This window comes from Rhipicephalus sanguineus, chromosome 1, assembly GCF_013339695.2.
Source record: "Rhipicephalus sanguineus isolate Rsan-2018 chromosome 1, BIME_Rsan_1.4, whole genome shotgun sequence".
NCBI classification, from domain to species: domain Eukaryota; kingdom Metazoa; phylum Arthropoda; class Arachnida; order Ixodida; family Ixodidae; genus Rhipicephalus; species Rhipicephalus sanguineus.
Window position 1 is genome coordinate 102442215 of NC_051176.1, and position 63367 is coordinate 102505581.

The following is a 63367-nucleotide window of genomic DNA, read 5'->3' on the forward strand; positions in this document are numbered from 1 at the left end:
AACAGCCCATGCCACGCGCACAGACGTTCTGTGGCGTCCACCTAGAAGCGAAGCATGGCAAATGAATGAGAAGCGATGCGAAGAGGGCCCGATAACAGTGTCGCGTTCCACTCTTAAAGGCGAAGCTTAAGCGTCCTCCAAGTTTATTTTTGAAGTTTCTAGCACTTATGAAGTAATCTGCCATGGTACAAGAGGGGCGCAAACAATTAGTTGCTGGTGTCATTTGCCTTTAATGTGCAACTTTCATTTATGGTTCGGTTCATATTATGAGAAACAACCAGTATGCTCTGATACGCTCAGGGTTATTTTACAAGTTATTTACAACAAAACCGGTGGTTTCGAGTGTTTAGCATTGATGATAGAAATCCGCACGAACTACAACCCTCCCCCCTCACCCCCCCCCCAAAAAAATATAATGAAAGAAAGCCTTACAGGTGTTTTTTTTTTTATTTCCAACTACTTTACTAACGAGGCACTACACGATTTACTTGAAGGGAGTGTATGGAAATTATTGAGGCACTTACTAAGGTATCGGAAAGTCTTTTTTTTTTTTGTTTAATTCACACAAATTGCAGCACGCGACTTCAAGAAATGCTGTTGAACTATATCTAGAAGCTACACCAAACAACGTTACCAAAATAAGGTTTTCTTTCCTTCACAGATTATAAAACTGAAAACAAGTCGAGTGTGGGGTATCAAGAAACACTTTCGATTCTGTTGTAACCACGCACGTTACAAGTTTCGTGGTTCTTTCGTCATAAATTTACCTTGAACTCTTTCTCGCTGGCGTATGTGTAACACATGAGACCTCAAAGCAGCAAAGGGGTTATTGAATGGCCAAGAGGTCGCAGTTTTCCTTCTTGTGTTGTTAATGTTGTTCGGATCTAATTTTTTTAGGAGAAGAGGCAGCGCATACCGCACATCTTAAAAATATTTCCAAAGAAGGCGTCGCAACAGTTCTTATTTACCTCTCAGCCCTTGCTTCTTTCCCGAAGCTACGTCAGCAATTTTGTTTAGTTTTTTTCTTTTTTTTGCCTATCACTGGCGAGATTGTTGTTTTAAAACTTATTGTATTTAAGGAGAGGTAGGTGCCTGTGTGTGGCGCCGGCTACTCCTCATCTATGAGAAGATAGTTGTCCTGGTAAATTTGTCAACAGTTGCGAAACTGGGCAACTAAACACATGGACGAGCAATCATATGCGTAGTCTCAGTACTGCAACATAAATTTTCACGCTACAGGGGAGTTGACACAGGGTAAGTATTCACAGAATTGAAATGTTCGTACATAACAGTTCGCGCAGCATGAATGTTTACAAAACCAAGATCTTCCTCACCGCAGGAGTTGGACACTTGCAAATTAGGCGCCTCTTGCTTGCCGCAATCTGAATACAACAGTCATGCGCGTAGACACAAATGCTACATGAAAACGATAATACAATAAATATGCAGAAGAGAATCTGTAAATAATAATGTGCGCAACAATTTTTATTTCATTGAGTGTCTTTGTGATATTTCGGATTCCTCCAAAAATTCATTGTACTAAAGGTTTACTCAGGAGTGAAGTGAAAATAAAGAAAAAATGGATCTCCCGATTTAGACGCGACCTTGTTCGAAAACACTCGAATGGGGACACTCAGAAACCTTATATCGTTTCGTTTCAGCAGATACGAAGAACTTGTTCCTTCATTCAGAATTCTTATTTGCTTTCCTTTTCGCTGCCCCTGTGACGGCAAAACGAAGGACATGACGTTTAATTGCACGGGACCCTGCTGGCGTCAGCGTACTCGTTGATACTAGCCGATGTGTCCGTCCACTTCCTCCTGTTGAGAGGCGAAGGCCATTTGCTCGTGACTGGGAACCCTGCGTACCGAAACGATGAGCATTCGTTAATTTTTCCTCAAGTTACCTCTGGATTCTAATCGGTCATAAGGTTCTTTCCGCCTCTGGTGCCCCCCCCCCCCCCCCCCGCCTCATCCCCCCAACTTTTTTTTTGTCTCTCTCATACTTGCGCATAGGCACACAGTGCCCCAAAACTGCGTCTTTTTCTTTACGATGGTGGTAGACGGTGGAGCGTATGCTTTTTGAAGCCATGCACCCGCCATGTGAGGCATTGCTTCGAAGCGCAAACTGACGCAAAACGTCGCTTATCTCGAGGAAGACTTTCAGAAGCGCCGCCGAAAGAATAGACGCTGAATGGATTTAACTTCCTCGTAATAATAATAATATCTGGGATTTAACGTCCCAAAACCACGATATGGTTATGAGAGACGCCGTAGTGGAGGGCTCCGGAAATTTCGACCACCTGGAGTTCTTTAACGTGCACCTAAATCTAAGTACACCGGCCTCAAACATTTTCGCCTCCATCGAAAATGCAGCCGCCGCGGCTGGGATTTGATCCCGCGACCTTCGGGTCAGCAGCCGAGTGCCATAACCACTAAACCACCGTGGCGGGGCTTAACTTCCTCGTGAAAAATAGTAGCGATGGCGCAGAAACTCGCAGGCAACCATTGAAGTGCCACTAAAGTGAAACAATGAATCTTCTTAAACCGATAAATTATTCTTTGAAAACAGGACTGTCGTTTATTTCACCACTATAGGTTTAATGATAGAGGAGAAAGTAGAGGTCAAAGTTTCGTTCTTAAATTTCGCCCGAAGTCTCAGTTCCGTGACGTCAGCGCGACGTCACGGAACTCAATGTTTTTTTTGTTTTTTTTTTCATATTTTGGGCACACTGGCCCAGCAACATTTCGTGAAAATTGGTACGTTAAGTCTCTGGCGCCCTTTGAGGACAATGTAATTCATTTTCACGAATTAAGAACTACATAGGTCCTATAGTTAACGGTGTCAAAATATGTGACATCGCAGGTGTCCCCACCTGAATTTTCTTTTTGCGCATTTTCTGGCTTACCAAGCGTATTCGTGTTTTTGGCAGTGTGAAAGGGTAATTTGCCACTACGAGAAGAATTCTTTTTTCCCTCTTTAGTGTACCTTTAATCATGCGCGTGCTTGCTTGAAACAAACGTTGCTGTTGTTAGGTCAGTTGGAAAGGGACATTCTTTAGCGCACGCAGGACGAGGTTCTATGCAGAGTGCAGATACTGTTACAAAGCAAACAACAACAGAAAATGTACATTGTTGCCACAGTTGAAATGCGAATGGACACACACACACACACACACACACACACCACACACACACACACACACACACACACACACACACACACACACACACACACACACACACGCGCGCGCGCGGACGCACGCACACACACACACACACACACACACACACACACACACACACTACATAAAAATTGGGAGCATAAAGCATTGCTGACACCTTGACAGACCTTACGAATAGGTTTGTCTAATCAGTGACTCGCAGTGACGTCCCAATTTCCGAAAAAGCTGTTCAAACAACCACACCCACAAGCGCTGTTATTGGCATACGCAAGTGCTGTTTGTTAACTGTGACAGAATGGGAAGTTTGGCTATCCAGAGAATACCTCACCACATTATGTGGCAGTGCAAAAATCACTCCCCTCCCCCGAGCCTTCGTAAACGATTAAGTAGTCAGTAGCTGTAGGAGGCTGCCATGCGCAGCTACAACACCGCACTTCAGTAGGCTATCCTAAGGTGGGCTGAGGTGGTAGAGGAGGCCTACGGCGAGTACGATCCCTCGCCTTGTCGCAGCCCCTTTCCCTTAAAATGGAATAGATAAAGTTGTTTTTCTCTCTCTCTTTCTCGAAATCACCACTAAAACATATCACTAAAAAGCATAAAAATGTATACGAAGACTGTCGAAATCCTTCCTAATTTATTCCAAAAGAAAGACGCCATTACGTGTACTATACAAATGTAGTATTCCGTGATACTAAAACACAGGGAAATTATAGAGGTCTCTGGAAGCTACCATATATGCATCAATGGAATTAGGATCCGCGAGAACCGATGGCGCAAGGGCGTGACGGACACATTACGTTTGCAACACTGTACTGTCTCCTTTCTTCATATGATAGTGACTTACAAAAATTGGGCTCCTCTTTGTCCTTTCTTTTCGTCCATGCATAATATAGAATCTAGCGCACTCTATAGGGGCAGTGTATTTTGTCTACGGTGCTGTTGTGTATTCCCCGATCTGCACATGACAGTGACCACTCCGCAGATATACCGTTCTCCAGAACCGACGCAGCTACAAGACTTCGTTCGCTGGCACGTGAACTCACACTTGCCCAGTGGAACTCGGCGGAATTCACCAAAGCTCGTCTACACAGCTTGGATCCCAATCTTCGGCTCCGTATTCCGTCAGGAATATGCGAGCTGAGGAGACGCTTCTGTGCCGTCTGTGGCTTGGCGTGGCCTTCACGAATGCCTATACTCCTGTCTGATTGGAATGGCGAACACATGCAATAACTGCAGCTACGAAGAAACAATTTCCCATCTTCTGTGCGAGTGTGCCCGTTTCAGTGCGCCAAGACAAGAACTTTCGTATGCGTTAGATAAACTTGACAACCGCCCTTTGTCGGAACAAAGGGTTTTCGGACTTTGGCCGATTCCATCGTCAGCACAGAAAGATTTGAAAGCATTATTGCGCTTCTTGCGGACAACTGGTCTTAGAGAGACTCTAAGCAGTGTCGTATTCTCCCTTCTTTTTTTTCTCTCTTTTTCCTTTCCTTGCTCTCCTTTTTGTAAAATTTCTCTCCCACCATCTTTTATCCCCTTACCCCTTCCCCCATCAGAGGGTAGCCAACCGGTTAGACAGGTACGTGGCTTTTTGGGCTAGTTGGTTATATGCTTCAGAATGGGGCATAGCGCTAACACACACGGACGAGGAAGAGACAACAGGACAAGCGCTAACTTCAACTGATCGTTTATTTCGAAAGCAACAGTATAAATAGATCCGTACGCAAAAGTTCTACTCATCGCACATGAAAACCTGCCGCGTCAAGAAAGGCCAATTCATTGGCCGTCAGCGCCACCGACGGGCAGCTGACACAGCTATCACCAGCTCTCGCGATCATGGCGGCTTCCACAATCTCTCTGGCAGTCCTATCGGCATTCCTATATACTACTGTGCACTCTTTAAACAACGCTTCACACCACAGTCGTTACAATGTACAGACACGTGCCCATCACGATAACGGCCCAACTTCTGCTTATGTTCCCTTAGCCTATCATTCAGGCATCTCCCCGACTGCCCAAAGTAGACCTTGCCGCAAGAAAACGGGAACCGATACATACATATTTACACATGGAACAAATGGATACTGATGTTTTTCACACATTCTGCACGTCTCTTAGCTAAAGGGTCTGTGGCTTTGCAAATGCTCATTAGTTTCTGTGGGCAGAAAAAAGCACATCTACCTTAACCTTTTGGCCAATTTCTTTAGGGCGTGTGACACTGTGAATATACGGCACGACAACCTTTTCATTCCTGAGAATTGTTACACAAGTACCAATCTGTCTATTTAACTTTTTAGTCCACTTTCTGCTACTGAGATAAGTACATGGCGGGGTACCAGCCATTAAAAGGCGCTCCTTCTGATTAACAAAATGCTAGATATCTTATGGGGGCATGATTTGCGAAGCGCGTTGTCAAACAAAGATTGGCGATTGCTCGCTTCACCAGCTTAGAAGGGGATGATTGATATGGAAGTAGCATCTTGTTGTCGCGAGGGTGATAATCCCAACACATGATGTTCGAACAGAAAATTCTTAGGTCTAAAAACTGAATACATTCTCAACGGGTAGCTCATGTTATCACCGACTGTCAAGATGATGGGTGAAAAGGTTAACTACGTCACTAACACGCTGAGTGGAGTCAAACAAAACAAGGTAGTCGTCTACATATCTCAACACTTTGGTGATCTTCACTGCTGACAAGCATGCTTCGATCCGTCTGTCATAATAGGCTAAGAGAATATCACTTAAAATGGGCGCCAAACACGACCCAATACAAACACCTTCTTTTTGAAGATAGACCTGTCCATCATATTCAACATAGGTGACCTTAAATAAAACGTCAGAAGTTCTAAGAACCTGCTAGCAGACATGCCTGTCTTTGTTTGAAACGTGATTACTCCAAAATCGAACCACCAGCCAGTTCGTCGAGTGCAGCAATTTCTGCGGGACAATTCCCTGTGCCTTCTGCCAGCGGATAAAGATGGTGGATTTGTTGTCCTCACAGGAGGTGAGTTTGCAACAAAAGCCCATGAAGCAGTGAACACAGTAATGAAGAGATGCGGTAATGTTTCGTTGAAAAAAGTGAAAGCGGAAGGGAAAAGGATATGCTCTGATCTCAAGTTAGACAAGCTAACAAAGTGCATAGTCAAAAGCGATGACCTTCATTTGAAGGTAATGTTCTCCGTGAAAACTCACAAACAGGGATGGCCTTTTAGTGATAGTTCGGAGATGGCACATGGCAGAAGGAGCTGAGCGGGTTTCTTCAGGATGCGCTCCGCATGTTGCGCATGATGATCCGTTCGTTGTTAAAAGCTCGAATGATGTGGTTACAGTTCCTAAGAACAAACTCTGACAAAGGTATTTCAGCCTGCTCCATTGATGTTAAAGATTTAATTACTCCATGCCTCAGAAACCGCTGTTGTCGTGTGTTGAAGATTGTATTGACCATTTTGGAGTAATCACGTTTCAAACAAAGACAGGCATGTCTGCTAGCAGGTTCTTAGAACTTCTGACGTTTATTTAAGGTCAACTATGTTGAATATGATGGACAGGTCTATCTCTCAAAAAGAAGGTGTTTGTATTGGGTCGTGTTTGGCGCCCATTTAAGTGATATTCTCTTAGCCTATTATGACAGACGGATCGAAGCTGCTTGTCAGCAGTGAAGATCACCAAAGTGTTGAGTATGTAGACGACTACCTTGTTTTGTTTGACTCCACTCAGCGTTGTAGTGACGTAGTTAACCTTTTCACCCATCATCTTGACGTCTGGTGATAACACATGAGCTACCCGTTGAGAATGTTATTCAGTTTTTAGACTAAGAATTTTCTGTTCGAACATCATGTGTGTTGGGATTATCACCCTCGCGACAACAAGATGCTACTTCCATATCAATCATCCCATTCTAAGCTGGTGAAGCGAGCAATCGCCAATCTGTTTTGACAACGCGCTTCGCAAATCATGCCCCCATAAGATATCTAGCAGTTTTGTTAATCAGAAGGAGCGCCTTTTAATGGCTGGGTACCCCGGCCATGTACTTATCTCAGTAGCAGAAAGTGGACTAAAAAAGTTAAATAGACAGATTGGTACTTGTGTAAACAATTCTCAGGGAATGAAAAGGAAGTTGTCGTGCCGTATATTCACAACGTGTCACACGCCCTAAAGAAAATTGGCCAAAAGGTTAAGGTAGAGTGCTTTTTCTGCCCCACGAAACTAATGAGCATTTGCAAAGCCACAGACCCTTTAGCTAAGAGACGTGCAGAATGTGTGAAAAAACATCAGTATCCATCGTTCCATGTGTAAATAATGTAGTGTATCGGTTCCCGTTTTCTTGCGGCAAGGTCTACTTTGGGCAGTCGGGGAGATGCTGAATGATAGGCTAAGGAACATAAGCAGAAGTTGGGCCGTTATCGTGATGGGCACGTGTCTGTACATTGTAACGACTGTGGGTGTGAAGCGTGTTTAAAGAGTGCACAGTAGTATATAGGAATGCCGATAGGACTGCCAGAGAGATTGTGGAAGCCGCCATGATCGCGAGAGCTGGTGATAGCTGTGTCAGCTGCCCGTCGGTGGCGCTGACGGCCAATGAATTGGCCTTTCTTGACGCGGCAGGTTTTCATGTGCGATGAGTAGAACTTTTGCGTACGGATCTATTTATACTGTTGCTTTCGAAAATAAACGATCAGTTGAAAGTTAGCGCTTGTCCTGTTGTCTCTTCCTCGTCCGTGTGTGTTAGCGCTATGCCCCATTCTGAAGTAGACAGGTACGTTAGCCAACTGGTTAACCTACCTGTCTTTCCGCTTGTTTCTTCCTTCCTCCTCCTTCCCTAAACTTTTGAAGCAGGATCCTGCTGCCGTTAAACTGTCGCTGCAACGTTATTTAGCAAATATGTTATTTATGTGCTTTTCTCTTCAACGTGCTAGACCAATTGTCGGAGCACACGCATAACCATGTCGCCGCACGAGCTATGTATCCTCCAGCGTGACAAACTCTGTGTAAAAGTGTGTCTGATATTAACTTCACTTAACTAGGAACACTTAACTAAAGTTTGGAACTTATTCACACATTTGATAATATTACAGAAAACCAAAGGGGTGAGGGCTAAAGGCTCAAGCATGCGCCTGACTGAGGCCCTTGACCCCGGTACAATCAGTGCCCGGCGAAGCAACATAATTAAGAACAAAACACAACAGCTTATGTAGACACTAAACAAATGATGGAGTAACATAAACAACATAATCTACATGATTAACATTAGTAGAATAAATAACATAAGTGACCGAAGTGGCATAAGGAACAATACAACATATTATTCCGCCTGCAGTCGTTGGCACTGACAACACAGCAACGTGCGACACATTTAACGATATTTGCAGATTTTTATTTTAAGCACTGTTAAAGAGGACAATTCTTTTATTATATCTAATAGTTCTTTGTTTGAATTTTAGAGCCTAGGAATTTTGCATCTCAAGCATTCCGTCCCGTAATTTGTTCTGGTCTTATATATTTTATAGTTGATCACACGTAGATTGCGGTCTGTGGTCGTTTGAAGACAGCTGGACTCAAAATTTGGCCAGTTCTCTTTAATTTGCATGAACATATAAAGTGAGAGCTTGTTTCTCTAAAGAAGACTCGGTGGAACTAGTTTATACTTAATTTTATATGGAGATGTGGCATCATTGAAAGGGGTGCGTTCAAGAGCACGAACGGCTCTCTTTTGCAGAACTTCTAGTTTACTTAAATTAGTTTTCGTAGTAGATCCCCAGATCAATAAGCAATAGTGCAGATGTGAGTGAGCTAGAGCATGATACATAATTGGTTTCAGTCTGTTTGGAGTTAAAGATCCTACTTTCCATTGTGCACCAATTGTACGAGATAGTTTGCTTTGGAGGTGAGATATGTGATCATTCCACGATAAATGTTCTTGAAAATATACTCCCAAAAATTTAGTACTGCTCGTCTTTTCAAGCAATGAGTCTTGAAAACGTAGTTTGAAAGTAGTATTTATACGCGAGTTTCGAGCTCTGAAAATGACATATTTAGTTTTTTTCGTGTTTAGCTGTAACTCATTTGCATCTAACCACAGGGAAAGCTCTCTCAGCCATATATTTGCTTTTATTCCGGCGTCTTCCAAACTTCTACTGCGGAAAAGACTTCTTAGTCTGCTTCTATTTCAAGGTCACCTGTTATGCACGTCGTCTACGATAGATAATTTATTTGGTGGTGAAATGGTGAAAAGGTTGGAGCCGGTAGTGCAAACCAAGATTTCAGAAAACGTACATATTTGTGCCCGTGTCTTTATTCATTCTGCGAGTTTTCTTTCCTATATGCATAGTCTATATGTGGCGTTTTTCTTATCCAAAAGAGCCAAATGCACTTTAACTGAAACTGAGAAAAACGCACGTTTTTTGCTTCTGTCAGTATGGTCGGGCCTGCCCCAACATTTTTTTGCCAGTGTGTTCCTCTCCCCTACATACCTCAAATCTATATTGCGGCTAAAATCTATATAGCCGGCTACCGTCGGTATTCATGAGTAAACTTTCTGTTTGGCTCTTATAGATTGGAACATTTCATTTTTGGCTTGAATTAGCGTGTAAAAGATGTCTAAAACGATTCGAATGTACGGTATAGCAATATTTTGCGATAACATTAACATCATCCTTATGCTTCCGTCGGTGTCGTCCTCCGTCGCATGCGCGTAATGGCGATGACTAGACTTGAACAGCGAGTGTTCCTCCCTGGCAAAAGGTGCATTATTCTGGCCTGTCGGCAGCGTTTTCTTGTTCCTGATGTTTATAGAAGGCCTTGAAAAGTGCTCCAGCTCTTCTTCTTCTTCTGAGCTCGTTTTATGCCGTGCCGTTTCGGATCACTTCTTCTTCTTCAAGGAATAGATCGGTGCCCAATATCTTCATTTCATATATCTTTTATTTCAAATATACCATGTTGGAGCGAAAGAAGGAGATGATACTGTAGCGCTATACTCGAAAGCAAACGCTAAGAGGAAAAAGAAGTAGTAAAGTCGGCCTCTTACTCTTTACATTCGAGTTTTGCCCTACAACATCATGTCCTTCAGTAAGTGCCAACTCGCCCTAGAAAAACTAATTCTGGAACGTAAACACGATAGGAAAGCAACGAGGACACAAATGAAACAGATTGGATGAGACAATATTGGTTGTTTTGGTCACAATTGTTGACGCAGCGCTGGTTTAGTGAATGTGGCTCAGTTTGATTGAAACAGATGAAGCATTTGGCTAATTTTTTATTAGAATCTGCCATTTTGAGTTCACATTACCATTAGGAATTGCCGCATTTTGATACCATATGTTTTAGAAGTTAAAGATACTTAGGCACGCTTTACGCTCCCGTGAAATTTTGCAGAGTTTCGGTTTCTGCATTTGGCTATTTTAGGAAAAAAAACAAAAAAAACGCCACATATAGTGTCACTGTTTTCAAGAATATACTCTTATTTTCGTCCTTGCCAAGAAGTCGTTATAGTCTTCTTGCCGTCATGCGTTAATGTAGCTTTCTGAAACGAAGCTCTGTCCGCCGCAGTGGAGTGCGCAAGTTAAAGGCGTCGAATCGAATGCCGCGACGATAAATTGAATAGAGTGTATGCACCTAATGACTCTCGCAACGCGCGCACTTCTTCTGACGCAGCCATTTCATTGCTCTTTTTGGTTTCCTTGAATCCTTCGTCACAGCGAGGACGTTTAATTGTGCACTGTAACAGCATGCGCAACACCAGAGCATGTTGTGGAGCATGGTTGCTCATGTATACGCATGGATGATTGTATATAGTCATGAGCAAGCAAGCAAGCAAGCAAGCAAGCAAGCAAGCAAGGAAAGAAGGAAACAGACGGAAAAGGATCCGTCTTTTTTCTCTGTCTCGTTATTTTCTTTGCTCTGAATACCACGCTGTCGGTCTCCCGTCCAAAAGTCTTCGTCAGTGGTGCTTTTTCGTTCCGAAAGACGCAACTTCGTCTACACACGCTGGCGCAAACACGCATGCCTACAAAGAAAAGTCCCTTATGCGTTCGCCTAAGACGACTCGAGAGCCATCTTTAAAGCAGCTTGCTAGGCTAGTTGGAATACTGAACGTTGATACATTACAGCCATATACATATAGCCATCATATTCTTCTTTGTCAATTGTGTTGATCCACAGCCCCCCACCCCCCCCCCCCCCCCCCTCGTAGCTTTCTGCACCTTACGTAGTGTTGTGCTTCCTCCGGGATGGTCCCACCCATGCCCAAGAGGCGATGTCATGTGATGACCTCATCATGCGACGCCATGTTATGATGACGTCACGAATATCGGCGATTTGTAACGTCATCGATGACGTCATGAGACTTTTGGTAAGCCGAGGGCACACGAGCATTCAATGTATCACGTTTCCTCTGGCCGACCTTTATTACTGAGTCTTCTTTTTATTTTTATCTTTTTACCATTCGAGAAGTTTCGCGAAGTATCGTCAGGTCACGCCAAATCTCGCAAAGTCCCTCGACTCATGAGACAAATTATATCCAGAGGACCGCAAAGTGCGAAGTGGTTGACAATGCTGTTGCAGCAGCCATACGATAACGCCAAAGGTGCGAATAATAACCACAGTGACGGTAAGCAAAAATAAATTCACAGCGTAACCCCTTGAATACGCCAAGGCCGGGACATCATAAACGCTTGAAGGTGATTCAGCCTCACTTGACGTTAAATTTAATTCAAGTACCTTTCTTATGCAACGCTTCACATAATCACGAAAAAAAAAAGACTATACACGGAGCGCTAATAACAAAGAAACAAAAACACATTAGTGCTGGTACCCGAAGCGGAACGCTAAGGCAACGTCAGTCGCACGATGTGCATTTTAGCGTATCCATGCATGCGGCACGAAACGCACACATTATACGCAAACAGCGTTCATCTCTGTCTTCCGTAAATGATCTTCCTTGGAGTGCCTGTCGCTGCTATACGGCTCTTTTGCTGCTTCTCATAAGACGTTCGAAATTCGGAAGCGCGCCCTTGCTTGGCTCGCGAAATCGTGCACGCTCTGCTGCCCACCAGAAATCCGTGACGTCAAGACAAGTGAACACATCTCGACGAGCCTTCGCGTCCGACATCACCGATGCGATTCTTCGGTTGACTGCCAGAGCAGCCTCGTAAGCGTAACAACAGCGACAGAAATGTAATTAATTAAACTTGAGATTCGTCATAGTTGTAATTGGGTGATTAGTTTCTGAAATAATAACATTTCCTTTTGCACAAGTAGAAGACACAAAAAAGAAAAAAAGCTGAACATACACCAGTAAGTGAATAATAAAAAAAATATTCATGTGTTTTCAATTCTGGAGTCCTCACTAGACTTTGGTGAAAATATTCGCAACTACTGGGGCGAATTCATAAAGCTTTTGGTTCACAAGAGATGTTTGCTATTGACCGCGCACATTTCCTAATCATGTACGAACATTCGTTCGCATAACACAGGTGTCTGTTCTTTGGAATCACTCGAGCGTACTATAGGCGTTGAAAATGTGGACGCCGCGTATTTAGGCCGGTTAGTTTGGTTTGACGTTAAAGTCAATAACGTGAAATTTTCACCTTTTTATTTTCTGTTTGTGGGCGTGTGTGGGTCTGCGCACGCACGTGTAACCCGCGTGCGTGTGTTTACGCCCCTGATTTTCTTTTATTACGCCTCTCATTTATCATCTACACGCTCACTACTAGTTTCGCCAGTTGTTGCGACGGGATGGTGCTGATTACCGAGTTCCTTAGCATGCGTTGACATGGCCGGAATGTATACTTGAAAAAACGTCGCATGCACCGGCAACCACATCGGATATACTCGTGCCCGAGACACATAGCCCATTGCTTTTTTGGATCTGTTTCACTGTTCACAAGTTGTTCGCAGAATTAAGTGACCAAGAAATGCAACATCGAGCTTATTTGTTTACAGCTGTATCAAATACATGGAGGCCAACGATACCACCGGGAAATAAGATATTGGATCATCAGGAAAACTACGCAAAAGCGCGTACGTTTGACTATAAATCATCGAACGGTTTGAACACCTTATGTGACGAGTCTGTGCCAGAGCCAAACTAATTGATGTCGAGAGCACCAAGTCTTGCACGACTGTGGGTCGTTACCCTGCAAACCCTCCACCACCTTCTTAGAAACCTTCTCCCCCCCTCTCTCTCTCTCTCTCCTTGTCTCTCTAGCCACAACACCACAAACGAGGACGAGGGAGGCCGAGTGACAAGGAGTCCAGGAGGTTACCTCTATATAGCGTCAGCACCGGCTGGCTACCAGCTCACTGCGGTATACGAGGGAATGTTCATGCTGACTCCGCTGCCAGAGCCGCACAATACACTATATCCGAGAAAATTGACACTCCTTTTTCAGGAAAAGAAGCAGAGACTCTGGTATCTGCTTTTGCCTGGAATCTGCAGCGAACATTATGGCGGGACGCAAGTAACCAGTACGGACCGCTGCACAGAATTGACCGATGGTGTAGATTTTATATGCCACATAGATTAAGCGGGCAAATGAAACATGCGTCCACCGGCTCAGACTCAACATTGCCCATGCAGCTAAGTACAAGATTGACCAGTCGTACTCTCCAATATGCATAACAAGTAATACTCGGGAAGACTCAAAACACGTCCTGTGTGTTGTATCCGTTATGACGCAGAGCGACAGATTCTGAAGGCAGCACTATATGTATACATTTGCAACGCGGCTTGAGCTCGGAGCTGCGGCACCTCCTTGGCCCGTGAAAAAGCAGCGCCTGTGGGATGCGCAATACAAGAGCCCTGTAGGCGCTTTTGAGGGTTACACACCTGAAAGAAACTTTATAAATTACTCTTTTGTGCATGTGTGTGTGCGTGACTGTACGTATTATTTGTGTGTACATGTGATCACTCTATATACCATAGTCAACCCTCGACACCTGGAGTAAGAAGCCAGGCGATGAACCATGGTAACATCTCCGGGGTACTCATTAAAAAATCGTTGTTTATCTATTTGGCTGCCACCTGGTGGATTGAGGGGCTAAATGTGGTTAAAGGTGACGAAGGAGAAACGCAATTAAATTTAAAAAACAACAAAAAGACAGGGTTGAAGGAAAGCTGTGCTGTTTCGTCGCATTTGTGCGAACCCAGAAAGGAGTTTCGAAAATGGCGTGCTAGCAGGAGTGTAACATGCCTCAATATATATATATATATATATATATATATATATATATATATATATATATATATATATATATAATATATATATATATATATATATATATATATATATATATAGAGTGAGACCTCCCATCAGACCGTACATCAGGGGGCAACACCTTGGTGAACAATTGTAAACGCTCGACGTAAGCTGGAAATAAAGCACACATACACAATATAGAAATACAGAAGCAGTTACCATGACAAATATCAAGCACTTATAAGTTTAGCAATGTATGAACGCAAGGCCTGTTGAAATGCTTCGAAGGATCCCTTTATAGGCGGAAAATTTTAAGGTGATGCTGACGAGAAGTTTGCAAGAGAAGCTTATTTAATATTTCAAAGCGTGTCCATAATGCACGAGGAAACTGATTTGTGTGTAGCAAAGGACATGGAAGGTTTTCGTCAGCAAATTTATATATGAGAATGCAGAGAAAATGTCTATTCGCTTTTTGTACAGGTAAAATGTCATGCGAAAAGGGTAACTACGAGGCGTTGGGCACGAATCTGCTATTGTCCAGAGTAAGAATAATAACAATTCTTACTCTAGACGATAACATTTATTAGTTGATTCATTTCCGATAACCTTGATCGCTCAGAGTGCTCTCATCGATTGATATGTAAAATGGAGCAGGGATGCAATCGCGGAACGATGCTATTCCCGATTCCAATGCCATATTCTATGCTATTCTTATCATCCACCACTCGCGGCTGGCTGATCGCGTTGATAACGCGGACGGACCGTCGTTCTGACCAATGACCAAGCGCGAAAAGCACGAAAAGCATTGGAATAAAAAATAGAATCGTTCCGCGATAGCACCCCAGCATAAGGGTGTACAATCTTTCCATCTGATTCCCAACTTAATCCAGCTTAGCATGAGGCGGTAGCGTGAAGAATCGGGCTGGAAGCGGTAGTGACGAAAGAGAAAACGCACAGAAGCACACATTACGGTAACGCTCGAGTTACAGGTTGTATCAGTGCATCCACTTGATTTTACTTCTTCTCCATCAAGACCGCAAATAGGCACAATAGGAAACGCATAAGGATGCGAGGAGAAATAGCACAAACACTTGGTTGTGAATGTTCATAGCATTGAAATATATGACTAATACTGAATACGAAAAAAAGAAATAAGGACAACCAGCCCAGGTTGAAATTTACAGGTAGTCGGCTAATACAGACGGATATTATCTGGTGATTGCAAGGAAAGGATCAACTCTTGCGAACGGCTTTTTCAAGTAGTGCGCCCAAAAAGAGATTATTTTATTCGTTTAACGCTGTCGCGCTGTTTCAGAGGAGATATAAGGAAAACTTGCAACGTACAAACAGTACATTTTTGGAAACATCGCCTCACTATAGGTATATCCTTGTACACGCTGCTTAAAAAAAATTAAGAAATACGAGGGGTGAAAACAAGTTGCAAGATTCACCATTAATCATGTGACCTCCTCCGCTTCCCCCACGTCCCCCACTACCTCAAGAATGTCGCATCCCATCTCATTCCCAACTACTTTCCTCAAAGGTCCTCCTCATTCACCAAGAGGAAATCGGATGGCGCGGAGATGCTCGACTGTTCGCCCCTTCGATTCCATAAGCACATTGCCAGTCCCAATAAATGTCGCGTGATGTTTTTTCGCACGACTTCCCGAAGCACGTGAAACCTTACGGCGTCATTTGTAAACAAATGACGGAAATCGCGGTGGTTCTTCCTTTGATGACGCTCGCCTTTGACGGACTATCGGCCGAGTCGACGTCCACGGACTCGCGTCATCGGGCCGATTTATCGCGGTGCCCTCCTCACAACGCTAAAAAGGCCTAGGCTTTGTACGTTCAGGGGCATTTTAGCGTAAGCAGCGAGGCACACTATTTTTCTTTTGCCTGGGAGCTACATGATTTATCGGGTCAGATAAAAAAAAAAACAACTCACAAAACTGGAATAAGTGTTACGTGACTGGTGGCTCGCGGGAAACAACAACAATATTTGAGAATATATGACGTGTATTGATACGTAATATATATGCGTATAATATCTTGTGTTATTCTTACAGAGTGACTGTAAAGAAATTAGAGCACGTAAAGTTACCTACATGTAGACGAATTGGAGGACGTTTCTTAGCTTGTTTCACAGCATATCTATTTCGTGTATTCCACTTAGGTCAGTTCATCAGTCTTTTCTAAATAAGTCACTCCCTCTCACTCCATCATGTAGGAGATAGCCCGGGGCTCTCAGGAGGGGCACGAACATGCATATAAGCCCACCCTCACCCTCCCAAAAAAAAGTTTCTGGCTGCGCCTTTGTGTATCGGTGACATTCTCGTAGGATGCCCTATCTCTTTTCTTTTTTTTTTTTACAAAGGTTATTACTAAAGAAACAGATACTAATGAGGAAAAAGCAGAGAGGTCAACCATATTTGAAACTCCTGGTTTGCTATCCAAGGTTAGCAATAGTTAGCTGAAACACCCGGTATGTTACCATACACGTAATAAACTTGCCATTTCCCAACACATTCGTAGTGAACGAATAACAGCGCGAAAAGACAAAGACGTGAATGCGACACACACGCCTTCACGCATGTTATGTGACCATTCTCTTGCACTGTGTGAGTGAGTGTATGCTTTATTCGAGAAGCCCGGCGTTATTGGGCGGGGTGGCGATACGCAACTACGCCGGCGGCCGGATCTCTCGGGAAGCGGCCCGCATTCTCCAAATCCACGAAGGCAACATTTGCCGCAAGAACGACAGTTTCCTCGCATGGAGCACCGCCAACACGGACCCTACGCTCGCGGGCAACGAGACGGGCCACGTTGCGGCTCGAGGACTTACATGCCGAGCTGCGACGCCCGCCGGCAGTCCCGACGTCTCGCACGTTTCGAGAGCGATGCGGGAGTAGACGTGGGGGAATCGCATGATCACTTTCAGAGACATCACACAACACTACAGATTGAACAAATGCAAATATCCACCACCCCACGCCAAACTAAACAAGAAAAAGGAGGTTGTCTGTAGACAACTACAGACGCACATATCCGCACCCGGCGATCCTTCATCTCTGCTAGTCAGACATTTATCCACCCGACTAGTGTAAAGCGTGCGAAGCCAGCGAGACGCCGCAGCACATGCTGTGGGAATATGCCAGTAGCGAGCGGCAGGAGTACTCTACGAACAGGCGCGGCAGTCTCGAACCGCGGTGCGCGATGGGAGGTGGCCCTGAGCCACGGCCTCTTGCAATGAACCTGATTAAATTTACTGCCGATTTTTTTTTCATTTCTTGTTAATTATAACAATATAAAAGAAGCAGTCAATGAAGCCACGCAAAACATGGGAAATTCAAGTGTTGCTTTTATTTACAGTGCAGAAATAATAAAGAAAGGATAAAGAAAATTGGTAGAGAACAAATCCTCGTGTAGGGGGTAGCGGCACTTCGATCATACGCATTACGCGTGCGGAGCTGCGTAACTTTGCCTGCATGCGGCGTTGGTATCCTACCTTTCTAATTTCATGGGTGTTTTTGTATAGTGTGCAGGGTGTTTCAAGAAATGTGTCGGAAAATCCTCAAAATTGAGGGTAATGCGATATTTGCTCGCTGCCTTCATAATTACTTTTAATAATAAATCGTTTATTTTTCATGCACAAGATGAGGGAGGCTGGGAGAAAAAGCTACGAAGCAATTTGACTAGCTCCGGCCTCCCAGAACTAAACTTTGGCGAGTATATAGCAAACTGGGGTGCACACAATCAAAAGGAGAGTCTCGTACAGCAATGAGACAAAAAGCCTTATCAATAGCAATGCAGCGCGTTTTCACTGAAAACAAAAATTAATAAGCACACATTCAAACAACTTACATAACTTGAAAAAGAAAAAAAAAATGTTTCTGTGGCGGCAGACATCTTATGGTGACTAGTCATTATTTATAACATTAATTAAAGAATTTAAGAAAATTAACTTAAGTAGTGGAAACAGACGATTTGGCCATATGTTAGATGGAGCCCTTGATACGAAGAGCCCATTTCTGCTTTGAGATCCCCCCCCCCAAAAAAAAAAAAAAAAACGGACGCTTGTAACGTTAGCACAGAGTGATGAAATCTGACCGATTTAAGCAATGAAACCGAAACCGAAACGTGGAAAAGCGCAGCTAGCACGCTCTTCCGAGACGTTCTGACTGAGCGAGCGGCGTTATATTCAACTATCGCTCGACTTCGCTTCGTGAGTGTGCGTGCTGCCCTTACCATTACAGCACTCATGGCGCACGTAAGTTAACAAATGGAGGAGAACTAACACCGCTACAGTCGTGGTAGTGAACAGTGACGTCATTCTGGTCATCTGCTAGCTGCGCCCGTCCGCACTTCGGTTTCGGTTTCGCCGGTGCATTTGGTAGAATTTAATTACTCCGCAATAATCACCGGAGGCCACTTTTTCGTATTTTCAAAGCGGTAATGGGGTCTTCGCAGGAAGGACTTCAACATAGAAGGAGTTGGCGTGTAGAAGAGAAGAGATCAGAACAACACAAATGCCCATTTGACACGACCGCTTGTCTCCCCTAATTCGCAGTAAATTTATTTCTTTCATTACTACTGTAACTTATGCCTTTAAGCATCTTAAGACGTCGGCCGATAAGTAATAAAGGCAGCGAGCAGATATGGCATGTTCTGTATTTTTTTTTAGGATTCTAGGACATTTTTTTGAAGCATTCTGTATGTGGAGATGGATAAGACCTGGGAACACTAGCCAGCGGCACACACTACCACGGAGTACGGCGGGTGTGAAACATCATTTCAAGCGCAGGTATCACGTTGCATATACGTGAACTTCGTCTTCCACCAGCGGGAAGACATCCTTTCATTTACTTACATTTCCATTCCTTTTTACCATGCAAAAACTTAAAGTTATATGGTGGTTCAACATCTGGAAAGTGCACTGCGTATAGCGGAGGATTAAGGATCACTTTTTGCTACATATACAAGTAATTTCTTTTTGAAGTGCATGCAACTCGACGAGCGCTTTTGCACGCGGGTTACCGTGACCGGTAATCGAACCGGCGACCTCCATGCCCACAGACTGTCACCGATCGAAGTGCACGTCTTTATAACTCAAAAATAACAAAGAAGAAACAGATAAAACCAACTCATCTTGTCGTTGCATCCATGCAAGACTCAACCATTGCACTGAGATTCAATGAAGAAAATGTTGCTGTCATAACAACGGGCAAAAAACTTATCCGACATAAGCCAGCATTAACCAACATAGACTTACGGCCACGTATCCAACACCAGCCAACATTTGCCAATCATTTAGCCAGATTTAGTAAGCACAAGCCAGTATTAGGCATCATTTGCCATAATGTAGCATACATTATCCGGTGCTATAATCGCTGCTGGTAGTATGCGAGTAAGTACGGCAGGCTAGGACACCACCGTTCACAAGTCATGGAGTGATCTATCTATCTATCTATCTATCTATCTATCTATCTATCTATCTATCTATCTATCTATCTATCTATCTATCTATCTATCTATCTATCTATCTATCTATCTATCTATCTATCTATCTATCTATCTATCTATCTATCTATCTATCTATCTATCTATCTATCTATCTATCTATCTATCTATCTATCTATCTATCTATCTATCTATCTATCTATCTATCTATCTATCTATCTATCTATCTATCTATCTATCTATCTATCTCTAAAAAAACTACGAGTTGTCCCTTTTCTGGAAACCACACAGAACGAGAAAACGAGCGAAGCTTCGCCGATGACTCCTTCTCGAGGTTATGCGAGAGTCATTATGGGACAGAGTCAACAACAGAGTGAGCCGTACGGCCACGCTGATGGCTGCAGCCGATTAGTTCGGCACGTCGCGCGTGTCGCGATGACGCTGTGTGCACGCACCGCGACAACCGGCCGTGCTCCCTCGCGTGCCACGCGTAGGAAATTATCGAAGCTCTCCTTGTGACGCACGTTCGTCCCGTTGAGTGCCGCCCTCGCGCATAACGGCTCGAACTTGCCAGTTATTACAGCCTTGCTCGCTCAAATCCTCGTCGATCGTGTATCTAGCTTTATGGCGCTGGGGCGCTATAGTGCCAAGGGGACACGTGTGTCGCGTCCAGGAAAACAGGTAGCGGCTCGTGGCTTTAGCGCGGCCATGAGCGTGCTGCCTCGCTGGTGTTCCTTTGTGCAAGTGTGTTTTTCATCAAATAGTAGACATCACGATCCCCCTCCTCATTCTTTTCCAGACGTGCGCGCGGATGCACTTTGCGCACACGTTCAGCTCATATGTGCGGCTTCATGTTTCGCTCCCGTTTCTTTATGCTGTGCTCTTTCGTCCGTCCCGGTGGCTCCTGTCGCTTCTTGTTATTAAAATGTGAAGAACTGGAAGCCTTTCCATCAAGGGGCAGATAAGAAAATCATGGCAAAAAAGAACAACGGAGAGAGCAGAAGTATAGTGAATATACAACGCACCGAAAAAATCACACACACACACACACACACACACACACACACACACACACACACACACACACACACACACACACCACACACACACACACACACACACACACACACACGCACGCACGCACGCACGCACGCACACACACACACGCACACACACACGCACACGGTGGGTTTTGTGACTACATGGAGGGCTTTTGTTCTTAGTGTCACTTGTCGTAGCTGTTTTCGTTTTCATTTGTTTCTGAAAACTAGCTTGAGTTGCTACGTGTTGATTCAAAAAGTAACGCAAAATGTGAAATAAAATAGAAGAAATTCGACAGTGAGCGTAGTTACTTGCAGCGCCCCCGCCCGGGATTACACAAAAACGTAAAGTATGACCTCCGAGATTTTTGCGAATACGAGACTCAAAACGAGATTTCACATTTTATGTTACTTTTTTGTAGCAATACGAAGCAACAGAAGCTAGTTTTAAGAAACAAATAAAAACCAATGCAGCTATAAAAGGTGACACTAAGAATAAAAACCCACTATCTACAACTGCGATGCGAAACCCGGCCTTTTGAGTTAGAAGCGGGCATTCCACCCCTGCACTACTTTTGCGGAGCCGCGCGCAACTCTTCAATGACGACACATTGGAGACTACCGATCGCAGCGCCACAGGCGGATTGACCCTGTTTGGGCTTCACTTTGTATACATTGGTGCTGCGCCCGTTCCAAGCACTCCACTGTTCTAGTACACACACACACACACACACACACACACACACACACACACACACACACACACACACACACACACACACACACACACACACACACACACACACACACACACGCACACACGCACGCACGCACGCACGCACGCGCGCACACACACACACGCACGCGCGCGCGCACACACACACACACACACACACGCGCGCGCACACACACACACACACACACACACACGTGCGCTTAAACACATGTGCACGCACACACACACAGACGCACGCACGCACGCATGCACGCTCAGAGAGAGAGATTTAGAAGAACAGCGTAACTATGAATGGGCACGGCTCATGGTACCGCAGACGAAATTAAAAATGATTATAAATGTCTGTTTACAACGACGTGCCCAAGCGACTATATTTAATCGTGTAGTAGTCAAAATAGTAGCAGCAGCAGTAGTTTGGGCTAGGGCACAGAGAAAGAATTGCGGGCTAGGGGTAAGAGCATCGGTGTAATTAGCAATATATAGTTGCCGTGTTACGCATTTTGCCAATGTATCGCAATCGAATGCCGTGTGTAGTTGAAAAAGAAACAGGCCACCACTGCCTTGCACGAGGGTGACGTGTACCCAGGAAAGATCGTATCAGAAGGCTCTCGACTTGAGCGTGCGCTTGTCCCATGGCGCCGCTTAAGACCTGCGGTGTCAGCAAAGTTAATAGGGTAGGAAACGCCTTGGCCCCTTTGCCAGGCATATAAAGGGGGAAAAGCATGACTAGAAGGTAAAAACAACGAAAGCTGACTGGACATAAAACACCGAGTCTTAACCGTTTTATAGGAGCGGCCTCCATACAGAGACATGCGTTTTTATATAGGTAATCTTCATTTTTTTGGAGGGGGGAAGAAGGGAGGGGTGGGTGAGATCAAAGGGACGTTAAATTAAAAAAACTATTTTTTCTTACTAGTAAATTACATTTTGACAATTTGACATAAGAACAACTATTCCCGTTTGGTAAACGAGAAAACGCGGGGAAAAAATGCAGATGGCGACGCCACCTTGAAGCTCCCGCACCAGCTCGCTGTGACGTCATAGATTTTGACGCTGTCTACTGGAGCCTACGTAGTTATTAATCGGCAAAGGCGAAGTACATTGTCCTCTGAGGGTGCCAGAGAGTCATTTTGGTCAGCAATTTGACCGATATACGAAAAATAAAACACACACTTTGAAACCCGTGATGTCACGCTGACATTCATAAGCAGATGTTCCGGCGCGAAATTTAAAAATGAAACAGTGACCTTCATTTTCTCCTCTATCAGTGAACCTACAGTGGTGAAATTAACGGTGGTCCCGTTTTCGATGAATAATTCATCAGCCCAAACTGATTCATTCTTTCACTTTAGTGTTTCATTAAGGGCCCAAACCGCGACATTATTATGAGGCACGCCGTAGTAGGGTACTCTGGATGAATTTTGACCACCTGGGGTTCGTTTACAGTCACCCATTATGGTAAGTACATTGACGTGTTTGCGTTTCGCCCCCATTGAAACGCCGCCGCCATGGCCAGGGACCGAACCCGCGGACTCGAGCTCAGAAGAATAAAGTGTTGGGCGAGTTGGTAATTCATGACGAAGAAAGTGAGTGCAGAATAGAAACAAGTAAGAGAAAACCACATTATATTCGGCTGTAACTTAGTAGTCGCCAAGAGACCATGGCCTGCGGGCGTTTTTCCTTTTGCATGGTAAAATACAGGGTGTTTCGGCTAATTTGCGCCACTCTACAGAAAAGCTAGAAAAAAAAATTAAACAGGGTAGCTACCTTAAGATAGACTAAATAATCCGACATTGCCGAACAAACGTTACAACTTTTCTATTGAATATATTTCATTAGAGTTACTATTTTAAGGTTAATTAGGCAATCTTGTCAATTTCCCATCCTGTCGGATTGGCAGGCACGGATGAAATATCCCGGCATTTCAGAACAAGAGCCAAAACTTTTGTATGCAAGACTTTTTGCTAGAGTTATCAATTAAAAAGTTAATTAAGCAATATTTGTTAATAACACAGCTTAGCGGATTGGAGAAAACACACACACACACACACACACACATATATATATATATATATATATATATATATATATATATATATATATATATATATATATATATATATATATATATATATATATTCTAAACAGCTTTTCCACCGTGCGGTGATGTAATATAACCCTCTAGGGCGCATTACGGAGCCTATCTCAATGGTCATTCGTGGCAGTACACACACTACGCACACAAAAAACGGAACTTGTCACAAATTGTCGACACGTTTCGCACACATGCTCTTGCGGTGTGAAACGTATACACAAAGGCACCAGCGCATTTTACTTCTTTTAAACAAGGCAAGTCACTTGACAGTGTCATATTGAGCGATCCGGACCGTAAAACGCACCACTGCATGTCGCGAAATTTGAGCGCGAATAGAGTGATGGTATAAGTGTATGACGAGAAAATAAACCGCGCAATTTCCATGCAGCTAGGCTATTTACTTGCGTCTATTTTCCGGAAGAATCTAATTAACGCGAAATTTTGGGCGAGCTGGCACAAGAAGTTTTTACAGCGCGGAAAAAGAAACGAACAAACGAAGAGAGGTCCGTGTCGCTTTTCTTCGTTCATTTGTTTCTTTGTCAGCGCTTTAAATTTCTTGGGTAGAATCTACTTAGAACAGTGTTGAGGGGTACCTACACACCTTTGTACTGAGACGGAATACGTCGCTTTCGATACAGCGTCGTTTGAGCAGCCTTAGGGGCGGCGTTCGTTCAGGCGTCTAATTTACGGCACGCGTGCCAACTGGTTCGAGCATTTTACGCCCCTGTCGTCGGCGCTGTTAGCGTCGCACAACTTAAGGAAAACCGCATTCACATCGCTTCTTGAGCACTGTTAAGACGCGCGCGACGTTTCCTCCTTTTCACTGCTTGCTTTCGAGAGATATATGCATGTACTGCCATGTGGTGTCATCATGCACTTGTTTCTGAGAGCGCTGACGCGCGAGCAAGACTCAGCGGACAGCGTTGTGTCAAGGAAAGAGCGTGCCACCGGGTCGGCTATATGGCGCGCGTCTCAAGCGTGGCCATGAAGGTGCGCTTTGCCAAGTGTTTGCTCGGGTGCGCATCGGAAGATCTACGTGGCGATTCCTCAGTCTCCTTTTTCCTGGCAGGTCGACGCAAGAAATAGCTGCTGATATGGCGACGTATGGCTCGCGTCTCCCGACGTCCAATAAGTGATGTTGACCGCGTCTGGGGGCACGTGTGAAGCAGGGCAACACATTAGTGTGGACGGAAGACGACTGCGCAGTAGGGGAAGTTTAATCGCCGCGACGAGTGCGTGTTCGCTAATCCTGCAAGCATAATGCTGTCTTTGTCTTTGGCGTCTCTTCGATAAACGGTTCTGTGAAGCCAGGTATAGTTGTCATTATCCAGAGGAGGACGAAAGCAATTCCGAAAGCGAGGGTGCAACAGATAATAGCACAGTTGGATCAGGCCCGTAGCCAAGAATTTTTTCCGGGGGGGGGGGGGGGCACTTGCTGAAAACCTTGACTTTTTGAGAAAAACACCCATTTTATTATTTATTTTTGGTAAAAACACATACTTCACCAAAATTTCGGGGGGGGGGGGGAGGTTCGGGCCCCTTGCCCCCCCCCCCCCCCCCCTGTCTACGGGCCTGAGTTGGATGCCCCGTACGCTTTCGGTCTTCCACAATGACGTTCATTCGTCTAGCAGGAGGTATTGGGTTGGACTCACGGCCTCGGAAGCTGCATACGTGCGGTGATGGAATGCAAAAATGCAAGATCAACCACTGTTTTGGTGTACAGCGGTGCGCCGGCACAGTGGTGGCACGTTTTAAGTAACCCTAGGCATACCTAGACTCGAAATCAACTAAATGATATTGGCCTGGTTAACGAGGTGCAGTCAACGAAGGGAGCTAACCTCTTTAATAGTAGCGCGAATGCCTATACTCCCTGGCCGCGTAACCTAGAAGTCAGTGCTTGCTGCACGTGTCGTCTGTACCTGTCGATAGCGCGGGGCACCGGCGAGGCATAAGAGCGAGCTCTGGTTACACCGGTCTCAGTTTCTCAACCGTCCCGTTCGACACTCCAGCTCGCTTACGAAGTCGGCTCCTCGGCAGCAGACTAGCTTTGCTTGCACAACCTGGTCTTTGAGCAGAGCTCGGTTTCTGTGGACCGCATATGCTTCGTCCGACGTTGCTGTGTGTGCTCTGACGAAACGGCCGATTGGGGTCGGTAAACTCTTTACGCACTTGGTTGCCCAACAATCGTGCGCGAAGGCTCACCCACTAAACGTGACGGAGGCGAAGATGGCCTTCATTGCGCCCTCCATTCAACTGTTAAAGAGCCCGAGATTCTACTTCGTGAAAATGTACTACGTGTATACATCTTGGAGTAACACTTAGGCAATGTGATGTAGGGGCACGCGATGAGAGAAGCGCTGTTGAACGACAGAAGTAACACATATGTATGATACTATGAAGCCTCCTACCTCTCGAACACCCTATCTGAAACGTATCGGTATACGACGAGGTTTCTGTAACTAGTTTATTCCTGTGAATAAGCGATGGTGCCAAAGCCATGGGCAGTTTTCCTCGTCGACGTGTTATGCCTCGACCCACTTGCACACAGTAACAGTCATGAACCAGACCTCGTTCAGGAATCATGCACTGTGCACATGGGATGGTGTTGTCGCTAGACTTGAAAGAACAGGCGCGTACGATTGAAGTATAAACGCTGCTTTTGTGAAGGGATTCGTATGGGGCAATTCGAATTTCTTCAACACACGTTGTTCAAGTTGGGAGTGTGAAAAATTTTGTCTCCGGTCGTTGCGCCACTGTGTATACATATCGCTCCTGCGCAACTCTCTTTACGTGTTTTTATTGCTTTTTTGCCCGCTGGTGCCGAGGTTACGCAAAATCGCAATGGTTTTTTTCGACGGCCTCGGCCTCTCTCTAGGTCTTTTGCGAGAAACTCTCACCGCGAGCGACGCGAACAGAATAACCCTCCATCTGGCATTGCGTCATCTGCATACTGTGAGGTACGCGCAACACAACACCCGCTCGCTCAGAAGTGAGCACGCAAGCACCCGGCTGCCGCGCGACTCCATCTGGGCCGCCTCGGTAAACACTTGGCAAGTCGTTCACTCGACGTGGAACCAAGTGGTCGACAGAACGAGTCAGCGCACGAGAGGGGTTTGTCGACCCTCTGCACCGCACTTGCTGCTGGCTCACTCACGGAGCGTCTCCACTCAACTCGCGGCGGGCGCCTTCTAACCTGGTTACCCAAACGCCGTCCACCATCGCCGTTGTCCCTGACACACACTCGTGGCCGAGACGCTTGCGCAGCGGCCAGATCGGAAACCAGTTCACGCAGTTCCGGGCCCCGTTTCCGCGATGGGCCGACGAACTCCGCAGCGCGGTGCCGCGGGCCCGGCGTGAACGCGCGCTTCGCGTAGAGATCCATTGTTTTCCGCCCAGGCGTCGGTGTGTGGCGTTCCAAGGTTGTCGCGCGGAGAGGCGAGAGCCGACCCGCGACTTTCGATGGTGGGTGACTGGCCGGCCGGAGTGATTGCGCCCATCGCGCAGATAATTGTGCCGGTAGGTCACTGATCTAGGGCGGCGACTGGAAGCCCTGTGCGAAACCACAGGAGCTGGTCTACGATTATATTATTGATTATTTTTCTAAGGACCTTAGTGATGAGGCGTATAGATGGGGAAAACTATATATTTATGCTGAAGATACCGAATTGGAAATACCTGAGACGCATGCTTTCAAATAAGCACTAAGAGCGCGTTTTTTGTGCTTTATTAGATCTCGTAAAAAATTCACAGTTACCTCATGAGCCTATGGCTACAAATTAGTCAATTAAAAAGCACGAACATATCGGCGAGAGCGGTGGATAAGGTAGTTTAGAGAAAGCGGAAAAAATAAGGCAAGTTAACAATATGGACTTTATGCCTTGCAAATAAACTATTACGGCGGGATAAAGAGAGAAATTGATGCTAGGATATGTATAGATTCTGTTCATACATGAACGAGTAATATTGTGTTTGTGTAAAATGTTTTGTGAAAACATAACTGTTACAGTTAGAGTGTGGCACATAAGAGACTATTTGCAAGTGACTTATGTTCGGCTGTGACAACAGCTTAGCGCATTTTTATGTCATGTGTGGACATTTCATTTGTTTGAATATTTGTGTTTTGTAAACTTTTCCGTTGAGTGCACACTTTTTTGTTTCGAAGAACTGGGACTAAATGCGTGAGTATTCTTCTATAGCTTTATGTTCGTTCTCTACATTGCGACGGCAGCTATTACGCAAGAGGAGTAGCCGGCGCCACCCATTGGCTCCAACCTCTCCTTATATACATTTAACAACAACAACAAAAAAAAAGACACAGTATAATGCCATTACTTGGCTCTGCGATTACTGCAATGCTGTTGAGAGTGCTTTTTTATGGAGTCTGACTCCTATACCATTATCTTGTCGCGCCAGTGACATTTAGTGCTGTTTAGTATAATGTTATTTTAGCGTGACAGCAATGCCAAACTTCAAAAGTGAGCTTATACTGGGTTCATAAGTTTGCCTCTTCATTCCATCAGCGATGCCGCCAACGAGAGCCAACGAGAGAGGTAATAGATACGCGCATAAGGCAAAACCCTGCCTACAACTACATGGTCTCATGAACGGGCATCAATATACACTCTCTAGCTGGAACTGTGAAACTATACCTACGTACACTTTCTTGTGTGACGCTGTTGCCGTGGATGAATTCGAAACCAAATAAAGCACTGTAGTGCGCCTAAACAACTAGTTATCGTGTCAGTGGCATCTTATGCCCTTCAATGCGACTTAAATCATAACAGTGCGATTGCAACTTTAGTCTTGCTTAATTGTAACCCTGGGTTATGTTCTTCGCATGTAAGATTGTTCTATTTAGCGAGTTTCATGTCCTGTCCCCCACGGCTGACTTTACGTTATTCCTTTCTGCACTGTAAAAGGTTTTTGTTGTTTCCTGCTTTCTATAACTTTGTCTTTGGGGGCAATCTTTGTTGCTGTCTTGTTCTTAAAAGATAGATGAACCCTTTAACAGGCGAACGTTCCAATTTCAGTATGTGGCAAGCGCTTTATTCGGGAAGCCTAAAGGGTTTTAATGTAAATGAGGCTTAGCAGGAGACCTTGTGCTAAGCATAGAAATGTTACTACCTCTGTGGCCAAGACCTCCTTTTAAAGAAAATGCATTGTGTAGCAGCTTTAGAAGATTTCTTAGAGGCCAGTTACATAGTCTTCATGTACTAGACATCGACTGTAGGATGGATGAAATGTTTTCGTCCTGCTAGGACAATCGTACGTGGTATTTAATATTCGTTTTCATGTTGAAAATATGTTTTCATTTTGCCTTTGATAATATTTATTGCTTTATATTTCTCTTGTCACTTTCTTGACGTACAGATCTGCTTCTGATGCAACAGTAAGAAGGTAAAAATATGCATTGGCACCAAAATTTCCTGACTTATTCAAGTGAAAAAAAAAAAGTTTGCGACCGACCCTCTGCGATGAACCTTCGGCATGTTTATTCTTGTTGCCGGCGAATTGAAAATCTGGGGAATTCACTCACCGTTATCTTATTAGAGAACTGTTTTGTGAGCTGTGGAGACAAAGAAAAAGAAGCAAACAAATGCACTAGGCACGAATGGAAAAGCGTCTGATTTGATGCCCAACGCTGAAGGGTAGACGAACACGGGATCAGATTTATTAGTGGGAGAAGGAAAGCATATGCACGGTGAATACGTGTGCGTGCGCGCACATCACAAAGTCGATGACGTCAACATGGGACACTTGTCTTCAAGAAGCACCTCCACTGTCTTGTGTGCTACAGGGGTTCGTTAATGCGGTTCCTTCAATCCCTCGGGGGTCAGCGGAGACACTTAAGGTGGCCCTGCAACACTTTCTCAAGTAATGGTCGAATGACCTCACTGTCTCAGTTTATTGTCTCACGAATCGACAGCCGCAAAACGTTTTAGAATCCATCAAGTACGAGCGGAGTTACAGGGATTTGTCGCACGCATTAAGCGCTTTTTCTCTCCTTTCGCCCCAGCGAGCGCGCTGAAAGCTACACAGGACTGGATGACAAGACGGCAAGTCCGTACGTGAGCGCGCATCATGACCTTCACGACTTCCTTGTTTTCTTTGAAAGCGCGGCTCACTTTCGGTGTGATCACGCGCGCGCTGGTGTAATTCTGTAATGCAATTCTAGCACTGCAGAGGGCGGCGCCGGCACGCCGCGGCGCACCACGGCGGCCGCGGTAACTACATATGCGGGTCACGATGATCAAATCAGCCAATGGCCGAGTCCATTTGCTTTTGGGTATATGACGCAGTTGATTTTGGTTTAATGGCATCATTTGTGAAGAGAAAGGCGAGCAATTTCTCGCTGACATTGAAATTTCATTGTAAATTCAATGCCACGTGCTGGGGTATAATATTTTGCCCACATGTTCGCAGGAGTTACCAAACGGTACCATTTACTGACCATGTTCAAAAAGTGTTGCAGGGCACTATCCGTGCAGACTTTTATGACACGAAATTACGACGTGAAATTCAAACATGGCTCTCATGATGGGCTGCAAGTCCCACCATCCACCGTTATAGCACTTCGTGTTCGTTTGAGCGATGATCGAGGTGCTGCAATTTGAGGGTCGTATGCGCAGTGGTGCAGAAAGGCGCACTCGCGAACTATGAAAAGCGACGGTTGCAATAGCTTCCGCTGGTGTTTGGTAGAGGGGTAATTCAAGGCAAACCCATACATATAGTACCCTGACCTGAGCGCCTTAGACTGTGCGAGCGTTACTTGCGCAAGTATTGGTCGCGACAGGTGAGTCGTATCCAATTAAATATCGGAGAAGTGCACGCGCGGTATATGTTTTCCGGGATGTTTCAGAGGCAAGCGCACGCCGCACGCTTGCAGTGACGTGCGCGTACACGCGTGCGTCGTAAACACGCGTTGCCTGCGGCTTGGTCGCGTTAGTCAGGCGGACGTGTGCGTAAGCACGACAGCGCGTTTATCCAGGCTGTACAGAGACCGCGGTCCCTCGACGATCATTTGGACATGCGCCTTTGAAGGCTGAATTCTATGAATGCTGGTGAAAGAGCGCTGACCACAAGAAAGTCCCGTGGAATTTGTTTCAAAGCGATGACGGGATTGCCAGCGTGTGTAACGCCAAAGCAGCATCTAATATATATATATATATATATATATATATATATATATATATATATATATATATATATATATATATATATATATATATATATATATATATATATATATATATATATATATATATATATATATATATAACCTAAAAGAAAATGCGACAGAAAAATATGATTGCGCATTTACTGTACACTATTCCTTAATAGTCATGTTTCTCAGGCTCGTAGCTCCGCGCAAAGGCTTCACCGTGTACGGGCCGGGGTCAGGTCGAATCAGGAAAGTAGCACTGACCGCGATATTCAGGCGTCTCTCAAATATGGACTCAATGTCACTCTTTGAACCCCTCTATTCGACAAACATGCGCGCAGGGAAAGCTCTTTCGGTGACGGCGTTGAGCACCTGTGTCCTATTAACGAATAACGCGCTTCATCGACTCATCGTGAGACACAAGGCTTCAGCCCCGTTCAGAAATAATATCCGCAGCAGGGAATATTAAAACTTTAGGCGGATATGAACGTATCGTGAAAAAAAAGAGGCAAGTTATAGATTTTAATCAATTTCGATGGAAATTCAGTTCACAAATGGTTGAGCTTTTACGTTTAGCTGTACATGTATATAGATGAATGGAAAAGTGGGAAAGTCGGCTGCCCGAGGGCGTGCTTGGTTGAGCGAGTCCCTTACCCCGTAGAACTGTACCGCAGGTAGACAAATATAAAAGTTCTGCACGAAAGTGCACCAGAAATTCGCAAAAGTTATCGTAGTGTAAAGCATTATAGGTTGCACAAGTGGGGCGTTACGGTAAGGACTGTTCTACAAAGTATGTATGCGCTTTCATTTGTGCAATGCACGCCCCAGTTGGCAGCTCATACCTGAAGAAAGCGGAGTTTCGGACTTCAATGCGCGTAGTTTTGGCTTCATGCCAAAAGGGCACAGGGTGCAGGGCACCCTGACTTTCGTATGAACTTCAAAATCTCTTTAAAGGGGCCATGACACGGTCACCCAACAATTTGCGGTTTTCAGCGAAAAATAGAAGTGGACGTTCTATTGTGACTGCACATGTATGCGAAATGGTCTATAAAAGATTGTTTCAGTGCAAAATGAGCTATAGCAGTCGCTGGCTATAAACTCCGCCCACAGCTGGCACCGCCATATTGCCATGACGTGTATGATGTGCTGCATCAAGCGGAGCCGTCGCCTTGTACCAAAGTTTCAGCCGCTGGAAATCGTTCAATTTCAATGACAAGTAGAATAAAGTTCAAATAGCTTTCCCCCGGTCGCTCGCCTGTTTGCAGAAATATGGAATTATGAATTAAGTGCTCGAGCAAATGAGCTAAAATGTTGCCGTGAACGCACAAAATTAACCCACATAACCCACCGGATCATCATCGATAATTGGTTGTCATGGCCCCTTTTTAAAAATATTATGCATGTTTTTATACTGCTAAGTTAACTTAGTATTTCATACTCCTTACTAAAGCAACATTCTGCCTCGTAACTAAATAGCTTTTTCAATTATCAATATTAATTGCTGCATACGTCGTCACAATTTTTGTTTATAATAGCCGTTGTACGGTCTAGTTTCAGAATGTAAGTTCAGTTTGCAAAATTTATACGTCGAAATTTGTTTTCAGGTCGACCAGGAAATCTCACAAAACTTGACTTATTTTGCAAGATCTTGAGGAGACCATCGCACTAAGAAAGTAAACGCAAATGTAACCGAAACCATGTAGAAAGCTAACCAGCGGTAGTTTTCATATGCAAATGGCGTTAAGTAGTAAGAGTTTGTGCCCATTGCGCAATAACAACACAACTACGACGCGCACGCGCGTACGCGGATGAGATCGTTACATTATTCAAATAGTCTTGGAGCAAACACTCACGTAAGAGGAGCTGGAAGCAAACTCCAGAAATGCACTTCGGAGAGATGTATGCGTGATGCGCCTTCCTGTTTCTTTTTGCTTCTTTTTTTTTTGCTAGAGCTGAACGCTGTTTCTTCATATCAGTGCAGCTACGCTCCTGTTGATATGTGACATATGTGGTCAGTGTACGGCTAGGCGCTCAGTTTATTTTTCTTTCCCCTGTTTACGCACATGGTGCAAGAAGTTGTCGGTATACCCTTTCGGCAACATTTTAGTTTTACTGATGACGACGACGAGAGCGACAATGACCGCAGCAACCCTCGGTACTTCTATACTCCCGTGACAACAACAACAATGACAACAACACTAACGAAGACGACGAAGACAAAAGCAATAACATGCGGAAAAGTATTGATGCGATTTAGTTCGGTGAAACAGCGGCGACAACACGAACAGCCGGACGTTTACTCTTGTAGGGATAATACAAATTATTAGCGAGAAAAACATATAAAAACCCTCAGGGCGGGAAAGGCTGTCGTTGTTCTGCTTGTATATATTTTTCTTCCATGCGGAGATCTCTATCGCCGAGATATTAGAACGATTGTATCCGGTTTGCGCAACCCACTTTTGAAGACCCACGAGCCTCCCGGCTAATTGCTGTGCGTATATTTTCTTATATGTAAAGATAACTGACCGGCGTTGCGTATAACGAGGTCGCGAGACCAATCGCTCCGGAATTTCGCGAGCCAGGCGTTGTAAAGCTGTCTCGCCGCATTACACCGCCTCGAGAGCTGCTCTCACTGGTACAGTTTTCACGACGCCGTCCCGTATACCCGTGGTGCTTCATTTGAGAAGCTACAATAGGGCAGGCCAATATTTGCCCCCAATTCAGGCTACTGAAATCTAGATCTCCCTTTACTGTCGGGTCATTCGTCATAACGGGCAAAGCGATAAGGACTGTGGTTGTGTTTTACTGACCTGACACCTTCGGTGCCGTAGTGCGCGCGCCCATTCGTGTATTCCTCTCAAGTGAAAAGAAAAAAAAAAAACTTGATTCATAATGTTGTCCTTTTGCTCTGGAGCGCTTGGAAGATGGGCCTCAATATCAGCTTACAGTAAGCATGCCATAAATAACGGCACTTTGGAACAGATAACATCAATTTTGAACACGTCATGTAACAAAAATACCTTCATTGCAATCTCCTTATTGCCACGGCGACAGTACCCTATGGACTGATATGTTTCTGTATCTACTTACGCCGAATCTGTTGATCCAATATAAATCCTTCGTTTTGATGATATACCATTCATCTTTAGTTAATCATTTTGCGTATCATTGCTTGGAGTTGGTGACTTTGTACATATATCAGCAGCAGTTTACTTGTGTGGAAAATGTTCCCGAGAGCTTTTCACATCACGGCATTACAACCCTGTACATATGTGCAGCATGGATTACGAAAGTTCAGCGAAAGTAGTTCGCTTGTCTGGATAGCTGTGTCCGCGATTTTCTCTGAAAAAAAAAAGGGAATCAAAGCAAGCGTACACCGTGATAGGCTTAGAACAATCAGTCACTTCAAGACCCTTCACTTTAAAACGCACGTTATGCAAGAAAATACATAAAAATATATAAATCGCACGTCACGATAAAACCATCTTACTAATATTGATTGCAAGCATCGAAGTATGCCTTTCAGGAAGATCTGTATAGGAAAAATACTTTATAAAAAATGCTGCCAAGTAGCAATGCTGACAGGATCCCAATTTATTGTGGTTGGGCACTGCAAAATTTTTCGAAGTAATCATCGAATGGATTCATTAAAGGAGCTTATTGCCTCACGAATTGACCGCCGCAAAAATTTTTGGGATCCTTCAAGTACGAGCGGTGTTACTGGGATTTGTCGCACGCTGCAAGCGCTTTCTCTCTCCTTTTGTACCAGCCAGCAAGCTGAAAGCTACGCAGGTGGGGGTGGAGGGGGGGGGGTATGACAAGGGAGCGAGAAGCTACGACTGTTTTTCTCAGCACGCGTCATGACCTTGAGCACTTTGTTTCCTTTCTTTTTCTTCGAACGGGCGGCTTACTTTTAGTGTGATCGCGAGTGAGGGCGCGGGCACGTGGCGGCATCCCGCGGCGGCTGCGCTAGCTATGCAGCTCACAATGCTCAAATCAGCCAATGACCGTGGTATTCGGGTTTATTCCGCGGTCATTTGGGTTTATGGCAGCATTCGTAGAGAGAAGAGCGAGCGATTGCTAGCTGACTTTGACACAAGAAAGAAATCAGGACACAAGAAAGTAGTCAGGACACCACAAACGCCTGACGGCGTTTGTTGTGTCCTGACTTCTTTCTTGTGTCCGTGTTTGCATGCCCTGTCTTTTTAGAATGACTTTGAGAGTTAATTGTAAATTCCAGGCTGCGTGCTGCGCTATAATGTTTGACTCGCATTTTCTCAGGAGCCCCGACTACCGATCGGTATATAGCGTTTTCTGACCATGCTGCAAAAGTGTTGCAGGGCCCCCTTAAAAGCCACTACAACAATTACTAGGAGAAATGGGTCGTATATTTCTGTCACAGTTGTTTATTAAATATTTCTCAGTCCCTAAACATCTATATATATATATATATATATATATAGACAATTAATAGAAACAGCAACATTTCGAATAATGAGAAGGAAACTACCTAAATTTCATTTTCTAATTCCTCCATCAACAATACTTTCCGGAAGTTTTTCTTGTCGTTGATTCTGTAGCTAATCTGTACTCGAGTGTTGTGTTGACTCACTTTGGCAATGCGACAATATCATTTGTCGCCCTCTTTAGACGATGTGACATCACTTTACGAGTCATAAACGTGCCTTTAAAGCTTGTCACTTCTTAACCATGCCACTTCATGTCACTTCTTATTCATGGTTACGTCACTACGATGACAACAGCGAACTTCACTGCAGTGGCGGCAGCCTCTCTCGCTTTGGACGGAAACCGGTGCGGTGCAATCATTGCGCAAATGAAGGGTGTTATAAATGCATACGTTCGGAACCAGAGGCATCAATTACGGCAGCACGCTCGCACCCCCGGCTCACATACCTTAGCAGCCCAAATCAGCGGCTGCATTTGTTCTAGATACGTGGTATAACACTGGGATGAACCTTGCACCAACAATCTTCCAAATATTAATCGCAATAAGTGGCAGAAGATTTATTTGATGTATCTCAAGCTCTTCTCGATGCACAAATAGTCCGGCTTGACTACCTGTCCATCTCTATGTGCATCTTGTTTCTTTCGCATTGCCGTAACGTATCAGTGTTCTACGACACTATGAAGAGGCGAAATAGATTTTTCTTTTTTTTTACCTTTATTTTTACCATGAGGATGGACAGATTCCCACATCCAACGTTCTCCATGAAGAGTGAGTAAGCGCGACTACACAGAGACGAAGACAAAAAAACAGAAAAGGACCATAGCACTATAGTATACTTTCAAATAATTTTATTTTCGCTAGAACCAATAAATATATACCGAGCGAGCGGAAACGAACAGAAACAACAAGAGGACAATGAGTGGGTATATCGCTGAACCGGACACGTGTACAGGGCAATATCACGACATAGCAAAAATATTAACGCGACAAAGGAAGATATTACAACTCTTTTTTGAGAAAGCGGGCGGGAAGGCTGGCTATAACGCACATTTCTTCTAATCTAGTAATTTCATAGGCCTCAACAATTTCTCTAGTCATTATACTACGCGACTTATACAGGATAGAGGTGTTTTCAAGCAAGGGCATGCAGCCACAATCTCGGCAGTGAATGCCCAAATGACCTGAGATTGCTTTTGTGACGTTATAGTGATGCTCTTTCAGTCTATGGTTGATACATCTGCCGGTCTGACCAACGTACGTCTTTTTACCCACTCATTGTCCTTTTGTTGTTTCTGTTGTTTCCGCTCGCTCGGTATACATTTACCGGTTCGAGCGAAAATAAAATCAGTTAAAAGTAGCGTTGTGTCCTTGTCTGTTTTCTTTCTTCGTTCCTGTCTAGTTGCGCTTACTAACTCTTCATGGATGCAAAACAACTAGCCCGCCAACGTGTTTTAGCCAAGTTCATTTCTAGTACATCGGGCATTCCTCCGTGGTACTTCACTGAACCGAGCCACATTGTCCTGCTGATTGCATCGGCAGCTTGCAGAGCTCGCATGCTCAGCTTCTGCATCCGACACAAAATACTAACACCCGTAGTTCTTGCTTTATTCGGGTGCTGCCAACCATCAGCTAGTCACGGTATACGGATATGCAAACTTTTGCTCTCGGAATGGCAGCGACAAGTGCGACTGTACAGAGAAAACTTGGGGCTCCTCCTGAAAACTGCAGGATGTGAGCGCTCTTGGCAACAGTTTTCACGGATTATCGGCCGCACGACAGAATTCCTCTGGAAGCAAGTTCTCCCAGGCCTGAGGCAAGGACTTCGGAGGAAGCCTCCTGCATCAAAGAGCTACGTGAGCATCATCGGCGACTTGACACTACTGGACAGCATTCACAAGGTACTCGAGCTCGGGCCGAAGTTCGCAGTTCAACCCACGAAATCGGCTCACGAACTATTGGAAATGGTCCGACAAGTGTCCAAGCGGGTACCTGACGCCGAGTCCGAAAAATGTGTATCAGAGCGAGTTGATGTGCTGACGCGTTCTCGTCCTCTCACAGGAAAGTTCTCCTTGATTAGAACTGTTAAGTACACGAAGGACCATTCGCTTGCACTTGTACCCGCTGATAAAGAAGGTGGTTTTGTTGTGTTGAACATGACGACGTAGAATTCAAAAGCTCATGAAGCCATTTCATCTACTTTTCAGGTGCACAGAGACTTCGCTCTTAAGAAAGTGCAAAACGACGCGAAAAAGTTATGCAAAAGCTTCCAACTAAATCATTTATCCCGGTCCACCGAAAAGATCTCTAATGGTCACCTTGACTTGTATTTTTCTGCGAAAACGCACAATCCTGATTGTCCTTTCCGTGGGATAGTCTCAGAAAACACAAGCTGGCAGAAACATGTAGCAACGCTTTTAAAAAAGTACTTGAAGCTTTTGCCAACTGACGATCCGTTTTTTGTAAGCAATTCCTAACAAATGGTAGAATTCTTTAAAGGCAAACAAGACAGGAACCTTGTTGCCTTCTCTATCGATCTAAAGAATCTTTACTATTCTATTCCGCAAAAGGACTTGATACGTGTAGCTCATTGCATAGACAAGTTTGGAGCAGTACGATTTCAAAACGCTTCCGGATTGACATGCGACCAGTTTATGGAGCTTCTTAGTTTTTATGTTAACTCTACTTACGCGATATGGAATGGCACTGTTGTTAAACAAAGAAATGTTATCTGTATTGGGTCATGCATTGCTCCCTACTTAAGTGACTTGTACCTAGCCAATCACGACCAGGTTCTTCATGAACACCTGAAAAATAACCCTGACGTTGTGCATGTATTCAGCTTCGTGGATGAATTTTTAGTTGTTTTGAATAAGGAATCATCTAGTTTTGACTTGGTAGTCTCTAAAATCACAACCTCATTCAGAGAAGTTTTGTCCCCTTTGGTGATGACGCATGAAGTGCCCGAGGGCAATTTCAGCAGATTTTTAGACTTAGGACTGTACTTTTCCCCACAAAGTATGCTGTAGTTATGAGCCAAGAGGCAACAAGCCCGTTCTGCCATTTTCATCCGCTCATTCAAAACTTGTGACGTGCGCAATAGTACAATCTTGTTTCAATAATTCCCTTATGAAGACATGTGACCACAAGGTGGAAACCAGTTTCCTGGATCAGGCCAAGCGCTTAGCAGATCTCTGGGTACCCATTAGGTACGCTCAGCTCTGTCGCAGAGGGCTTGAACGAAAAGCTTAAAAGCTCATCAAAGGGCATCAGCCGTGGTGTCTGAGCTAGGAAAGTTGCCGTTGTGCCATACATGCATTGCATTTCGCACAATCTCAGGGGTGGACGTGGTCTTTTCTGCTCCTGACCATCTACAGAGGTTATGTCAACAGGTAAATTCAGAGAGTAACAAGGTAAACGCATGTCAAATTAATCATCGAACACTTTTTGCAATCTGTAATCGCAACGTTGTCTACGCCATTCCGTTTTCGTGTAAAAAGACGTACGTTGGTCAGACCGGCAGATGTATCAACCATAGACTGAAAGAGCATCACTATAACGTCAAAAGAGCAATCTCAGCTCTTTTGGGCATTCACTGCCGAGATTGTGGCTGCATGCCCTTGTTTGAAAACACCTCTATCCTGTATAAGGCGCGTAGTATAATGACTAGAGAAATTGTTGAGGCCTATGAAATTACTAGATTAGAAGAAATGTGCGTTATAGCAAGCCTTCCCTCCCGCTTTCTCAAAAAAAAGTTGTAATATCTTGCTTTGTCGCGTTAATATTTTTGCTATGTCGTAATATTGCCCTGTACACGTGTCCGGTTCAGCGATATACCCACTCATTGTCCCTTTGTTGTTTCTGTTGTTTCCGCTCGCTCGGTATATATTTATCGGTTCGAGTGAAAATAAAATCACTTGAAAGTAGCGCTGTGTCCTTGTCTGTTTTCCGTCTTCGTCCCTGTCTAGTCATGATTACTCCTCTTCGTGGATGCAAACCAACTATAGCCGGCCAACGTTCTCTCCGAACCGCTGGGATGCCACCAAAGAAGACCTTGTCGTTTTTCCTCAGTTCACCTGTTGCCTGCTCAGCAGTTGCCTGCCGCAACTAAGAACGCTCTTCAGAACAATTTTAGCAGCAAGCTGTTTAGGGCAGCCGTAATTTGTGCGGCCTATCCTGTGTGGCCTATATTGTGCGGCCTATCAGGTATGGGCCAAAGGAATTGGGTAAATCCCACTACTCACCACTGGTCCGCTAAAAATGAAGAAGGCAGCAATTAGCCCAACAAATGGGTATGTGCCACAGAAATTTGTGCGGCCTATCAGAAAACTATCATCATCATAAACGGGTATGTGCCACAGAAATTGGATGAGTCCCAGTATACTCACCACTGGTCCACTAAAAAGGATGAAGGCCAACACTAGGGAACAGATATGTGCCACATAAATTTGTGCCGGCTATCAGAAAACTATCATGGTAAACTATTATCTGCCACAGAAATTGTGTAAATCCCACTACTCACCACTGGTCCACTAAAAAGGAGAAAGGCAGCAGTTAGCTCAACACTAGGGAACCCGAAAGGCAACGGCGGCTGCGAGAAAGCCCCGAAGCGATGGAAGGCCTACGCCAACCACGACGTGCCCGTAGATCTATGAGGTGCGAACGCTTCGTTTCAGCGCGAGATTCTGTCTCTAAAGTTTGGACATCCGTGTCGCGTATGTGACTGTCTGTGCTTTAACTCGAAGCTCTCTGAGCTGAGAATCAAAGTAGAAACAACCTAGCACCACCTAGCAAAAGACATCGCAACGACCTACAAGCAATCAGATTATCCTTTAGTATCGCCCAGTCTCGCTCTTTCAAGCCTTGCCGCCGCTTAGTGGAAGCTTCGAAAATCTAAAAATCTTGCCCTCTATTCATTCAGCAGCAGCAGCAGCAGCAGCAGCAAGCCGCAGCAGCAGCAGCGCAGCAGCAGCATGCAGGTCAGCAGCAGCAGCAGCAGCAGCAGCATCAGCAGCAGCACAATCAGCAAGCAGCAGCAGCAGCAGCAGCAGCAGCAGCAGCAGCGCAGCAGCAGCAGCAGCAGCAGCAGCAGCAGCAGCAGCAGCAGCAGCAGCAGCAGCCAGCAGCAGCAGCAGCAGCAGCAGCAGCAGCAGCAGCAGCAGCAGCAGCAGCAGCAGCAGCAGCAGCAGCAGCAGCAGCAGCAGCAGCAGCAGCAGCAGCAGCAGCAGCAGCAGCAGCAGCAGCAGCAGCAGCAGCAGCAGCATCAGCAGCAGCAGCAGCAGCAGCAGCACAGCAGCAGCAGCAGCAGCAGCAGCAGCAGCAGCAGCAGCAGCAGCAGCAGCAGCAGCAGCAGCAGCAGCAGCAGCAGCAGCAGCAGCAGCAGCAGCCGCAGCAGCAGCAGCAGCAGCAGCAGCAGCAGCAGCAGCAGCAGCAGCAGCAGCAGCACAGCAGCAGCAGCAGCAGCAGCAGCAGCAGCAGCACAGCAGCAGCAGCAGCAGCAGCAGCAGCAGCAGCAGCAGCAGCAGCAGCAGCAGCAGCAGCAGCAGCATCAGCAGCAGCACGCAGCAGCAGCAGCAGCAGCAGAGCAGCAGCATCAGCAGCAGCAGCAGCAGCAGCAGCAGCAGCAGCAGCAGCAGCAGCAGCAGCAGCAGCAGCAGCAGCAGCAGCAGCAGCAGCAGCAGCAGCAGCCGCCGCCGCCGCCGCCGCCGCCGCCGCCGCCGCCGCCGCCGCCGCCGCGGCAGCAGCGGCAAGCGGGTAGTGGTAGTAGAGAGAGAGATAATAAATCGAGAGAAAGGCAGGGAGGTTAACCAGAATTGTAGCATCCGGTTTGCTACCCTACACTAAGGGGAGGGGGAAAGGGAAAGAAAGATGGAAAGGACAGCGGAGAGAAGAGCAGGCGCGCGACAAAAAAAATATAAACAAAAGGAGGCCGTAGAGCGGGAGTGCTAAAGTCTATTCAATAGGCCACTGGCACGCAAAAAGTTCAGTAAGGCCTTAAATGATTTTCGCTGTGCAGACAGTTCGGGTCGGCATTCCAGCACTCACTGTTCCGACAGGGGTCTGTAGTCAAGGCGGGCCAACACAGCAGCTAGCGACAGTCTGTGCGAGCTGTAGCGAGGGCAGCGACAAAGAACGTGGTCTATCGTTTCTTCGCTGTCACACTGGCTGGAAGCAGCACACTCTGCCATACCGATTCGGAAGGCAAAAGATTTGGTGAATGCAACACCAAGCCACAGTCGACAAAGCACCGTTGCCTCGAGTCGAGAGAGTCCGGACGGAGGCCGAAGTCGACGACACGGGTCCAGTCTATGCAGTCGTGTGTGCTGTAAACTTGGTGTGTTCCACAAGGCTTCTATTTCTTCATTGGCAATCTCTCGAATTTTCATCGCAGCATCCGTTCTTGATAACGGGATGGATTCTTGTACGCCGTCTTCGTGTGCAGTTCGAGCAGCAGCGTCGGCATGTTCGTTGCCCAATATGCCGCAGTGACTTGGAAGCCACTGAAAGGTAATGTGGTGTCCTTGCACGAAGAGGTAATGGAGCAGCTCTCTAATTTCCAACACGAGTTGCTCGTGAGGTCCACGGCGTAAGGCGTATATCAGGCAATGTAAAGCTGCCTTGGAGTCCGTGAAGACGGTCCATTTCTTGGGTGGTTGGTCATAAATTACTCTAAGTGCGCTACGCAGAGCAGCAAGTTCCGCAGCTGTCGATGTAGTCTGGTGGGATAGCCTAATCTTCACGGTGGTTGTTCTTGCAGGAAAGATCACCGACCCTGCAGACACATCCACGGTAGTTGAGGAGTCAGTATATAGATGGCTATGCTCGCTGTACGTCTCGTACAACAAAAGAAGAGAAAGCTGCTTGAGCGCTGGTGACGAAAGCTGTGCTTTTGACCTTATACCTGGAACCGTGAGTCGAACTTGTGGATGAGTCATACACCATGGGGGAGTTGGAACTCTTGCTGGAGCTGTATATCCTGTTGGTAGGCGTGTACGGTAGGACAGGACTGTCTGACAAAATGAGGCACGAGGTCGGTCTTCAGGCAGAGAGGCTAAATGATGGGTAGGGGCGCGAGCAAGATGCCTCACGTGTGCTCTGAGCGCTTCCATTATTATATGCGTCTTGGCCGGGTAGTCGTTTGCAATCGCAATGGTCTCAGCTGTTGACGAACATCGCGGTAGCCCCAGACAAACTCTAAGAGCGAACGCTTTCGAGTGTGCGAATATTGGTTCTGCAGGTATTGGTCAGCACAGGCAGGCTGTAGCGCAAATAGCCGAGAAAAAGCGTCTTGTATAGTAGCATCATTGCATGTACTGAGGTCCCCCAGGTTCCCTCCAAGATACTTGAACAGATGGGCAATGTTCGTCAGGCGCCTCTTTAAGTAGGCCACGTGAGTACCCCAGCAGAGGTCCCTATCAATGATCACACCTAAAAATCTGTGCGTCCTGGCATAAGGTATGACTTGGCCGTCGATAGATATAGCGTATGGTTTCATTGGCTTTCGGCTAAAAGCAATCAATGCACATTTCGCTGGCGAGATCTTGAGACCTTGTTCATTGAGGTACATCGATATCAACGTCGCAGCTTTCTGAAGCCTTGCGCGTACCTGAGGCCGGGTCACGCCAGATGCCCAGACGCAGATGTCGTCAGCATACATTGATAGCTCGACCACACTCGGTAGTCGTTCCACAAGACCAATGAGTATGAGGTTGAAGAGAGCTGGTCTCAAGACGCCACCTTGCGGAACTCCACGGTGCGTGTGATGTTGGGAGGTTGGACCATCTTCAGTGTTCACAAATAGAGTCCTTCCTTGTAAGTAACTGCGTGTCCAACGATACATTTGACCACCTAGGCCCACTGTTCCCATGGCTTCTAGGATGGCGTCATGAAGAACGTTGTCGTACGCTCCTTTTACGTCAAGGAACATGGCAACAGATAATCTTTTACATGTCTTTTGATGTTGGACATACGTGACAAGATCGATAACATTGTGGATGGAACATCGGTGACATCGAAAACCAGCCATGGCGTTCGGGTATATCTCGTAGTATTCAAGGTATCATTCTAGTCTGGCGAGGATCATTCGCTCCATTACCTTTCCAACACAACTTGCCAGCGCAATGGGTCGGTAAGAGGTAATCTCTAGGGGCGACTTTCCAGGCTTAAAAAGGGGTACCAAGCGGCTGATCTTCCAATCTTGGGGAACCAAGCCATCCTGCCAGGACTCGTTGAATATGTGAAGGAGCGCATCTCGTGCCCGTTCATCAAGGTGGCACAATAGCCGGTAATATATGTCGTCCGGGCCAGGCCGATTACATAGGGCGAGCGCCGCGTCAAGTTCTTGTATTGTGAACGGTAGATCCATGCGCGTGTCCCGTGAAACTGGGATATCGTCCAAGGTATGCATACTTGTGCACGTTGATTGGCCCACAATCATAGTGCAGAAATCTTCTGCCACCTCAATTTCTTGTCGGCGCTGGAAGAGCGCGAGGGCCTTGAACGGAAAGCGCTGTTCCGGAACAGAACGTAGGCCTCGCACAGTTCTCCATATTTGAGACAGTGGTGTACGAGGATCAAGCGACGCGCAAAATTTTTTCCATCGTTGTGTCTCTAGTTCATCGATGCGGCGTTGTATCTTCTTTTGCATGCGCCGGGCTGTTCTTAGATCATCCATGGACTTGGTGCGTCGGTATCTTCTTTCAGCACGACGACGAATCGCACGAAGTCTCTCCAACTCCAGATCGAATTCAGAGTACTTTGGAGAGCACATTAGTGTGCGCATAGCCATCTGAGCCGTTTCCTTAATAGCTTGCTCAAGTCCACAGGGAAGGCCTTGCTGACAAGCGTCCTCAAGTTGAGTTTGGAACTTCGTCCAATCTATTCTTCGTATTGTGGTAGATGAATACGTGTTAGAAATACCTCTGAACTTCAGGTAGGTGGGAATATGGTCGCTTCCATGTGTTTCAATGTCCAATCAGACTATCCGGCTACGAGTCATTTTTCTCATCAAGCGACATCGAAAGTAGCAAGGTCGTTGTTTTTATTCGCCGAGAGATTGCTTACGTCGTTCAGCCAGTGTAACCTCACGACGACAATCAGTATGTGTGCTTGACTGTTAAAAATAGAAAGGTCACTTTCGCACTCCTGGGTGTGTACCTCTCCCCATCAAGTCGATTCGACGCCAAACGACTGGACAACATTTTAAAGGCCCATCCGGGTCCATGGGTTATTACCGGGGACTTCAATGCACATCATACCATTTGGAGAAGCTCAAGGACCAATTCAACGGGACGGCGTCTAGCTTCATTAGTCGCCAGTCATGGTCTCGTCCTCCTCAACGATGCAAGTCCTACGTTTCTGCGAGGCACCACATACAGCAGCTGCCTTGATTTGTCATTCGTGTCACGCCACTTCGCCACGCAAGTAAAGTGGTTTTTGGACATTGAGTGGTAGTGGTAGTGGTAGTAGTAGTAGTGGTAGTAGTAGTAGTTATGGGAGGAGGAAGAGCAGGAGGCGGAAAAAAGAAAACTGTTTTAAGCCATGATTTGAGGCCGAAAAAAACCAACATAACTATTGCTACCCACGTGCGACAGCCGAAGCGTGCTTTCCCTCGAGCACTCTGCGTTTGAGGTAGAGATGTGCTTCTGTCGATGAATGTGCTTCCCGGTTCCAGAGCTTTGAAGAAGAAGCAACCCGGAAAACTTCAGAAAAGTAATAACGAGTTCCATTCCTTGGCAGCTGAACTTTGTATTTTTTATTATAATATGGTGGTATGAAGACAGCTAAATTTATGCGTCAATTTATGCATGCAGGCCATCTTGTTGTGGTTTCATTGCACTGAATACGGCAGTCACGTGCTCTGCAGATACTTTCACTGTGTAGAACCAGATTTTGCCGTCATATTCTTCAAAAAATTTCTCAATAGCGGCGAAACGCTGTTATTTGGTATTTCTTAAAGGCAAGCGTGAACTGTTGGGCTAGTTGGTGTGTCGTTTGAAAGCGAAAACTTGACGCTGAAACTATGTCGACGAAAGGGAGCCTTTCCTGTCTGTACTCCCTTGTACTCCGATGTAGTTTCATTGTCAAGTTTTCGCTCTTCAAACCACACAAGCAGCAACACAACAGCAACTTGCTGTTATCATTCCAGTGTAAACGGTTTTACTTGGGACCTGAAGTTCAATACAGCGTAAAAACTAACGGCGGTATAAGCTGAATAATAAAATGAAAGGTGCAATTGTCATTGTTTGAACATGGTAACGCAGACATTGCTCAGCTTTTCAATCTCGATGCGTAATAGAACAAATGGTGTGTGAGTTTACAGCCGTCGTCACACACTTTCAGAGCAGCATGCTAAGATCAGCCTGGCATTTTTCTGCTTTGCTTGTAGCCATGAATAGAGTTCTCTATATAGTGTTCTGAAATTCAATACATGATAACAAAAAATTGCTGAAATTCGCTGCGTTTACTAAGCGCCAAGGTTTTATTCTTGATAAATTATGGGTGAAAAAAAAGAAAGAGTAACTTGGACATAAACCAACACCGAGCGCGAAAATTATTATGAACGAACTTCGTCGTACACAATCTAAGAAAAAGAAAAAAAGAAAAAGCAACGAAAGAAGAGAAGAAAGGATTTAAATAGGGGTGTGCGAATATTCAAAACTTCGAATATTTGATTCGCAAGGCACGTCTACTATTCGAAATATTCGAACACCACAAAACTTCATATCAAGTATTGAAATCAGCACAAACAATTACGCACCTGTGCTAAATTTCGCAAAATTGGATGCATAAATAGACAAATTGATTTCATTTGCTACAATTAATTGCTACATTGGTTTCCCTTGCTACAACTATTCCGTAGGTAATTAATGCTGAATGATGTTAATATTAACCTTCTATGTTGTTTCATTAAGCCGTTAGGATGCTATACTATATTTAACGTACTATCTGACTTGGCTTGAAATGGGTACGTATATTTACAAATAGTCAAGAGTGCTTGAAATCCCGGAGCCTGGGTAACTTCTTTTAATGGCGGATTTTCTTTTCTAAAGCCATCAATACAGATTAATTATCCAATCATCGAAGAGAAGACAACCGCAATGGAATCTTTTTTCGGTAGAGAACGATCGTACCGGAAAAAATTACAGCAGTGTACTGAGTTCTTTGAATCGCTTATTACACCACCACAGAAACTTCAAAACCTCAAAAATGAGCGATGTTCTTGTGCCATCTAGTGGGAGAGCCTGAGACAATGTCTCACACAGGTCGGCGGTGCACCAAGAGATGGCCCTACCGTTCTCAGCGCTGCTGACCAGTAGACGTACACTTCTGAGTAGGTGCGTGCGAAGAGCCAGTCTTGAGACCGAATCGAATACGAGTAGAACAGTGCCGCAAGCAGATCAGATCTAATAACGAGCGATATTCTAATAGTTAGCAAATAATACGCAGCCACACTGGCCATTAGCATCAAACAAGTTGGCATTGAGAACTAGAAGTTTCTGTCGTCACACTGCTCATTATCAAAAGTTCTTTATTAAAATCACAAACGGAGCACCAGGAACAACTAAGTAGTTTGCTATCGAAATCGTTTTTTTTTTACTCTCTTTTTTTCCTTCCTTCCTTACCTTTCTATCCCCCCTTACCCCTTCCCCCAGTGCAGGGTGGCAAACGGAAAAACTTCTGGTTAACCTCCGTGCCTTTCACTTAACATTTCTCTCTCTCTCTCTACCACGAGCCATTGGAGCGTACGCACGGTCATTGATTACGTTAATTATAATTAACTAAATTATTATTTGTAATTAAATAACCTCTGTTTATGCCTCAGCGGCCAAGTCAGCGCGGCTTCTGCAGTTATCGCAGGGCAAGAAGAAAAATAATAAAAATGCTCCTTTTGTCTTTGTTATAATTTTCGCGGCACACGGTGCAACTGTTGTACGAAATGTGCCGCAAGGACTGAGGTTTAATCCATTGATTGGACACATACGTTGTATCTTTGAATAGTACCAAGCAATACCCAGTGCGGGATGTTGTGTCTAAACAGCATTTTGTTGAGGGTGAGCTCATTCAGCCGTAAAAGTTTTAGGTATATGTATAGTGCGTTCTAATATATGTTATGTACACCGGAGATGATATGGTAATTATGTAATTTTTGGTTTACTTTCATTGGTCATTGTGTACAGTCGATGACGCATTACATTACGGCACTATTAATGAAGTATCCGAATTTTTTAGTCGTGTGTTCTATTCGAGAAACTAATCGAATAGGGCCAATGTTACATTTTTCGTTCAGCAGTTTCTAATATTCGCAGTTTCAAGATAACCCTGAGGAACGCAATCCGTACGGGGATTATGACGCAGTACTCGAAACAGATTACGAAGACGAACAGCTTATATCTAAGACGATGAGATATGATCTCCGAACAGTTCGGTCGAGTCTGAAGCCGAACATTCATTTTCGCGTATACACAGAACAATAGGAAACTGAAAGCTAACCAGTGGGGTGTTAATCAAAAATCTATGACGGCGTGGACCAAACACATCAGTATTTTATTCGATTGATGCAGGCATGAAATGAAGTATTACCAGAAATAACGTCAATTACAAAAAGTAACTTCTCTGAGGCTACCCTATGGGCCAATTGTATCGCGTCATTACCTAATTTGCAAGTCGTGCTCTTCGCTTTGGATTGGTTTTAACTAGTTAAAATTTTCATGAGCAGAAAAATAACTTAACCAGACCAGCTCCGTATGGTTAAATACCTCTGGTGACGCGTCAAAAACATGCGAATTTCTGTGTACAACTCAGAATGCAATTTCCTTCACTAGATTCATTGCACCCGCACACATATGAACAAAAAGAATTCCGAAAGCTTTTACATGGCTGAAAAAGGCATTAATAGAAGGACTTAAGCACTAAATCCGTGTGCTTTTAAAGGTGTAATATTAATAATATCTGGGGTTTAACGTCCCAAAACCACGATATGATTATGAGAGACGCCGTAGTGGAGGGCTCCGGAAATTTCGACCACCTGGGGTTCTTTAACGTGCACCTAAATCTAAGTACAGAAGCCTCAAACATTTTCGCCTCCATCGAAAATGCAGCCGCCGCGGCCGGGATTCGATCCCGCGACCTGGTTTTAAAGATGTGCCTAAATATTAATTAGAATGACTATGACTGCAAACAAACTTCGACACAAGGCTGCAGAATAGCGGCAGTGCAATACTTCTCAGAGAAAGAAGAGTTCATACGGGACCTTGTCACTTCCTAAGTTCGCCGTTGCGCCTACGATAATGTGATAGTCATGGTGCGATTTATACGACATTCGAACGTTTAGTGATAAGTTCGCTTCTGATAAGCGGCGACAGAGCTTTAGGCAGTTGAACAACATATCGGCTGACTATGCATAGCGATATAAAAAGTGCGCCAGAAAAAGAAAGGAAGAAAAAAATTAAATAAATGAAAACCTAAGGGGGTGACTGAGTTAATCAGGTTGTGGGTTCTGTAACCCAGGCGTCGGTGGCATGGGAGCGTTCAAATCCAAGAACGCTGGCGTACGTACACATGGCTGCATGTCTGAGTGAAATAATAATAAAAATAATAGTAGTACTAAAACTTTCGTCACATCACGGCATCAGTCGGAGCCGCCGTGATTTGTCATGATAACCTTAAATCTGAGATATGACAACTTTAATGGACCTGAAATTTCATTGATTAGCCATACTGTTGGCCAGAATTTACATTTCACAAAAATGACCCTCCTCTCTTGTCGTTATTTCTTTCAATCCTCTGCAGCTGGTAAACCTTACAGAGAACTGCTGGGGCGATGTTTTATATATATACCTTGCAAACCTTGATAAGGCTTCCGTCACCTGGGGCGACGTTCATGTGGTGGCGCCAGACAAGTTCCACATTTCTTGAAATATTACCTCAGCTCTACATCAGCGTCAAAACACAGAATTTGTTTCCATGATAACACGAACCTGCACAACTTTTTTCCTTGGAGAACACGTAATTGTACTTTTATCTTGAAAACACTGACTGATCACTCGTAAACACGAGAGATTCGATGTTGATAAACAGGTTAATTGGTTTACGAAAGTGATGAAAGATGAATTCCAAAGTTCAGTGGGCAGAGTTACCAATGCGTTTTGCGCGTATAGTGCTCCTGTTGATAACAGACAGCCAATCTGTGAAGTCCGCACTACATTCGAGATCGGAGTTGGGACACACTTTCCGCCCGTTGCGAAGCAACATTCGCGTTCTTCCGATGTTTCCCAAGCCTGTACGTCAAACATTAGAGAAAAAAAAAAAGATTTTAGCTATATACTGGCGCACTAGCCCTTACAGAATTCCAAGAAAAGCCACTTTTGCCGTGAATATGGGCTCAGTAATAGAGATATCCACGGATAGCCACCTTGGAGTTCCTGCACCAGCTATAGACTATGTTACGTAAGGGATATGGGCGCCGCCATCATGGGCTGTTAACGAATGTTTTCTTATTTTTGTATTTTGTATATCTGACGCGAACTGATACAGTCGGGAATGCGCCGACCCAACAGTTTTCATGTGTATACGCCCACTGTAACATGTTCGCTTAGTTGTTCAAGATAAAACACGGCGAGGTTAACAGCCCAGCATGACGGCACCGAAACCCGTCCGCAAAATAGCCTACATAGCTTTGACGTCAGTGGTCTTAAGGACATGTGCTACAAGCAGTTTTATATGCGAAAACGGTTACAAAAGGCACATATTTACAACGTATTTACAAATTCTGGCCGGCTACTTTGGACATCGTCCAACCTCGGGAGACGAGGGCACTGGGGTGCTATGCAGGATGGCCTGAGCTTCTCGGGAACACGAGCTTGCTCCGAGCTCGGCGGCCACGACAGGAAGACAGTGCGGAGCGCGCGATAGCAGAGTTGATAAAAACGGCTACAAGAACGATCATGGAGTCACAGCCGCATGTGCGGCATTTGCGGCGGTTTTTAAAGGAACACCGTGTGCGAACGCGTCAGCGCCGCCACTCAGTCAACATTTAAACAGTGCAGCGACGTCAACGTGACAGTCGCGCTATCGTTTTGCAACTGAACATCGCGCCTCCCACAGGCGTGTTCGTGGGCGTTTGTCCGCTTTTGGGAAAGTTCTTTTGTTCCATATTTGCACTCTCGAAGGCAACAAGGGCGCACACGCAGCACTCTCGTGCAGCTCGTTTCGCTTCTCTCGAATATTACAGATAAATAAACGGACTACTTACATTACACGTCTGAAGCTACTTCTATAGAAACGAATCGGTAGAAACAGTGTCTCTAGAAATAAGTAAATGGTAACATTTCTCGCCGCAAAAGCCACCAGGGGCATTTGCTTCATGGCTGTGAGTGGTACGTCGTGAGCGCGGTAAAATTGAATGCGAGACATCGTAGCCACGTGATTGTATAACCTTTAGTTCTTCGTGCGTGTCTGCATAGTCTGCACGTTTGAGCTCAAAGATGAATCGCGCCGCTCGCTGGCGTTGCGGCATGAGGGCTGCTCCTGGGCAAGAGCAAACGCGGTGGGCCGACCCGATCTTCGCCGCGGGCGCCTGTCAAACAAACTGATTGACGCGCGAACTCGGGTACAAACTCGTTGGTTCTGAAAAGGCCCCAGTTCAACTCGGGACTGTTATAATGCCGGTGTGCCTGTCAAGCGTTTCATGCGTTGGACGCGAAGCAGCAGCTTCTTTGCATATAAAATAATTTGGTTAGCTTGCACTACTTATGCAAGGCTGGAGCCATCGGAGGAGCTTGTGATCACCTAGCTTCTTCCAGCTTTTTACGTGGCTCATCACTCAGTCTGCTCGGTCTGCTTCGGAGTGAAGACCACGTCAGTTCGATCTCAATTCTGACGGCATGTCTTAATTACCATGATAATGAATAGTTCTGTGTTATGTGGTAGTGTCTTAATTAACACATTATTTACTCAGCTTTAATTACAATGTCTTAACTACCATGGGGCTAATTAGCGGTATACTATATAGCACAATCCTAATTAGCATTATATTAGCATGATATGAGTGGGCATGGTCGAGCAGCAGCTATGCAGTCGACTAAGAACCCGTTTTTCCTTCTACTCCAGTTGCTGACGATGCTGGCTTCCGCCCCCTGCCTAGAAGCTCAAACGGACGGCTTTCACCTACCTTCGAAGGGCGCTTCCAACTGGAACGACTCGGCGAGGTTCTTTCTCCTCGTGGTGCCTCACGTCACGGGAGCAAGTTGTTCGGGGCGGACCGCCAACACTTCTGCAGTCTTCTTCTTCGGCTTGGAATCATGCTTGGCAGTGTCCTGTGTTTGACAGCGCAGCAAGCCTGCCTGTTGTCACTCCGACAATCTCCGGATTCTCATCAGCATCGTCATCACACAGCCACACGTTTATAAGCAGCCGTCATGCCCCGCACGACTTCAGTGGGTATGGTCGAGCAGCAGCTATGCAGTCGACTGAGAACCCGTTTTTTTCTTCTACTCCAGGTTGGTAAATTTCATTCATGCCACTCTAAAAAGTCAAACAACCTGTGTCTGCTGCTTGTACCATGCCCAAGTGTACTTTACTTATGTATTTGTGAATATTTTCATGTTGTGAAAGTATTGCTTTTGAGTGGTGACGTCGAATCCAATCCAGGTCCTAATAATTCTTCTAGTCTTTCTGATGAGCTGGCTAAAGTCGTGAAGGCAATTAATGCGCACGTTGACGCACGCCATAACGAATTAAAAAAGTTCTTGATGAAGTGAAGTCCAGTCGGGCGATTTTGGAGCAAACTGTGTCGGATATTAACTCAAGATTGGTTGCTGTAGAAGCTCGCGTAAATTCCTTGGACAAAATGCCTCCAAGTGCCTTGCAGCAAAATATAACTGATATTGTTCGTGGGGCGAACTCTGAATTACGCTCACGCCTAGATGATTTCGAGGATAGGTCACGACGAGAAAACCTTCTATTCTTCGGAATACCTGATGCTGTAGCCGAAACATGGTCGCAGTCCGAAGATAAAGTTCGCGAGATTGTGTCCACTCTAGGTCTCCAACTGCCGGCCGATGCCATTTCACATGCGCACAAGCTTGGTTCATACGCAAATAAGAAGTGCCGTCCTGTAATTGTAAAGCTTTCTACTTTTAAGATTAAGGAAAATATTATGGCAAAGAAGGCCAAATTAAAAGGTACCGGTGTCAGCTTAAAGGACCCCTGACACCAAAATTGAAACCTCGAGATCTTTGTGTTGTTTGACTTTCCTGTATACGGGGGCACATCTGACCGATTATTAGTGAGGAACGTTGCCTTTAAGATATCTTAATTTGGTTTTAAAGTAAGCGTGAGTGCTCACTTGAGTTGGCTGCACCTTGCGACATCCTGGTATGACGTAGATAGAGGCCCCGTGTGACGTTCCAAGTGTAAAGCAAGTATTGTGGACGTCACAGAAGGTTTGCGGGGCGCACGTGCACAATACGACGACTGGCACCCGGCGAGGCCTATTGTTCCGCACCCCTCTGGCTCTGTTGTCGGGCTGCTCTCGAGGTAGTTTTCGTGAGGCGACACGCGCTTAACAGGTTTAACCCATACCGAGGCACCCACATACTTTCAATCTCTACCGCGCTCGGGGCCCCGATTTGAAAACCGCGCTGTCAACGTCACCACAGCTTGAGTGCACGTGGTGTTTGACGCTCCCCGCATGGGGCGCCAGTTTCTTGTGGTTTTTAGGCGGGCGTTTTGAAGTGATGCTAAAATGGTCACAATTAACTACACTAGAATTAGTTGTACGATACGCTAGAGCATTTACGATTTAATTTAGAGATTACCAGACACAAAGCTACAAATTACAGCCAAAAAGTCACCAACAAAAATTTCGCTGTCAGGGGTCCTTTAAGTGAAGACTTTTGCAAAGAAACTCGGAACACACGTAAAAAATTGTACGAGTACGGAAAGTCGACTGGTGAACAGTTTGCAGTGCGTTACAACAAGTTATTTATTAACAAAAAAGGCTTCGTTTACTGCAGTCAGACAAACAGCGTTTGTGAACTTACCCGTGAATTTGCTTCTTCACTTCCGCCTTCAGGTCCCAATATTCCTAGCAGTGTTCCTCCCTCTTCCTAGCAATCCCAACCTACTAAACGTGCCGCAACACTTGAGCCAGTTTGTCTTATTTACAAATATTAGAAGTGTGCTAAGCAAACGTGACGAGTTATCTTCTATAATTGATGACTGTTCTGCAGACATAGTGGTGTTAACAGAAACTTGGTTGTCAAGTAAAATTCGCAACACTGAGGTTTTACATTGCAAAAACGCCTACAATTTTTACAGATCTGATCGAATAACAAGAACAGGGGGCGGTGTTCTCATCGCGATATCAGATAAATTTTCATCTCATATTGGTCCTATATGTTCGCCACTAGAAATCGTATGCGCGTGCGTTCGCTTTGCGTTTCAGGAAGTGATTTTGTGTTTGCTACCGTCCGCCTCACTGCCCCTCAGACTTCTGCGAAAACTTCCATGACTGTTTGCACGCAGTTTCTGTCATATACCCAAATTCTCAAATATTTGTCATGGGTGATTTTAATTTCCCAGAAGTTACTTGGAGCAGTGTGGATGGAACGGCTAGCTGTCTTTCAGCGGAAGGTAATCGCTTTTTTAAATATATGCAATGATTTCAATTTAACCCAAGTAATCCATGAACACACGCGCATCACAGCACTTTCTTCCAATATACTTGACTTGGTTTTCACAATTAATCCTTCGGTCATTTCATCGATTCATTACCTACCTGGACTTAGTGACCATCGCATTGTACACTTCACCTGCGCAATGCAACCACAGCGTCCGAAAGAATAAAGAGAGAAAGGAGTGAAAGTGAGACCACGCGCGAGACTACAATGCTCTAGCAAGGTACGGCAGTGACGGTAATACCCTAATATGCACCTGCAGCCTAATACCTGCAGGTGCATCTTTTTCGAGAACCTTTTACCTTTGAGTTCTCAGAGGGACAACTTCGTGCCAAGCGACAAGTTGCACTGGGAATGCCAGAAATAACGGTGACGTGAAGAACACTGTTTTATCCCGTCGACGTCAACAATCCAGAGGTTCCTAGAGGCTTCGTTTCGTTGTCATAACCTTCGCTGGTTCAGATACGTCAGCGATGTGTGCAATCCAGCGTCTTGCCTTACGCCGCGAAGAGACTTTGTTAAAGCAGTACTGACACAAAATTTTGAAGGCGAAATAACTTGTGGGATAGATTTGTGTGGACACATACGCATCACCTGTGGAATATCAATGGATAATATCGCTTGGAAAATATTTAAAATCGATTTTAAAGTGCGTGTCGCGCCACGTACTGCACGCAAAACTCGCCTTTGGCTTTCGTGTAACCAACCAACCACCACCTGCTCCACGAGTTTGTGCTGGCTATCACGATCCTTGCGAGCGCTCTCTCCTAGCAGACCTTTTGAACGGGAAGAGGGGCCACACTTGCACGGGAGTGCAAAGCCTGATGTCCTTGCCTCGGCAGTGCATTTTTGGGGGGTCACACATACTTACAACGCCTCAGAGGCAGCACCCAGAAAGCCTTCGTTGAAAAGAGTTGACGACGCGGCGCGTATGTGCACGCGGTCTTGTGTGCTCACGTGGTCAACTATGTTCTAGGAAGCTGAAATGGCTCCAGCCACAGCTTGAAGAGAGCCCAACGTTTCGGGATCGATTCGGTCCCTTCCTCATGGGGTGACTGCGTTGGTCATAGAAGCATGGCCGCGTCTTGTTCTCTCACCACGGCTCCGGCTTTCCCTTTCCCTCACGTTTCGGAGGCCGTGAACGTGTACTGGGGCTATTGTTCCTAGTGAGCGGTTCACATTTGCAGGTGTGTGCGGAATGTGCCAAGACTCGAGCAAGAGTCTCCTTCGCAGATTCCTTTATGTTTCTAGAACAGAAGCGCCGTCAAAGTCAATTTTATGGTTGTGCTTCTCACAATGCTCTGCAAGAGCGCTGCGCTGCGCTTGCGCTTCCACGTTCTTGACGTCGTTCCTGTGTTGGCGTATTCCCTCCGGGAAACACTTGCTCTTGTAGCTGGCTGGACACTCAAAACACGACACCTTGGTGACGGTCGGTCTTTCGGCCTCGGTAGCAAGCGGGTGAGCGTCGATTCCGGTTTGTGAATTACCGTGACCCCCGCTTTTCCGAAGACCCTGGAGAGCTGTTCACAGATGCCCGGCACATGAGGAATGACGACGCGCTCTGCCGGCTTCTTCGCTTCCATTGTAGCCGGTGGGGTGGCCAGGGAGGGAGGGGGGGTCGCGTATGTGTCTCTCGCTGTCTCTCTGCGGTAGAGTGGCTGCCCTCTCGATACACATAACTATTTACATGATAACTATTCTGTGTTCACTCGGCGCTCTCTGAAACCTAGTAAACTGCGACTGGGCGCTATAAAACCATCTACTAAAAATTCACCGTCGCGCGCTCGAAGAAACGAGCCTTCCATCCGTAGAAAAAACAAGATCCAAACTTTTTGTGTCAATGCTCCTTTAACCTGCCACCCCCTTTTGCTGAGGAAGCAAGGGGGTGGGGGGAAGAAATTCTTGGATACAGAAGAAGCGAAAAGCACAGGGTGTCTCTAGTCGAGAAGGACATCTCAATCCTCCTATTCAGGGGTGGGGGATTAAAGTAGCAGACAGAGGCTCAGCGTCGTTAAAAAAGGGTGTGAAAGAAGTTGGAGGAAAGACGAGGGCACCGTCCCGAGTTCCCAGAACACAAACTGGCAGGCCGGGGCAACTCTTTTGCCTATTAGAAAAACCAGCGGGTGTCCGGCGCCACTGAGAATCGAACCCGATAGCCCCGCATTAGAACATTTCATTAGAAGCGAACGCTCTAGCCATTCGGCTTCCTCTGCGGTTTGGGAAGTGGTAGCCGGGGCAACCTGCAAAGGAGGTGGACGCAGGCACTGGAGGGAAAGGGGGGGGGATATCACACAGGCTTTGGGGGGGGGGGGGGCGATCGCCCCTACCGCCCCCCCCCCCCCCTCTGGATCCGCCACTGATTTGAACACTGTGTTTCTTTTTGTAGTCCATTTAACGAAACTGTGAACAGCTTTATCATGACGCATGTGAGTGTCTTTGAGTATGTCCTGTTTTTATTGTCGATGCCATCACTTTTTGTACCATTATCACGCAGCACTTGTATTGCATGTCAGGCAATGAGCTAAACAATCTCCAGCCTATCCTTAACGCTGCTTCTCTTTGTCAACATTGCTGCAATTGTTACATGAAATATCACCGCATTGCATTCGCACTTGAGTTCGTAAAGTGGCTATAGTTTCAAGCCACTTCATTCGTTTCTCCCTTCGCGCTTGCTTTTCTTAACATGTGTGTCAACACTCGCCAATAACAATGGTAATAAAAGGACATAAAAAAGAAAATCACCCAAGCATTGTTGGCGATGCTTATAATGGAAGGCTGATCGAAAACATGTACAAGATCCTCAGGCATCAAGAATATTAAAGGGGCACTGACACCTTTTTTCGAAGGCGAGTTTGCCATAGGAATCTCCTGTATGCAGAGACGGTTCTGAGCAAATGTGAAGGTCAGCAAATGCTGATACGATATTTGAATTTGATATTAAAGTCAATTTTTCCATGGCGCACCTACTGACATCGACACTATCTTGAAGTCAGGCTACAGTACAAATTCTGGTGAATTCACGCAGCAGTGTGGCTAGTTGTGATGACGTTAGGTACCAAAACTTCCAATATGGCCGCTTGTGCGTCACCAACGGAGCCACGGTGCGGAGCGACCGTGGAAACGTCACTATATATTGTGCGAGAACGTGACGAGAAGCTGATACCGTGTTGTGACGTCAGGGTAGAGTAGGAACCGAAACTAGCTTTTAAAAACATACTGTAATTATTTTTTCAGGGCGCACTCGCGCTTAGCACTACCTTTCCTAGGCTCTTGAGGGCGTGACCTTTCATTTGACGCAAAAAAACGACAACTGAAAACATTCGTGTTCGTACCCCTTTAAACTTAACTTCATGGACGTAATAGAATTGACGAGTCTGAAGATAGTTATTAAACTATATACGTGCACCGTCAGGGAGACATACATACATACATACATACATACATACATACATACATACATACATACATACATACATACATACATACATACATACATACATACATACATACATACATACATCGCGCGGTGTCTCAGCTAAGTTTAGCCAAGCTTACAAAATAGAAACAAAGAAATCCTACAATATACGGTTGTTAGACCCCTATGGTGTTTCGTCCTCTGTCCACTTTCGTCCACAATACAGTGTTTGTGCATCAGTTACTTGGTTAATACGAAAAAAAAGAACTAAAAATAACACAAACTACACCTTGGCTAACGTGATCTGTGACACCCTATACATAATTTTTATTAGCAGGACTGCACCAATGTTGACGAGGTTATTTTCGGTTAAAAGGAAATGTTATTTTCGGAAAAGGAGATGAATAGTGACTGTACAAGCATATTTTTTATTTGGGCATTCTGCAATATTTTATAAAAGTTGTGGAAAATCTGAAGGTTTCAAGAAGTGCAGTACCAAGCTTACAACTCTGTAACGCAGAAATGAAAGATTATATTACCATTCTTTCAGCTGCATTCGTGTTACAGCATAACTAAAGCGGACAAAATTGATATGTTACCCCCTCTCTGAAAAATATTTAATTGAGCAATTAGTTTGAATTATGCGAAATTGCATAATCATCAAAATAATTTAGAGTAAGCTCTAAACTAATACATCGAATTTGTCCACTTTAGATACTCTGACAGATGCGCAACTGCTTTTCTATGTGTCATTAGCAAAGATAACCGCAAAACCACACGGGGCACAAAAAGAGACAACACGAAGCGCTAAAGAGACAACACGAACCACTTCGTGTTGTCTATTTCTGTGTCCCGTGTGGCTTTGCGGTTAGCTCTGCTTATCACGTATCGCCATCTGGCCTACACCCAGACCTTTCTAAGTTGGCTGTATACGCTGCTGAGGCATTGTTACGCATGTGTAAACTTCGCGTCATTGGATTTTTTTTTTTGGTTATTGATGTTCAGGATTTCCGACAAAAAGCTTCGTTTCCAAATTAAAATAAATTTCGAGCCATAGATTGTCATAGCCAAACGCTACAACTTTGATTCAGATAGGTTCAGTTGTTACATGAAATAACTTCTGACATTTGCCTGTGGTTGAATGGCGGCATCGGAGCTGGCCCCGAGTTAAAGCTCTAGCTAGAGCGCTCGAATGCGGTACGTGTTGAGACCGCATAAGGACAGGCAAAAAGAAATACTTAGAGCGGGGGGGGGGGGGCTAACTTGTCCAAGATCCCTTGATGGATCTTAACATGCTGGCAGTTACATGTTAGGTAAGTTACATGGCTGAAAAAGAAACGCCGCTAACCCCATGCCTCCTAACAATATGGCTCAAGCAGATGCTGTCGACAAGGCGGCTAAAAACTCGTATTCCTACAACCCCCCAACCACGAGTGCAGCGCTAAGTCAAACTTGCCGCAAAAACTGCCGGAGCACCAGCGCCTTCTAGTTTTAATCATTCCAGGCCGGTTTGACCAGTAGTTCCACGCTTTCGTCGAAAGATGGTGCTAGCAGTTGCGTCAATTCCAGATCGTGGTGTGTTTGGCCGGGTTTGTCCAGTTTGAACGGTAACTTCATTACAGAATACTAAAATATTTGTTGCGTGCAAAATCAGCTACAGCTCGACTGATTACGCTTACATCTCGAATGAAAAAAAGAAAAACAAACTGGATTGATTCACGGCAAGTATATCTCGTGCCGTGAGCTGCCCGCTGACTTCCGCGCTGTCGCGAGCACACTGCTCACGAGATACCTTAGTAACATATTCTGCTTGCGATGCCACGTACTCTAAGTCGAGCAGTCGAAAAAAAAAAAGAATTGGCTGTATGGCTTCTGGGCTCGCCGCACTTCGTTTCAAACAAAGTAGGGGTCAGGTCAATCGTTCTTGTCGTTACTACTGTGTGTACAGTTAGAGTGTACTACAGTGTACTAGAACTTCTAGAACACTGTACTACTGTAGCATCGCATGTATTCATGCGAGGATGTAGTTGAGCCACTCGGGTGTTGCAAGAAGTAAGCCGCAGACACAAAAACTGGCAGCTTCTGTGGCAATTTTCTTCTGCGAGAGTAGTCTGAAGCATATTCTCTCGGTGCTGAAGAATTTATTTCGATTCGCAAGCCTTAACAGAAGCGAGCAGCGCAGCCTAATAGAACGAGAAGCTATCCTCATCACTCCAAACGCACGACCTGCGACCTTCGAGTCAGCAGCCAAGCACCGCAACCACTGCACCACCGCTGCTGTCTGAGATGATGCGTCAGGAGATGCGTTATGAACGTTACACATTTTTCTGTAAACGTTATGATACGATGAAGAGCGGTTTCTGTCCGTTTTCCTTAGCTCTTTAGGGAACTTCAGTTTCGTATGAAAACGTACAGAGTCAGCCTCATAAAAAACGTACAATTCGCATGCTTAACGTGTCCAGTGCAGGAATATAGAATGTTCTGATAAAGTATTCGGCCTTTGTTTGTTAACCGTCGCGCCTCCGCTTTATTTATTCCTGTTTTGAGAGCTCGCTTGTTGATCAGAAACCATTAACCTACCTCACCTATGGCATAATGACAACTCACTGAAACAAAGGCGCAGAACGTTTGTGTGAAAGCCGAATTAACTACTGAGAGGTGGGAGGGATGGAATGGTTTCCACTCTTTTTTTTTTTTTTTGCTCGTTTATTTACAACGTAGAAGTAAGTTCAGCGTACCAAAATATCAAGTGAGAGCCCATTAACGGCTGCCAGAAAATATTTCCTCTAAAATATACTAGCAAACCAAAAAAGAAGGAGTGAACAGCAAAGGTTGTCCCACTTCATTCCACCATGCGGGAGCAATGGGACGTGGTACAACACTTGGAAGGAATGGTAGAGAAAGCGAATCCCTCAGAAAATAGTGTCCTATAGAGGTTGAAGAAGGTCAAACCTATACGAAAGGCGAAGGTGAATTGCAGTCGCTTCGCACCCACTCTCACTTCTGGTTGAGACAATTTTCGCCCGGTGTCCTGCTGTGGAAGTTCTCTTATGTCTCATGTTTCTTCTCGCAGCCGCGCAAAAAGCGCGACTGCGAGGAGACCGGTGAGATGCCATTTGTGAAATGCTCCACGGGTGTCGTATTCTCGATACCCTTATCCTGCGGCGTGGTATACATCGGTCAAACCGTGACGTGTGTTAATGACCGGTTAAGGGAGCATGCCCAAAAATTGAGTAAAGGAGACGACAAGTATGCGCACCTGGCTGCGTATGCTGTATTATGTGGATGTGAGGCACGTCTTTTTCAGACAAAGATTCTTGGCAGAAGAACAAGAAAGACAGCACGTGAGGTTTTAGAGGCTTTTTTCATTGAAAAGGATGAGCACCGCGGTATAAGCGCACAATCGCTATCTTTGTTTCCCGGCGAACTTCAGTTTGTCGATCCTAGTCTGTGAGAATTAAAAAGAAAGAGAGAAAAAGTATGTTCTTGTTAATATGTGCAGTTGGCTTCGTTGGTGCCAATGCGCGCATGTCCCACATGATGTATATGTTCAAGCATTCGTGCGATGAATAAACAGTTGTGAGCAGCATTGTACGGAACGACGTTCCAGGAACTATAGGTGCTTTTCAACACGAAAGTGTTTTATGCCGGGGTCCACCAAGACTTCAGCGACGTATTTCCGTCACGGAAATGACGTCGAAAAAATATACACAACCAGATGGCAAAGAAAGAAAGGTACCGTCTACGGGCATCGAACCCACGACCGCACGGTCCGCAGCAACAGATGCCGGGCACGCTATCCACTGCGCCACGGTCACAGACTCTGGAGGCTTCGCGAACGCGCATTTTATATCTACCACTCTCCCGGTCGGCTGGGTGGTGTTGACCTCTGGGAGTGGTAAGGCAAAGTAATTCGTCATTGCTGTGGCCTCCGCGACTAGCACCTGCAACGCGTTACGCGTCCGTCTCATTCGGAGCGTTTTCAATAGAAGTTGAATTTTGTCAATGCCTTAACACACCGAGAGGTGGCGATCTTTGCCCAAGCGTCGTAAAAGCGTCGGCCTCGCTCAGCATCACGCTAATACAAACCAAAAATAGCTCTGCGACGCGCGCCTGCCTCATCTGGCTGTAACCCCGCGTTCCCCGTTGTCGCGCTCGCCCCGAGAAAAATCGCGGCTGGGCTACCGGGGCGACACGACGCGCTTTGCGTTTCCCTCTAGTACGGCTGTGGGTGTTCAATCACATTTTACCAGGCCGCGGGATGGCGAACAAGCTCTGCGTCCAATATGCGACGCTCTTCTGGCTATCACACCTCGTTCTCTGATTACGCTTTCACCGTTAACTACTACAGCTACCACAAGGGTTTGTTTAATCATTTACCATGGACGTTGGTCGTCGGGATGGAGCTGTACCACCAATCATCAAAGTGGGTGCATACACATTACACGGCGCCATTAGCTGCCAGACATCAATATACATTGTGCGAACTCTCTTATATCAATGTACAGTAAGCATTCATTCACTTGTGTAAGGGCACGCTTTACTTTCGTGTTATTCCGATTCCTATGACGGAGGGATCAACCGTGTTTTTTTGGAGGAACGGAGGAACGCCACCGTTCCATTGAGGATCGGTGGAACTGTAGGGACTTTTAACTTGTAACGTATAGTTCTTTACGTTACCGTGTTACCGGGTGCTGGATGAAATCTGTGCATGCGCGAACCTTTACGGAACGTAAACTACTTGCCAGATAGGCTTTACGTTTACGGCGCTATCCCACAAATCCACCTTCATTCGTGGCTACTCGCGATATCTGCTTTGCGGAGACTCCAGCCGCGGACTCAAAATAAGCCGAAGTGCGAGCGCCACTTACGATCACCTTGTTTCAGCCGGAATACCCAGGCTAGAGCGACCTAGAATACCGAATCCGTAAACGTGAGAAGCCTAAAGCCCGAACCATATAGAGCGTTTTTGCCGGCGTTTCCTGGCGTTGCGTCCCTCGGCGTCGTCGCATCAACGCCGTCAGAGAGGGCGGCAAACCATATGAAGAGCGTTAGCTCAGCATCACACAGTGTGACCAGAGGGAATGAACCTGACACCTCGTAAAGCAGTGTACAGTTTCCGTCAATGGACCAACAAGATATATTCCTGATTATAGCTTTTATGTCTCATTAGCAGTTCTGTGGTGCAGAAAACAAGTCACAGTGACACAACGCCACCGAAAAGTCTATTTTTTTTAGTTGACTTGTAGCGCCAGCTATTGGCATTAAGAAGAAGCACAAACTTGTAATATATGGCCTCTGAGCTTGAAGCTGCCGTACATCTTTGAGGCCACGTATTCGGCCAATACACTTATTCCTGCTAAGCCTACCGATGAACTTGAGTACGGCACTCGGAAAGACTTCAAAGATATCACGATCGCTTTGCTGTCGAAGCTTCTAGGGAACAAGCTAAGTCAAATACAAGCATCAGTTGAGAACTTAAGGGCCACACAGTGCACGGCGACGACTTATTAATGACTTATTAGATCCGAGGCGGGCGACAGCCATTTTGGCAGCAGTGACGACGCCGTTACGTAGCGGAAGTCGCTGCCAGCCGCACGCTGATTGGTTCTGCGTCCGTCGAACTGTTTCCGGCGTCGACGCTGCCGCCCGTGATAGTCTGGACCGTCCAGAGGTGGACGTTTCGGCCACCGTCACCGGTAGCGTCGACGTCGAGGGACGCCGGCGTACGAAACGCCGGGAAAACGCCGGCAAAAACGCTCTATATGGTTCGGTCTTAAAGCTTCCGACAGGCTGGATAGGTGGCGCCATCTAGCCGGGCCACGGTGAACCAGGCTAGCACAAAATTGTTATTGCAGAAACATCGGGCATTCTACTTCCAGAGTAAATGTCTTGCAGCGGCGTAATTACGAATGCGTTGCCCATTTTTAAA

The 63367-nt window shown here is 45.5% G+C and overlaps 1 protein-coding gene across 1 annotated transcript; it reads left to right on the plus strand.

Moving 5' to 3' along the window:
• Window positions 1-36068: 36068 nt before the first annotated feature.
• Window positions 36069-41098, plus strand: LOC119377250 (UPF0746 protein DDB_G0281095-like). The gene is given in 7 exon segments (XM_049411940.1): window positions 36069-36111; window positions 37123-37241; window positions 40280-40459; window positions 40461-40627; window positions 40629-40821; window positions 40824-40959; window positions 40962-41098. Coding segments are annotated over 7 exon segments (975 nt in total).
• The last annotated feature ends 22269 nt before the right edge of the window (window positions 41099-63367 follow it).